This window comes from Ornithorhynchus anatinus, chromosome 15 (genome assembly GCF_004115215.2).
Source record: "Ornithorhynchus anatinus isolate Pmale09 chromosome 15, mOrnAna1.pri.v4, whole genome shotgun sequence".
NCBI classification, from domain to species: Eukaryota; Metazoa; Chordata; class Mammalia; order Monotremata; family Ornithorhynchidae; genus Ornithorhynchus; species Ornithorhynchus anatinus.
The window spans coordinates 15,267,501-15,336,457 of NC_041742.1; the positions used below are offsets into that span (position 1 = coordinate 15,267,501).

General features: G+C 60.3%; 3 protein-coding genes across 6 annotated transcripts in view; 1 reads left to right on the forward strand and 2 right to left on the reverse strand.

Annotated features, from left to right (window-relative positions):
* The window catches only part of PCYT1B (phosphate cytidylyltransferase 1B, choline), a 15,792-nt gene extending 9,044 nt beyond the window's left edge, over positions 1-6,748 (forward strand). The window contains exons 4-8 of one of the 3 annotated variants that reach the window (XM_029079610.2): positions 645-796; positions 1,374-1,452; positions 2,290-2,432; positions 5,037-5,204; positions 6,439-6,748. In XM_029079610.2, the coding sequence (XP_028935443.1) occupies positions 645-796; positions 1,374-1,452; positions 2,290-2,432; positions 5,037-5,204; positions 6,439-6,663 (767 nt within the window). In that variant the 3' untranslated portion in view covers positions 6,664-6,748. Of the gene's footprint in view, positions 1-644; positions 797-1,373; positions 1,453-2,289; positions 2,433-5,015; positions 5,205-6,438 lie in introns of all 3 variants that reach the window. The other 2 variants (XM_029079609.2, XM_029079608.2) reach the window with 2 other exon arrangements.
* A 6,185-nt stretch (positions 6,749-12,933) lies between these two features.
* PDK3 (pyruvate dehydrogenase kinase 3) lies at positions 12,934-43,477 on the reverse strand. Of its 2 annotated transcripts, XM_029079774.1 has the most exons (13): positions 43,332-43,421; positions 37,020-37,126; positions 32,936-33,077; positions 29,022-29,093; positions 27,105-27,289; positions 25,833-25,922; positions 22,981-23,058; positions 21,589-21,665; positions 19,779-19,880; positions 18,525-18,635; positions 17,873-17,986; positions 15,438-15,577; positions 12,934-13,401 (listed from the first exon to the last, which is right to left on the reverse strand). In XM_029079774.1, exons 3-13 carry the CDS (start codon positions 33,043-33,045, stop codon positions 13,371-13,373), a joined length of 1,110 nt encoding a protein of 369 aa, XP_028935607.1. In that variant the 5' UTR covers positions 33,046-33,077; positions 37,020-37,126; positions 43,332-43,421; the 3' UTR covers positions 12,934-13,370. The 2 variants fall into 2 exon arrangements, with proteins under 2 accessions (XP_028935607.1, XP_028935606.1); XM_029079773.2 differs by lacking the exon at positions 37,020-37,126 and having other exon boundaries at positions 43,332-43,477.
* Positions 43,478-59,347: 15,870 nt separating this feature from the next.
* Positions 59,348-68,957, reverse strand: part of LOC100082416 (organic solute transporter subunit alpha-like) — a 19,317-nt gene continuing 9,707 nt past the window's right edge. Inside the window, exons 5-8 of the mRNA XM_029079647.2 lie at positions 67,850-67,961; positions 67,064-67,210; positions 60,838-60,943; positions 59,348-59,535 (exon numbers count right to left, since the gene is read on the reverse strand). Of these exons, the coding sequence (XP_028935480.1) occupies positions 59,366-59,535; positions 60,838-60,943; positions 67,064-67,210; positions 67,850-67,961 (535 nt within the window). The 3' untranslated portion in view covers positions 59,348-59,365. The remainder of the gene's footprint in view (positions 59,536-60,837; positions 60,944-67,063; positions 67,211-67,849; positions 67,962-68,957) is intronic.

Here is a 68,957-nt window from a genome sequence, read left to right on the forward strand (position 1 = left end):
GCGCAGAGAACGGCGCCCGGCGCGTAGTAAGCGCTTAACGGCCGCCGTCGTCGTCATCGACCGATACCGCGACGCTCTCACCGTGCGGAGACGGGAAGACGGGTTTTTAAATCGCGGAGCCGGACCGGAGCGCGGTGGGGCCGGGGCTGGGGCGGATAGCAGACGCTTCAAGGGTTCGGGAGGGAGAGGGAGGAGGGGGAGAGAGGGCTTGACGGGGGAAGGCTTCCCGGCGGAGAGGCCGCCCGAGATCTCACAGGCGGGGAGCGGGGTGGGCCGCCGGCGGGCGAGGACGGGGGAGGGATTCCGGGTCGGAGGGAGGACGCGGGCGGGGGGTCGGCGAGGGGGTCGGAGGACGGGGGCGGCGCGGGCCGGGTCGGAGCCGGGGAGGGCCCCGAGGGGCGGGCGGGCGGAGCCCAGCGGGGACTTCACGCGCCCCCGCCGACGGCGACCGCGCCGCCGACGGGAACGCCGACAACGGCCGTCGGGGCGGACCCCGGGCCCGTCCCGGCCGCCCCGACGGGGCGGGCGAGCGGCGGCCCCCGTCTGCCGCGCGAGGGGCGGGAGGCCCGGGGAGGCGGGGCGGGCGGCCCGAGGCGGCCCGGCGGGCGGGAACCGAGGGCCCCCGGCGGGATCCCGCCTTGCAGTGTGCGGCGACGACCTGACCCACAAGTTCAAAGGGTTCACGGTGATGAACGAGGCGGAGCGCTACGAGGCGCTGAGGCACTGCCGGTACGTGGACGAGGTCATCCGGGACGCCCCGTGGACGCTCACGCCCGACTTCCTGGACAAGCACAAGGTACCTCCCCGGCGGCGGGGGGCTCCCCGGAGGCCCCGGGCGGAGGGAGGGGAGCCGGCAGGCCTCCCCCCCCGCGAGGTTCCCCGCCTCGCGCCTCCCTCCCGGCCCGCTCGGGGGCCGTCCCGCCCGGAGGGGGGAGAGACCTTCTCTTCGGGGGTCGGATCCCCGCCCCCGCCCCCCCCCCCCGGCCGGGAGAGCCGGACTCCGGCCTCGGTCTCCCCGGGCCCCCGGGCCGAGCCCCCCGCCGGGCCCGGGGAACCCTCCGAACGGCAGCCGCCGGCCCGTCGGAGGTCGGTCCCCGCCCGGACCCCCGCCTCCCCCGTCACGATCCCCGCCCCGCCGCCGCCGGGGCGCCCGCGCCGACCCACCCGCTCCTCGCCGTCCGGGGCGCGGAGGGCCGTCGGGCCCGCTCGGCTCCCGCGTCCCCCTCTCCCGGCCCGATCCCCGGATCCCGGCCGGCGGGGGCGGCGACGGGGAGGGCCGGGGGCGTCCGGCCCGGGACGCGCCCCGGGCCCCTCGCCGCCCCCCGGGCGGGGCTCCGCCTCGCCTCACCGGGCGCCTCCTCCTGGCTCTGCAGATCGATTTCGTAGCCCACGACGACATCCCTTACTCCTCCGCCGGCTCCGACGACGTGTACAAGCACGTGAAGGAAGCAGGTGGGGGGAAAACCGTCCGCGTCCCCCCGACGGCCGCGGGGAGTCGTCCCTCCGGTCGCGCTTCTTGGGCGCTTGCCGTGGGCGGGGCGGTGGGATCTCTCTCTCTCTCTCTCTCTCCCCCACCCTCTCCCTCGCACCCACGGGGATAAGTCCGTACGCCGTCACGTCGCGCCCTCCCCACGGCGGGCGCTGGACGGATGGCGCCGGCCGGCCGCGGAGCGCCGCGCCCGGGAGGCGCCCGGCGGACGCGGCCGACCGAGGGGCTCCCGGACACGGGCCCGGGTCTCTGGGCGACCCTAACGGAGGTCGGAACGCGGTCCCCGCCCCGGGGCGGAGGGAGGATCGGCCCCTCGGCCCCATTCTCCGGATGAGGCGACCGAGGCCCGGAGAAGGCGGGACCCGCCCCGGGTCACGCGGCCGACGAGCGGCGGGGCCGGGATCCGAACCCACGGCCTCCGACTCCCCGGCCCGGCCTCTCGCCGCCGGGCCGGGTCAGGCCGGCCGGCTCCCGGACCCGAGCCCGTCCGCCCGGGCGCTCAACGCGTAGAGGGCTCCGCGCGCGGCGAGCGCTCGACGCGCGGGCCCGAAGGAACGCATGACGTCGGTATTTCTGTTAAGCGCTCACTACGCGCAGGGCACCGTTCTAAGCGCCGGGCGAGATGCGGGATAATCAGGTCGGCCCACGTGAGTCGCTCGACCCCCCCCCCCCCCGGGCCTCGGCCCCCTCGCCCGGAAAACGGACCGCGGGCGCGAGCCCCGGACGCGGTCGGCGCTCGCCACATCTCCCGGTGGCGATCGTCCCCCCGGGACGGTCCGGTCCCGCCTCCCTCCCGTCAGGCATGTTCGTGCCCACGCGGCGGACGGAGGGCATCTCCACGTCGGACATCATCACCCGGATCGTGCGGGACTACGACGTCTACGCCCGGCGCAATCTGCAGAGAGGCTACACGGCCAAGGAACTCAACGTTAGTTTTATCAACGTGAGTGGGCCGACCCCTCCCCCTCCCCCCCCCCCCCCCCCCGGCGCCGGCTCCGTGCCGGCCGGGGCGACGGCGGCAGGGAGAGGCCGGGCGACGGGCCCGGGGTCGCGCGGCGGGGCCGGGGTTCGAACCCGTGACCCCTCTGACTAGAGAAGCAGCCTGGCTCGGCGGAAAGAGCCCGGGCTCGGGAGTCAGAGGTCACGGGGCTTACCCGCCTACCGGGAACGGACTCTCCCCGGTGCTCAGCCCAGTGCCGAGCGCGCGGGGAGCGCTCCGTAAATGGCACGCACCGAGCGGCAGCCCCTCCACGGGCCGACGGAGGGGTTCGTTCGTCCGGTCGAAACTCCCGGGCGCTTACCGGGCGCCGGCCGCCGCACCGAGCGCTCGGGAAGCACGGTCGGGCGACGAAGAGGGACGATCCCGGCCCGACGGCGGGCTCGCGGTCTGGAGGCGGGGAGACGGGCGTCGAGAGAGGAGGCGTCGACGTAAACAGATGGGATCGTGGAGATTTATTCGATTTATTTTACGGATGAGGCGTGGGCGTCCGTAATGCCGGTTTTCCGGTACCGACGCCCGTCTGCTCGTTCGGTTTCACCGTCGGTCTCCCGCTCGGAGACCGCGAGCCCGCCGTCGGGCCGGGATCGTCTCTGTCTGCGGCCCGACTGTGCTTTCCAAGCCTCTGGTACGGTGCTCCGCGCACAGTGGGCGCTCGGTCCGTGGGACGGGATGAACGAATCGAGTCCGCCCCTCGCCGAGATTAGAACCCGGCGTCGCAGACGGCTCGAGAGCCGGGCGGTCAGAAGGTCACGGGTTGCGATCCCCGTTCCGCCGCCCGGCTGCTACGTGACCCCGGCCGAGTTGACTTCACGTCCCCGGGCCCCGGTCACCTCCCGCTAATAACGATAAGAGCGCGACTTGTTAAAATAACAACAACGCTGGGATCCGTTGAGCGCTTACTGTGTGCGGAGCACCGTTGCGGGCGCTGGGGGAGACACGGGGTCATCGGGTCGTCCCACGTGAGGCTCCCGGGCTTCGTCCCCGTTTGACGGACGAGGGGCCCGAGGCCCGGAGAGGTGACTCGCCCACGGCCAGGCAGCCGACGAGTGGCGGGGCCGGCGTTCGAACCCAGGACCTACGGATGAGGTCGCCGAGGACTGAGACCGGGAGCCCCACACGGGACGGGGACCGCGTCCGGCTCGATCCGCTGGACGCTCAGCGTAGTGAGCGCCGAATAAATACCAGAACGATGATCAGGAGCATTGGGTCCCCCTGATTCCCAGGCCCGTGCGCCCCATCTGTTACCGATTTCTGCATTCCAAGCGCTCAGTACGGTGCTCCGCGCGTAGTAAGCGCTCGGTAAATACTACCGAACGAACGTCCACTGGGCCGCCCGGCCTCTCCGCATCGAGTCATTAAAAGGGACGGGAACGTCCGACCCTCCCGCCCGTCCGTCCCCGTTCCTCGGGCGGGCGGAGGCACGGTCCCCGCCCCGCAGCAGCGGACCGGGCCCGGGCCCCGGAGCCGGAGGACCCCGGGTTCCGACCCACCCCGGCGCTTAGCACGGCGCCCGGCGGGTGACCGACGCCGGCAACCTTTTTACGATCCACGCCGGGGCGAGAGAGACGGAAAGCACCCACAGATAACGAGAGAAGAGAGGAAACGGCGCCGCGGCGGCGGGTGGGGCAGGTCGGAGACGCGGCGTGGCCCGGCGGAGAGGGGCCGGGCCCGGGGGTCAGAGGCCCCGGGTCCCGATCCCGGCTCCGCCGCCCGTCGGCCGCGTGACCTCGGGCGGAGCCATTTAGCTTCTCTGGGCCTCGGTGACCCCATCCGCCAAATGGGCACCAAGACCGGGAGCCCCGCGGGGGACGGCGCGGCGGCAAGAGCCCGGGCTTGGGAGTCGGAGGTGGCGGGTTCTGATCCCGGCTCCGCCGCTTGCCTGACGCGCGACCTCGGGCGGGTCGCTCCTCTGGGCCTCGGTGACCTCATCTGGAAAAACGGGGAGTGGAGCCCCGGGTGGGACAACCCGATGACCCCGTATCTCCCCCGGCGCTTAGAACGGGCGCTCGGCACAGAGTAGGCGCTCAACAGATACCGCGATTGCCATCGCCCCGGCCTTTAGAACGGCGCTCGGCACAGAATGAGCGCTCCGCAGATACCGTCGTTCTCATTATCGTCAGTCCCCGGGGGGATGGAGGAATCGGCGCGTGGGAGTCAGACCCCGAGGTCGGGGTAGGGGGACGCGCCCGAGTGCCGGCGGAGGCGCCGTCCGGGAGGGCTGCCCGGAGGAGGCGAGGCTCGGGGCGAGGGCACGCAAGACCGGGGGGGCGCGGCGGTCCCCGGAGGCGGCGGGAGCGACGGAGAGAGGCGGCCCGGCCCGGAGAGCCCGCAAGGCCGGGGTCCCGGCTCCCCGCCGCCGGGCCGCCGCGTGGCGCGGCCCCGGCCGGGTCGCTCCGCCTCCCCGGGCTCCGCTCTCCCCGTCGGCCAAACGGGGATCCGCCGCCCCCCCCCCCCGCCCCGTCCGCCGGCCCGACCCCCGCCCCCGAACGGCGTCCGTCTCTCCCGCCGCCGTCCCCCCCCTTGCAGGAGAACAAGTATCGCTTTCAGAACCAGGTGGACAAGATGAAGGAGAAGGTCAAGAACGTGGAGGAGAAATCCAAGGAGTTCGTCTACAGGGTGGAAGAGAAGAGCCACGACCTCATCCAGAAGTGGGAGGAGAAATCCCGAGAGTTCATCGGGAACTTCCTGGAGCTCTTCGGGCCCGACGGGACGTGGGTGAGTCCTCGGCGGGGGGCGGTCGGGGCCGGGTGGGGGGGGGGTCGCGGGTTCCGATCTCGGCCGAGTCGCTTCCCTCCGCTGGAAAATGGGGATGGAGCCCCCGAGCCCCGCGTGGATTCGCTCGGGTCCGGCGCTCGGGAAGCGCCGGACGAACGCCGCGAGGAGGACGGATCGTCGGCCCCGCGCTAAGGGCGTCTCCGTCCGCGGGGACGGCCGTGCCGGGCCGCCGTTGAAGCGGCGGGGCGGGGCGGGGAGAGCCCGGGCGTCGGGAGGCCGTGGGTTCTAATCCCGGCCCCGCCGCCTGGCTGCTGTGTGACCCCGGGCGAGTGGCTTCATTTCTCCGGGCCTCGGTCGCCTCATCTGCCCGACGGGGAGCGGGACCGTGAGCCCGACCCCGTTGGCTCGTAGCCACCCCGGGGTTTAGGAGGGTGCCCGGCACGTAGTCGTTCCTCTTTCGAGCGCTCGGTACAGTGCTCTGCGCACAGAAAGCGCTCAGTAAATACGGTAGGATAGAATGGACGCATGGCACCGCCCGGGGAGGCCCGCGTCGAGCCCGACCCGGTCGGCATCGGCCTCGGCGGCTCGCCCCCCGGCCCCCGCTTACGGCGCGGGGCTTACTCGGAAGCGGCGTGGCCTGGTCGGTCCTATCTGTCGGGCGCCTCCTCGGCGCAGAGCGCTGTAGTGGGCGCTCGGGAGAAACACGGTACGACCGCCACCTTCCCCGCCCACGGCGGGACAGGCGGGTAGAGCCCGGGGTTCTCCCCCCGGCCGGGTGAGCCCGGGCCGGTCGCTTCGCCTCTCCGGGCCCGAGCGACCTCGCCCGTGAAACGGGTGAGCCCCGCGCGGGGGCCGCGGCCGACGCGATCAGCCCGTCCCCGCCCCGGGTGCCCGGGACGGTGTTTGCCGCGCGGTAGCGCTGAGCGCGTAGTCGGCGCTGACCGCCTCCCCCCGGTGAGGCCTCAGTTCGCGCCCGCGTGAGTGGGGGACGAGGAACCCGTCGGCTTCTCGGAGTCCATCGGATCATCCATTCATTCATCGAATCGTACCCACGGAGCGCTCGCCGCGTGCGGGGCCCTCTGCCGAGCGCGGCGACGGGCTCGCGGCCTGGACGTCCCCCCCGGATCCTCTCCGAGCGTCCCGGTGACGAGAGGCCTCCGGGCCGAAGCGGCGGAGCCTCCCGCACGCCCCGGCCGAGGCCGGACGGTGACGCGCCTGTCCCCGTCTCCCCCAGAAGCAGATGTTCCAGGAGCGGAGCGGTCGCATGCTGCAAGCCCTGTCCCCGCGCCAGAGTCCGGCCGGCAGCCCCACCCGGGGCCGCTCGCCGTCCCGCTCGCCGTCCCCGACCTCCTCCTGGCCCCCGGCCGCGGCCGCCTCCCCGCCGGCCGCCTCCCCGCCGGCCTCGCCCAAGGCCGCCTCGGCCTCCGTCAGCAGCCTCAGCGACGAGGACGACAAGTGAGGGTCCGGGAGGGCCGCCGGGCCCCGCCGCGCACGGACCCGGACGCGCGCGGGGACGCATTCGGGGCCGGGCGGGAGGGTTCCGGGGGACGGAGCCCAAGGGCCGACGAGGCCCGCCGCGGGCCCGGGCCGGCGCGGCGGCGGCCGGCCGCGCCCCGCTGGGCTCCCGCCCGCCGGCCCGCCGCGGGGGCCCGGCCGGACCCACCCTCCGCGGCCGGCGGGCGCCTTCCGAGCCCGGCGGCCCGGCCCCTCCCGCCCGGAAGGCCGGAACCCGTCCCGGCCGGCCGGCCCCCTCTCGGCGCGGCGGACCGGCTCCCCCACCCCGGCCGGCCGGCGCCCTCCGAGCACGGCGGGCCCTCTCCTCCCACCCGGGCCGGGACGCCGGGCCCCTCGGAGAGGACCGGGCCGAGAGTCGCCCCGTCGCTCGGGCCCCGGGGCGGGGCGTCCGGCGTCGCCGCGACCGACCTAGGGACGAGGCCGTGTACGGATACGCGTACATCTAAGTGCGTGGGACCGTACGGGTACGTACACGTGTACGTGTGGATGTATAAAAACACGCCTGACCCGGGCACCCTGCTAGGGTCAAGGGGACGCTCCGGGGCGAAGCTTCTCTGTCCGGCCCCCATCGGTCGAGTCACGCGACGACCCCCTACCCTCCCTCACACACACACACGCACAGGCCCCCCCTTCTAGGCCTGCTCGGCACCGGGACGGAGTCGAGTGGAGGCCCCAAATCCCCCCTTCCGGCCGCCACCTCTCTCCTCTCCCCGAAGCGTCCGTGGCGGCGGGGTTCGCGGCGGCAAGCCCCGCCTCGGTCGGCGCGGACAAATAAAACCCAGACGACGGCCGGTCCGGCTCCCGTCCTCCTTCCCTCGAGCCCGCGGTCGACTCGCCCCCCGCCGAAACGGCCGCCTCCTCCCCGATCCGCTCTTCGAGGCCGAGCTGCGACCCGAGGGGGGGCGAGGGATGGGTGGAATCCTCGTTCCGGTCCCCCGAACCTTCCCGGGGCGGGGAGAGGGAGGGGACTCCGCCTCCCGACGTCCTCGGGGAGGGCGCCCCGTCCCGCGGAGGGGCGGGACCCGGCGGCAGGCCCAGTGGCGCTCGGACCCCGGTCGCTTTGAGGGCCGGAGCCCGAGACGTCCCGGCCTCCGTGGGGACGGTCGGCAGCCGGCCATCCTCGCTCTCGGGCGGGGCGGACGGCGGGGAGAGCGGGAGGGGAGCCCGGGGGCCCCGCCACGGAATCCGAGACCCGCCCCGGTGGGGTTCGTCGGCAGTGACCGCGACCCTCGAGGGTGGCTGCGGAAGAGGGGAGAGGGTGGGAGAGGTTCCGCCTTCTAGAGACCTCTCGGCCTATCGTACGAAGAACGGAAACCCATCGGCGAACCCAAAGACGCCCCGGCGTCTTCCCTAGAGCCGGGCACCGTCCTCGGCTCGGGGTAGAGAGGAGGGGACCGGGTCGGACACGGTCCCCGACCCACGTGGGGCTCACGGTCTCGATCCCCGTCGTGCAGACGAGGGAACGGAGGCACGGGGAAGTGAAGTGACTCGCTCGAGGCCACACGGCGGACGGGGGGGGTCCCTCTGACTCCGTCGTCATGACGTGCGCACGCGGGCGGGCGCACGAGCGTCTCGGGGTCGGCCACTCGATCCTATTTATTGAGCGCTTCCCGCGTGCGGGGCACTGTAACTAGCCCCTTGGGAGAGTATATCAGAACAACAGGACAGACACATTCCCTGGCCACAACCGGCTTGGAGTCTACTGTCCGGATGCGTACGCGGAGGTGTATAAGCGTGTACCCGAGTACGCCCGTGTGTGCGTGTCTGTGTGTTCATATATGCGCTCACGTGTGGTTGGGATGAGAGAGACGCCACGTGGGTCGTGGGGGGGGCGTCACTCCGTCATCTAGGGAAACACGGACCGTCGGGACATCGAATCGATTCTCCTCAACGAGGCCGGATGCGTTTCCGGCGGAGCTCCCGACCGGCTCCGACGCCCCGGACGCGGCGGACCGTTCGAAGATCTTTACCGCCGTCCAGCTTTCCTCTCATCGCCTCTTTCCCACCGATCAAAACTCTCCCTCCCGGAACGCGTGAGCTTGGGCAACGGGGAACCGACCCGTCCTCGGGCGACGCATCAGGACGGCCGCCTGGGCGCCCAAGGACGGCCCACGGGGGAAACGCGGATAAAACCGGGATCGCCCGAAGAGACGGCAGAACCGTGCCGTGTCCACGTCAGCCACCTGACGCGTGTCCGATTACCGCGACGGATCCAACGTGCAGCGGCCAGATCCCATCTTCGACAGCTGCGCCGCGTGGTCGGGATATCGCGACACGGCGTCGGTGAATCGACCCGACAGGGATTCTCCTTCCCTTCCCCCCAGGTCCTCTCTCTTGGACCCGACGATCTTCCTGCTGCTGCTCAGTTGTCCATCTTCTGCGCTGACGGCGTAACCTAGCGATGTTTAGAAAACAGATGATGTCCCTTTCGAAACCGCATCCGGACCGGACTCTCCTTGCCTCCGGTTGGCTCGCTTTTTCGGGCCGTCGGTTGACCTCCGCCCCCAACCTAAGTCGTGGGCAGGGGATGGGTCTGTTCGTTATCCTATCGGATTCTCCCGAGCGGTCGGTACAGTGCTCTGCGCACAGAGAGGGAATTACGGGTCGGCCTTGTATTTGGAAGCGTCCCTGGGTTCGCTGCCGGGTCGCTCCAGTCGTCGGCTTCGGGAGCCGTCCCGTGGCGCCGCCGGGCCCACTTATTAAACACCGGCAGCCTCTCAAACGATTCACTTGAGAGGGCCTGTGGAGAACCACAGAGAGAAACAGATATGAAAGGGAGGGCGGGGAGAGAGAAAACAGGGAAAGAAAAGAGAGGAGATAGAAGAGAGAGGAGAGAGGGAGAGGAAGGAGAGAAGGGAGAGAGAGAGAAAAGAGAGAGAAGAGGTAGAGAAAAGGGGAGAGAAGGGAGAAGAGGAGAAAGAGGAGACAAGAGGAAGAGAAAACAAGGGAGGGAAAGAAAGGAAAGGAGGGAGAGGGGAGAGGGAGAGAGAAGGGAGAGGGAGAAGAGGGAGAGAAAATGGGAGAGGAGGGAGAGGAGAGAGGAGAAAGAGGAGAGAGAGAAGAGGGAGAGAGGAGAGAGACAAGAGAGGAGAGAAGATAGGATAGGAGGAAGAGGAAAGAGAGGAGAGGGGAGAGAGGGAGAGAAGGGAGAGAGGAAAGAAGAGGTAGAGAAAATGGGAGAGGAGGGAGAGGAGAAAGAGGAGAGAGAGGAGAGAGAGAAGAGGGAGAGAAAAGAGAGAGACAAGAGAGGAGAGAAGATAGGAGAGGAGGGAGAGGAGGAAGAGGAGGGAAAGAGAGGGGAGAGAGAAAGGAAAGAAGAGGTAGAGAAAATGGGAGAGGAGGAAGAGGAGAAAGAGGAGGGAGTGGAGAGAGAAAGGAGAGCAAGGAGAGAGAAGAGAGGAGAGCGAGAGAGAAAGGAGAGAGAGAAGAGGCAGAGAAAATAGGAGAGGCGGGAGAGGAGAGAGAAAGAGGAGAGAAAATGGGAGGGAGAGAAGGGAAGGGAGGGGAGAAGGGAGAGGAGGAAGATGAGGGAGAGGAGAGAAAGAGAGGAGAGAAAAGAGGACAGAGAGAGAGAAGAGCAGAAAAGAGAGAGAGAACAGGGAGAGCAGATAAAGAAGAGAGCAGAGTGTGAGGAAGAGGAAAGGAGTCTGGCGTGGGCAGTCTCCGAAGAAAAAGTTGTCCCGCACACTCCCCTCTTCCTTCAACCGGCCGGGAGTCCCCGCTCTCCGGCGCCGTGCTCTACGCCGCCGGCCCGCCGGCCCTCCGTCGTCGTGCGGATTCGCAAGGCGATCGTTTCCCCGCGATACAATACGCTCCTTTCACCGCCCCGGACCAAACCCCTGGCCTGCCATTAGGGCCAGGAGCTTTCCTAGCGTACGGCTGGCCCTCGCCTGACGTAGAACAGAGGGACCCCTCCTCTCCAACGGCTCCGGAACCCTCGTCACGTCACGGGAGGCCTACGGCCAACGGACGGACGGAGCTCCCGCCCGAGCCTCCCTTCACCGACACGCCGCGTCCTACCCAGCGCCCCGGAGGTGCAGGTCTGGAGGGGAACGGTTTTGAGAACGGTCTCACTGACCGGCGATGCCCGACCGCCGCTATGATGACGCTTTCTGACGGTATACAACGTGAAAGCTTAAAACTGCGACGTAGAAGAGATGGGCAAAAAGCAGGTCCAGAAAAATAAAGATCGTGCTGGGGAGTGTGCGTGTGTTTATCTATCTAGCTGTGTGGGCGTAATAATTGTTATTAAGATTATTGTACTTGTAAAGCACTTACCGTTCTAAGTGCCGGGAGAGATACAAGTAAATGGGGCCGGACCCGATCCCCGTCCCACATTGGCCTCCTACTCTTGATCCGCCTTTATTACCGAGGAGGGAACGGAGGCACGGAGAAGTCAAGTGACTCGCTCGAGGTCACACGGCGGACAGGGAGTCCCTCTGACTCCCTGTCACTGTTACGTGCGCACGCGGGCGGGCGCACGAGCGTCTCGGGGTCGGCCACTCGATCCTATTTATTGAGCGCTTCCCGTTGGGCAGTTGCCCTTGGGAGGGTATATTAGAACAACAGAACCGACACATTCCCTGCCCACAACCGGCTTAGAGTCTACTGTCTAGATGTATTCGCGGGTGCAGAGGGGTATAAGCCTGGACCCGAGTACGCCCGTGTGTGTGTCTGTGTGTTCATATATGCGCTCACGTGTAGTTGGGATGAGAGAGACGCCACGTGGTTCGTGGGGGGCCACGGCCCGCGTCACTCCGTCATCTAGGGAAACCCGCTCGGGACATCGAATCGATTCTCCGCAACGAGGTCGGACGCGTTCTCGGCGGGACTCCCGACCGGCTCCGCCGCCGCGGACGCGGCGGACCGTTCCAAGACTGGGGAAGAGCCTCTTTACCGCCGTCCAGCTTTCCTCTCATCGCCTCTTTCCCACCGATCAAAACTCTCCCTCCCGGAACGCGTGAGCTTGGGCAACGGGGAACCGACCCGTCCTCGGGCGACGCATCAGGACGGCCGCCTGGGCGCCCAAGGACGGCCCCCGGGGGAAACGCGGATAAAACCGGGATCGCCCGAAGAGACGGCAGAACCGTGCCGTGTCCACGTCAGCCACCTGACGCGTGTCCGATTACCGCGACGGATCCAACGTGCAGCGGCCAGATCCCATCTTCGACAGCTGCGCCGCGTGGTCGGGATATCGCGACACGGCGTCGGTGAATCGACCCGACAGGGATTCTCCTTCCCTTCCCCCCAAGTCCTCTCTCTTGGACCCGACGATCTTCCTGCTGCTGCTCAGTTGTCCATCTTCTGCGCTGACGGCGTAACCTAGCGATGTTTAGAAAACAGATGATGTCCCTTTCGAAACCGCATCCGGACCCGACTCTCCTTGCCTCCCGTATGCCCGCTTTTTCGGGCCGTCGGTTGACCTCCGCCCCCAACCTAAGTCGTGGGCAGGGGATGGGTCTCTTCGTTATCGGGCCGGACTCTCCCGAGCGGTCGGTACAGTGCTCCGCGCACAGAGAGCGCACGATAAATACAACCGAGCCAAGTCCCAGAATTTCCCGCACAGAGCCCGAACTTCTGCTAGTCGCAGAGCTGGACGACACGCCGCCGGACAACGGGTCACTTCGGTTCCTGATCTCTGGGTTTACCCATCACAACGTCCGTGGAAAACAAAAACCGAAACACTGCCTGCAGATCGTTTTAATCCCGGGACCGTTCTTTAGGAGAAGCAGCACGGCGGAGCGGAGAGAGCCGGGGCCCCGGAGTCAGGGGGTCACGGGCGCTCCGCCGCCGGTCTCTCGGGTGGCCTCGGGCAAGTCCCTTTCGCTTCTCCGTGCCCCGGTTCCCCTCATCTGGAAAACGGGCATCGAGACTCTGAGCCCCCCGTGGGACAGACAGTCGGGCCTTTAGGCGATACCATTTAAATAAAATAGAAGAGGGCGACGCGCCCCGTCTCGGGGATTCGAACGATCCCGCGCCGCCGGAGGGGGTTCAATAGAGAATCTGACGCCGGGTCGACTGCGTCGCGGGAAGCCCCCCACCTCCCCGGGAAGAATCCGAAGACTCCCGGGCCCCGTCTCGCTCGGGCGGACCCGTCGCCGTCGTCCACCGACCCGGAGAGGACGGACCGGGAGGCCCCTCGCGGGACCGGACCGGGGAGGTCCCATCTCCCCGAGGCCCCGGGGGGCGGCGGGCGGATCAGTGACGTCCCGACTCGGCTTTGAGAACGCTTTAATCGGAGAGCGGGGCGAGGTACACGCGGGATGGAGATCGACGGCGGGAGAGGGACGGAGAGCGGGAGGGGCCGGGGGCCGAGGGACGGACGACTGGGGCGCGGCGGAAAGTCTCGGCCGGCGACGGACGCCGGGGCGGCGCCCGGCCGTGGAGTAGACGGCGGCCCCGCCGGACGCCGCCGAGACGGGTGGAGGCGGGGGCGGGGGGTGGCGAGCGGACGGGGCGGAAGCCGCGGTGGAGGGCACGGGGCCCGCCCGACCGTCAAGGCGCCCGCCGGCCGGACGCCCCGGGGCCGTCGGCGGGGCCGGACCGGGCCGGAGCCGTCGTCCCGGAGGCGCCCGGGCCGGCCCCGGGGTCGGCCGCTCGCCGGGCGAGCCGCTGCGGGAGACGCGACGTTCCTTCCCGGTCCACGGCTCCTCACGGCGTCCGGTCGCTTTTCGCCTTGTCTCTGCCGAGGAGGGAAAAGGTGGGTCAGGGAAGGCCGGCTCCCTCCAAGACCGCCGCCTGCCCCGGAGAAGGCAGGGAAGGCCCACTTCCCGCGGTACCGCGACCGGCTCCGGGCACCCGCTTCGTCCCGAAAAGAAGGCGGGGAAAACCCCGACTCCCGCCGGACCCGTGACCCGCTCGGGGCGCTCGCTTCTCCCCCCCGGAGGCTTCCTGACGGCAGCGACGACGCTGACCGTACGGGGAGCGGCGGCAGGTACGGAGCGCTCTCTCCGGGCCAAAATAATCGTCACGGCCGCCCTGTCCGTCGAGCGCTCACCCCGTGCCGGGCAGCGTGCCGACCCCCGGGGCAGGTAAGGGATAATCGGGTCGGACCCGGCTCCCGCCCCGCTCGGGGCTCGCGGTTTCGACCCCCGTTTGACGGACGGGGGCCCGGAGGAGGGAGGCGGCTCGCCCGGGGTCAAGGCGGATGAGAGGCGGGCGGGGGCTTCTGAAGATGCCCGGGTTTCAGAGCGGGTCCACCCCCGTACTTCTCCGAGTGCCAGAAGGGCACCCTGATCGGGGAAGAGCCTCCCGCCGACCTGTCCGTCTGTTACTCGCTCGAGTGTCACCGGAAGATAAATCCCATCCGGATTCTGGCTGCCTCGAGAGTTTCAGAGAAACAGAGTGGCCTCCCATTAAGAGGCCGAGGCGGGACGGGGACCGTGTCCGACCCGATGGACGTGTATCTGCCCCGGCGCTCGGCACACCGTAAGCGCTTAACGAGTACAATGATTATCATCATCATCAGTCATCTGAAACAGGAGCAAGGCAGGAAGGATCGGGTCCCTCTCCCGGCCCGTCTCGCAGATCCCTCCCCCCCCGAAAACGGGGCGACGGCCCCACGCGGAAGTCGGAGCGAGAATCGCGGGATCCCGCTGCGGCCGATCCGGAGACCGGCGGCGAGAGTCCACGTGGGCCGTCCTGGCGGTCGAGACCCTGAGCTTCGGGCTCTCCGACCCAAGTCAAGGGAGGGTATGCGGAATTACGGAGAGAAGGATGAACTCCTTAGAAGGGCTCTTCGGCGTGACAGACGGGGGCGGGGAGGGAAGCCCTCCTACACGGGGACCGGCCGAGAGGCCGAGGCCGGCGCCACGGTCAGCGCGGGGTAACCGGTGAGGCCGGCTTCCCGTCGCGCCGACCCGTGTCTGCCGGAGAGCTCCGCCATCGGCGTGGAGAGCGGCGGCGTGGCCTAACGGTAAGCGCACGGGCCTGGGAGTCGGAAGGACCCGGGTTCTAATCCCGGCTCCGCCACCCGTCAGCTGGGTGACCCTGGGCGAGTCGCTTAGAATGCTGCCCGGCATATAGTAAGCGCTTACCAGATACCGACGTTATTATTATTATTATTATTATTATTATTAACTCTCTTCTCTGGGTTCCCTCCTCTGCCGAAGGCCGTGAGCCCCATGGGGGACAGGGACTGCGTCCAACGTGATCGGCTTGCATCCCCCCCAGTGATTAGAACAGTGTCTGGACCTAAGTGCCCCGCCGGGTGTGACCCGGGGCGAGTCACTTCCCCGCGCCTCAGTTCCCCCATCTGAAGAACGGAGATCCCGTACCCGTGCTCGGGGACCGCGTCCGACCCGATTGGCCGGTATCTACCCCACGGCTCTACGTTCCTCTAGACCGTGAGCTCGTCGTGGGCAAGGGATGCGTCGGTTTACTGTGACTCTGCACCCTCCCCGACGCCCGACACGGTGCCCCGCACAAAGCGAGCGCTCGACGGACACGACCGACCGATCGACTGCAGGGCCGGCCACAGAGTAAGGGCTTTTACAGATATCATTTCCACGACAAAAACAAAAAAACCCACCGTCTCCGGCAGTGCCGTAACCATCTTGGAAGTGAAAACTCACCCCCCGAACACCATCCCGTGCCCTCCCCGTCCCGTCTCTCGATCCCGGGGCCCTCCCGTGCCGTGCGGCGGGACCCGGGGGACGGGAGGACGGACGGGCGGACGCCGCGAGAGGGGAGCGGGGCGGGGGGCGGGGAGGCAATTACGGGTCGGCCTTGTATTTGGAAGCGTCCCTGGGTTCGCTGCTGGGGTTGCTCCAGTCGTCGGCTTCGGGCGTCGTCTTATAGTGCCGCCAGGCCGACTTATTAAACACCGGCAGCCTCTCAAATGATTCACTTGAAAGGGCCTGTGGGGAACCACAGAGAGAAACATTTATGAAAGGGAGGGCGGGGAGAGAGAAAACAGGGAAAGAACAGAGAGGAGAGAGAAGAGAGGAGAGAGGGAGAGAAGGAAGAGAGAGAAAGGAGAGAGAGAAGAGGGAGATAAAATGGGAGAGAAGGGAGAGGAGAGAAGAGGGAGAGAAAACAAGGGAGGGAAAGAAGGGAGAGGGAGAGAGGAGAGAAGGGAGAGAGAGAAGAGGGAGAGAAAATGGGAGAGGAGGGAGAGGAGAGAAAGAGGAGAGAGAGGAGAAAGAGGAGAGAGAAAGAAAGAAGAGCGAGAGAAGGAAGAGAGGAGAGAAGATAGGAGAGAAGGGAGAGGAGGGAGAGGGAGAGGAGAGAGAAGAGAGAGAGGAGAGAGGGAGAGAAGGGAGAGAGAAAGGAGAGAACAGGGAGAGAAAATGGGAGAGACGGAAGAGGACGGAGAGGAGAGAGAGGAGAGCAAGGACAGAGAAGAGAGGAGAGAGGGAAGAGGTAGAGAAAATAGGAGAGGAGGGAGAAGAGAGAGAAAGAGGAGAGAGAGAAGAGGGAGAGAAGATGAGGGAAAGAAGGGAGAGGAGGGAGAAGAGAGGAGAGAAAGAGGAGAGGAAATGGGAGGGAGAGAAGGGAGAGGAGGGGAGATGGGAGAGGAGGAAGACGAGGGAGAGGAGAGAAAGAGAGGAGAGAAAAGAGGACAGAGAGAGAGAAGAGGAGAGAGAGAAGTGAGAGAGAGAGAGAGAGAGAGAGGACAGGGAGAGCAGATAAAGAGAGGAGAGAGAGTGTGAGGAGGAGGAAAGGAGACTGGCGTGGGCAGTCTCCGAAGAAAAAGTTGTCCCGCACACTCCCCTCTTCCTTCAACCGGCCGGGAGTCCCCGCTCTCCGGAGCCGTGCTCTACGCCGCCGGCCCGACGGCCCTCCGTCGTCGTGCGGATTCGGAACGCTTTCATTTCCCGCGATAGAAACACCGCCCCGACCAAACCCCTGGCCTGCCATTAGGGCCAGGAGCTTTTCTAGCGTACGGCTGACCCTCCCCTGAAGCGGAACAGAGGGACCCCTCCTCTCCAACGGCTCCGGAACCCTCGTCACGTCACGGGAGGCCTACGGCCAACGGACGGAGCTCCCGCCCGAGCCTTCCTTCCCCGACACGCCTCTTCCGCCTCTTCCGACCGAGCAGGTCTGGAGGGGAACGGTTTTGAGAACGGTCTCACTGACCCCCGATGCCCGACCGTCCCTCCGCTGACGCTTTCTGACGGTATAAAACGTGAAAGCTTAGAACTGTGACGTAGAAGAGATGGGCAAAAAGCAGGTGGAGAAAAATAAAAATCGTGTCGGTGTGGGTCTATCTATCTATGTGTGTACGCATAATAATCGTCATTAAGATTATTGTACTTCTTAGGCACTTACCGTCCTAAGTGCCGGGAGAGATACGGGTTAATCGGGCCGGACCCGGTCCCCGTCCCACGCTGGCCTCCTACTCTTGATTACGGATGAGGTAACTGAGGCACGGAGAAGCGAAGCGACTCGCCCGAGGCCACACGGCAGACGAGTGGTAGAGCCGGGATTAGAACTCGTGGCCCGTGCTCTCTCCGCTACACCGCCGCTGCTCCTCCGTGGGTCTATGTCTATGGGTTTGTGTGTGCATATGGGTACATGTGCGCACATAGGTGTACATGTAGATTTGCGCGTCCTGTGGGGACGCGTGTGTGTACGCAGGAATGCGTATATATGTGAATGAGTATATTTTGGCGGTGTGCGTATATCCATCTCTGTAAACTTGTATACGTGCGTTCGCGTGTGAAGCAACGTGGCTCAGCGGGAAGAGCCCGGGTTTGGGAGTCGGAGGTCGTGGGTTCTAATCCCGGGATCCGCCACTCGCCAGCCGCGTGACCTCGGGCAAGTCGCTTTCACTTCTCTGGGCCTCGTGACCTCATCCGGAAAATGGGGATGAAGACCGCGAACCCCACGCGGGACGACCCGATCGCCTTCTGTCTCCCCCAGCGCTTAGAACGGTGCTGGGCACACGGTGAGCGCTTAGCAGATACCGCCGCCGTCACCATTATTACACGTATAAGTTTGCGTTCAACTGTAAAAAGCACGCAAGACCGCAAGGACGACGTGGACCGTGGTTTTCACGGGAGACTGTACGTGAGGGAGAGGCGGTGCCGGGTCTTTCCGGATTCGGCAGCGGACGTCACCGGCCGCTCCCGGGAAGGACCGGTCCAGCTTCGGGAGCGTCGTCCGACGCGCCGCGGCAGGTGCCGGCCCGGGGGCGAGGCTGGAAATACCTTCAGATAAATCACGGCGTCCGTTCCCACGCCTTCCATGGAATAGAGCTTGAGGTCCCCCTGGAAATACCTGGCGTACAGACGGGAAATGGGCAGGCCGTAGCCAAACCCGGCCTGGAAGAAGCGGAGAGAGGGCCACGCGGTGAGGGGGGCGGAGAGGCGTCCGGCGTATCCGCGTGATCCGAGGGAGCTTCCAAGTCGGAGGCCTCCCCTAATAAAAAGACCGCTTCGACGGCGGGGGAAACGAGAACGCCCTCGGCGGACACGAGCTCTTCCGACGATCCCGAACAATCGCGGGGCCAAAGCCGGGGAGTTTCGGTGGGAAGGCCGTCGACCCTCTCGGGAGATACCCGCCCGAAAGGTCCGGGATCAAAACCGCGTCGGCTGTCGGCGCCGATCCGCCACCCGAATCCGGAGCTTTTCCGGGGCTCCGGACCGAAAGCTCGCCGTGGGCGGGGCATGGCGTTACGGCGTACTCTCCCGCGAGCTTACTGCAGTGCTCGGCACGCAGGGAGCGCTCAGTAAATACGACCGAATGGGCGAACGAATATTATCATCTCGAGAGCCACCCTCGCCCTCCCGGGTGTGAGTTCGCCTTGGGAAACGCCCTGTCGGAAGACGGACAGACGGACGGACGGAGAGGGACGCTCACCAGAGGGGCGGCCCGCGACGGTTCCAGGCTCGGCCTGGGAGCCGTCGAATACATATAGTTGAACAGGCGGTCGATCTTCCTGAGGGGCACGCCGCCTCCCCGGTCGCTTATCTACGGGAAACAGAACGGCGCTCGGTCTCTCGGGAGGCCCAAGGACCGACCCCCCCCGGAACGTCCGGAAACGTCGACTCGAAGTCCTCCCCGGCTATCGCCCCAACCCGCACATGCCTCCCTCTCCCCCCTCCCCCCTCCCCTACTTTCAGCCGGTCGGCTGCACCGACCGAGCGCTCGCCGTGTGCGGAGCACTCTGCGAGTGCCGGGTACAACCGAGCGCTCTCCCTTTCTCCTCGCTTTAAAGCCCCCTCTCCCCACCTCCGAAATCCTCCGGAGAGGCCGATTCTCCCGGAAGGCATTCCCCGCTTCCCCGGCTCCTTCGGTCTGCCTTTGCCTGGCCCACTTCAACCCGACCCACTTCGACGTGGACTCGCCCGGCTATTTTTTCTACCATTTGCCATCGATGATGATGGTAATTACACCCGCGGTACTCGTTGAGCGCTCGCTATATGCCAGACGTCGTTCTCGGCGCCGGGGCAGATACCAGATGATTAGGTTGGACTCGGTCCCACACGGGGCTCACGGTCTCCCTCCCCATTTTCCAGACATGTGGCGGACCTGGGATCAGAACCCATGACCTCCGACTCCCGGGCCCGGGCTCTTTCCGCTAGGCCAAACTCCTTCCCACCGTCTCCCGGGTATCGCCGATTATCCGAGAAGCGGCGCGGCGCGGCGGAAAGAGCCCGGGCTTGGGAGTCGGAGGTCGTGGGTCCCGATCCCGGCTCCGCCGCTTGCCTGCCGCCTGACTCTGGGCGAGTCGCCTCGCCTCTCCGGGCCTCGGTCGCCTCGGCTGGAAAATGGGGATCGAGACCGGGAGCCCCAAGCGGGGCAACCTGATGACCCTGTATCTACGCCGGCGCTTAGAACCGTGCTCGGCACACGGTAAGCGCTTAACGGACGCCATCGTTATCATTACTCATCGGCACCGACCCACGCGTCCTCGTCCTTCCCGCCGCCTATCGGCCCCCCGCGTCCCGTTCCTCTATAGAGACGCCCCGGCGCCGCCGAGCGGTCACTCGACAGCGAGGACCACGTTAGCAAGCGAAACCCCGGCTTTCCTCCTCGAGGTCGACGACGGGAAATCCTTGGGCCCGACGCCGCTCTCCCCCCCGGGGGACGGGCATCGAGAGAAGCCCCTACCTTAATGGACAGGTCTTCTTTTCCCAAAGTGACTAGAGTCTTAACGGCCGGGTAGCCTTCTTTCCTCCCTTCGTGCAGCTCCACCGTTGCTCTCATGGAGTTCTAAAATTTCGGGAAAAAAAGAAAAGGCCGGGGGAGGTCTCTCGAGGGCTCGGACGACGCTCGGCGCACGGCACGCGTTCGAGAGACGCCGCCCGAGACCACGTCCATCGATCCGTCGACAGCAGCCGCCGGTCGCCTTCCCGCGCCAGACGGCGGGTCGCGGTTCGCCTTCCGAACGCTTCGGCCCCTTCGCCGCTTTTCCGAGCGATCTCTGGCTCAGGAGGGCAGTGATTTCAGCCCGGCGACCCCTTTAAAGGATCGGCGGCCGGCTGACGGATCGAGAGCTGAGCCGGGGGCGGCGACTTCGTCGGCTGTCGCGCTTTCCAAGCGAGAGATCGGACCCGAGAGACCGGGTCGTTAATATATTTCCGGGGCCGGTGGACCGAGGCCGATAATTCGAGAAGTGGCCCTGTGGGGAAGAACAGGGGCCTGACTCCAGAACCCCGAGCGAGTCACTCTCTTCCCTCATCAACGTAACGGGGGTTCCATTACTGTCCTCCCTCCGGTGAGCACCGAGGGGGACCCGTTGCTCTTCTGCCGACACCGGTGCATAGCAAGGGCTTAAGAGGGACCCCCGTCGTCATTATCATCGAGTCCGAGAGATCCAGGCGCCTCCCTTCTCACCCGGGAGAGACCAGGCAGCTAGAGCATCTTCATCGGGAAAGGTACGACGGGAAACGGGAACGTGCCTACCCCTTCGGTCGTATCGTCCTGTCCCAGGCGCTCGGTACGGCGCTCCGCACGCAGTAAGCCCCCCGGTGACCGTTTCCCCCCCGGATTTCGCTCTTTGCGTCGTCCCACGAAGGCCCCCGCCCCAAGCTCGACGATCCCCGTATCACTTCCCCGGTGGCCGAGGTGAGATCTCTCAGATCTTTCTCCCAGAAGAATCGTAGGTCAGACGGACTCGGCTCCTACGGAAACTCTATTTACCCTCGGAGTGTTTTGCAAATTAGAAACGACCCCCCCCCACGAAAACCGCTGGCTAAAGAAAGGGGAAAAAAAACCCCAAGCGCTAAGGAAAATCCGGAGAAAGCCGCAGGGGCCGAAGGGAAGGTTCGGAACCGAATCCCCGTCTCCCCCTGAGGGCGGCCGCATCGTTCCAGGAGGCAAAAATCAGCACAACTGTCAACTTCCAGGAGCGCGGCTACCGTTCGCCACCGGAAATCAGTAAGTCTGACTTAAAAATAGCCTCTGCCTGGAATATCCATCTGCCCACCCCAATCTCTTGCCTGTCTCTCCAACTTCCAATCGAGCACCCTGGAAATGCACAACTCACTCCCCGTCCCTGACCACCCTCTGGCCGCGGAACTCGCGCCGCCTCCAACCTCATCGGATCCGGAAGCAGTTACTCTGGATCACTGAGCGCTTACTGCGTGCAGAGCACCGTATTAAGCGCTTGGGAGAGCACGACATAACAACAGACAGACACACACCCCTCCCGCCGCGAGCTTACAGTCCGGGGGTCTAGCGGAAAGAGCACGGGCCCGCGGGTCCGAGCCTCCGTTTCCTCGGCACTAAAACGGGGATCCAAAAGCTGTTCTGTCGCCTGCTCGGACTGCGAGCCCCCCCGAAGGGACGGCGAACGGTTCTGCTCTATGCAGTGGGCCACACCGCCTCTCTCCTTAGGACCGTCCGTCGATCGCCCGGCAGACGGAGCCGGGGGGCCCGCGGCTGCCGTTGGCCTTGGCTCTCCTCCAACTCCACTCACCTTGAACAACTCAAATAGCATGTGAAACAGGTGAGAAGGTACGTAAACGACTTGAATGGGCTTCTCCGGAGCTTTGGCTGAGAAAGACGACGACGACGATTTAAAAAAAAAAAAAAAAAAAAAAACAAGTTTGAATCAAGAGGACCGTTAACGGGAAAGAGGACCGGGCTCTCATAGTATCCCGGCTGGATTATCGTGTCAGCCTTCTCTCTCATCTCCCTTCCTCCTGCCTCCCCCCGCTCCACTCTGTTCTTCACTCCGCCGCCCGGCTCATCTTCCCGCAGAAACGCCCTGGGCGTGTCACTCCCCTTCTTAGAAACCTCCAGGGGTTGCCTATCGACCCCCCGCACGAAGCAGTAACTTCTCACTCTGGGCTCCGAGGCCGTCCGTCCCCTCGCCCCCTCCTACCTCTCCTCCCTTCTCGCATTCCACCGCCCAGCCCGCACGCCCCGCTCCTCCGCCGCCCGCCTCCTCGCCGTCCCCCGTTCTCGCCCGTCCCGCCGTCGACCCCCGGCCCGCGTCCTCTCGCCGTCCCGGGACGCCCTCCCTCCTCGCCTCCGCCGAACTCACTCTCTTCCCCTCTTCAGAGCCCTACCGGGAGCTCACTCACCTCCCCCGAGAGGCCTTCCCACACTGAGCTTCCCCTTTTCCCTCTGCTCCCTCTCCGCCCCCCCTTCACCTCCCCTCTGCTAAGGGCCCCTTTACCCCCGTTCCCTCTGCTCCTCCCCCTCTCCCCTCCCCTCAGCCCTGTGCTCATTCGTATATATTTTTATCACCCTATTTATTTTGTTAATGAGGTGTACATCCCCTTGATCCTATTTACTGCCACTGTTTAAGTCTGTCTGTCTCCCCCGATCAGACCGTGAGCCCGTCAACGGGCAGGGACCGTCGCCATCTGTTGCCGAACTGTCCGTTCCAAGCGCTCAGTACAGTGCCCTGCACACAGTAAGCGCTCAATAAATACGGCCGACTGAATGAACGAACAACGAACGAACGAACGAACCAAGGGGGACTGCGTCCAGCCTGATCCACCTCTATCCACCCCAGCGTTCGACGTACAGTAAGCACTTAACGACTAAAATTTTGAAAAATCCCAAATCTGTGTATTCTCTCCCAGTGCTTAGTTCGGGGCTCCGCACTCAGCAAGCACTTACTCAACGCTCTCGGTACCGCTAAGAGGATTCCGGTATGATTTTTTTTTTTTTTTTTTTTAATCAGGCCCTCGACTCGAGAGTCTGGTATATCTCCATTTCAAGGGTGTTTCCGTGTCTGTTGGGGAGGTTTCCCAACCTGCGTTTCTCCACGGCATCTTCACTGTCCCTGCGAATTTTCGGCCCAGTTCAAGTAACACTCTCCCTTAGGACTGAAGAAGGCTAGGGCTCTTTCGTTTACCGTTAAATTCTTCAACTTCCAACTCGGGGGCTACGAGATAGTACTGCTCACACAGCATCTTGGCCGTCTCATAGGCGTCTGCGAAAGACGAAAGGGGTTTTAAGAGTTTTTTCACACACAAACGCGACACCTTGGCAACTGCCGCCAGCTCAGGCAGGGCACGGGTCGGCTGACGCTGCTGTACTCTCTCAAGCGCTGAGTGGAGTTCTCCGCACCCGGGGAGCGCTCAGTAAGTACCACTGATGGATTTTAGGCTTAAGCTCGCCAGTCCAGTGGGCTTAGTTTTGATGTTTTAAACCCACAGATTTCACGCGAGAGCCCACTACACGGCCGAAGACTCGGAGGGCTGCCGTTCCGGTCGTGCTGGGAGGGACGGTGAGCTGTCCTTCCCATCCTGGGGCGGACGAGGGATGACGCCAGGATCACCAAGGTCGCGTCTCCTCCAAGAGGCCTCCCCCGATCGCTCCCTCTTCCCCGGCTCCCTCTCCCATCCGCGTCGTCTCCGCGCCTGGATCCCGTCACCTTGGACGTCGGATATCTACCCCCGCCCCTAACCCCACTCCACTTACGACGGTAGTCGTTACGCGCTCCCTACGTGCCAGGCGCCGTTCTAAGCGCCGGGGTGGGTACAAGGTCATCAGGTTGCACTACCGTCCCTGTCCCTCGTGAGGCTCACGCTCCTAATCCCCATTTTACGGGGGAGGGAACTGAGGCACGGAGAAATGAAGCGACCTGCCCAAGGTCACACGGCGGACGCGTGGCGGAGCCGGGATCGGAACCCAGGTCCTTCCGACTCCCCGGTCTCTTACCACCAGGTCGTGCGGCTACGTGTCTTTCAGTTCTTTATAATACTTATCTATTCGTACTTCAGGTCACGTCCGTCTCCCCCTCTAGCCCGTAAGCCGCTTACGGAGAGGGAACGTGGCCGGTGGTTCTGCCGTACTGAACGCTCCCAAGTGCTTAGGCCGGTGTTCTGCACGTGGGGTCGGAAAAGCAAAGTTGACCTGCCCAAGGAGACAAGCGCCGGGGCTGGGATCAGAACCCGGGTCCTTCCGATTCCCAAGCCCGTGCTCTATCCACAAGGCCAAGCCGCTTCCCTTCAGCAGGTCCTGTGTGCAGAGCACCGGACTAAACCCTTGGGAGCACAAGACCGTGGAGCTGGTAGGCATAACTGCTCACTACAAGGAGCTCCTGGTCTAGAGGGGAAGGCAGACACTAAAACTGACTTCGGCTAGAGGAAATGACAGGGCATAATATCCAAAAAAAATCCGTAACACATTCACGGGGTTGCCTATGGCATGAGTTTCAAGGGGCTCAAGGGGCACACATCCACGTACACAAGCCGGAGCTCTGACAGAGATCACTTTTCGCACTGGCAGAAAAAAAAAAGCTTCCGGCGAAGAGAGGTACGGAGATCATCTAAGACAGAGAATCACTACCCCGACTCTCTGAAATGCAATATCTGTGCTTGCCGGCAAGCAGTCATGACGCTTGGTGTTCTTCTCCTTCCTCAGCTGAGAAACTTCGATATAATCCAGTGGGCACGAGCTAAACAGAATTCGACGGTTCACGTCGAGAGTCCCGCCTGAAGAGTGTCACGGGAGCCCCTCGTCTGCCGCAGAGGAGAAAGAGGGGCGGTTTTACGAAAATCCTCCCTGGTGCCGGCTGTGATACAGACCGAGCCCTTTCGCTCTGATCCGGCTGCTATTCAACTGACACAAGTCAGGAAGCCCGCCTCCTCGGGAGGAAAGGATTGGCTGGTTTTCGGTGCAATTCCACAGCGTGACCTGTCAGGCTTCGTTTGAAAAATAAAAATAAAATGGGTATTTGTTAAGCTCGACCTGTCGAGCACCGTTCTCTAAGACCCGGGGTAGCTACAAGTCAAGCGGGTCCAGTACAGTCCCCGTCCGGCATGGGGCTCAAGGGCTAAGCAGGAGGGAGATCAAGTATTCAATCTCCTTTTTACAGTTGAGGAAACCGAGGCACAGGGCAGCCAAGTGACCTACCGAGGCCGCACGGCAGACGGGAATCAGAACCCAGGTCCTCCGGCTCCCAGGCTTTAGGCCGCCCTACGGACGGAGGAAGGGGCAGGACCCGGGAGCATTCGGCGGAGCGGGGAAGACGGCAAAGAAGCGACACGTCCGAGTGGTCAGAGCCCGGGTCCGGGACTCGGGGGGACCCGGGTTCCGACCCCCGGCTCCGCCGCTCGTCCGCTGGGCGACCCGGGGCGGGTCGCTTCACTTCTCCGGGCCTCGGTTACCTCCTCCGCAAAAGGGGGATTAAGAGACCCTCCTCTCCCTCCGGGGGGGTCCCTCACAAAGCCGCCGCCGAAGGAGGCCCCGGCGGCCCTGAGCCCTTCGGTCGAGCCCCGGATCCAAGGAGCCCACCTGGAGGCGGTGAGGCCTGAGGGGCCTCGGGCAGGCCGCTTGGCTTCTCTGCGCCTGCACGTGTAAAACGGACCTTCCATCCCCGTCGTCGCCCCCTTCTCGGCCCGTGACCTCCACGTGGGAGCGGGACCGTGCCCGACCCGGTTGACGTCCACCTACCCCAGCGCTTCCAACACCGATCGCTCCGGCGGGCTGATTTTTTTCTATACCTCTCCGATTCTATTTATTTACATCGATGCCTCTGAAGCGCGTTTACTCGTCCTGATGTCTGTCTCCCCCCCCTTCTGGACTCCGAGCCCGCCGCGGGCAGGGATCGTCTCCCGCTGTCGCCGGACTGTCCGTTCCGAGCACTCGGTACAGCGGCCCGCACACGGAAGGCGCTCGATGAATGCGACCGAATGAACGCAGGCATGAACGAACGGATCATTTTTTGCTTCCTATTATTCAGGCAGCCCGCGCGCTCACCCTTGACGACGTCGGCCACGTTGCAGGTGGGGTCGATGCTCCCGATGTGCTTGGGGTGAGCCGGGTTGGTGTCACCGCCGAACAGAAGGGCTGAAAGGACAGGGAGACAGCGCGGTGACCTTCCTTCCCCCTAAGCCTCCGCCTCGTCCATCTCGCCGCCGCCGCCCGGCCCGCGTACCGCCTCCCACGCCCTCCCTCCTCAGATCCGCCAGACCACCACTCCCCCTCCCTTCAGAGCCTTATCGGGGGCCCGCCTCCTCCGGGAGGCCTTCCCCGACCGAGCCCCCGGCTCCTCTTTTTCCCACTCCCTTCTGCGTCGCCCTGACTCGCTCCCTCCCTTCTTCCCCCGTCCCAGCCCCGCACCGCTTCGGCACCCATCTGTCATCTCCTTTTTTATTTTAACGTCCGTCTCCCCCGCTCTAGACTGCGAGCTCACTGCGGTCGGGGAACGTGCCTGTCTACCGTTGCGCTGTACGCTCCCAAGCGCTCAGCCCAGTGCGCTGCACACGCGAGTGCCCAATAAACACGACCGAGTGAATCGATCCATCACCGGACGGTCATCTCGGGCGGCCGCGATGGGTCCCAGCTCTCGGACCCCGGACGAGCGAAACCCACAGCTGTAGAAGTGGGTTCGGCGGTATTTGGCAGGCACCTGCCACGTGCCAGGCGCTGTGCTAAGCGCTGGGGCGGATCCAAGCAAACGGGGCTCACAGTCTCCATCCCCGTCTTACGGACGAGGGAACCGAGGCCCAGAGAGGCCAAGCGACTCGCCCGAGGTCACGCGGCAGACGAGGGGCGGAGCCGGGATTGGACGTCACGCCGCCTCTCCACGTCCGCTCCCTCTTGCCCTCGGGCTGGGAGCCCCGGGCGGGCCGGGGCCCGGTCCCCTCGGCCGAACCTCCGACCCGACGAAGCCGGATCCGCCCCGGCGCTGGGAGCGGGACCCGGCCTTGCGGAAAGAGCGCGGGCCCGGGAGTCGCGGGGTCTGGGTTCCGCGCCCAACTCTGCCGCTCGTCCGCTGCGCGACCCCGGCCGAGCCGCTCGGCTCCTCCGCACCTCGGTTTCCTCGGCTGCGAGACGGGGACCAAGAGAGCGAGCCCCGGGGGGACAAAGGGACGGTGCCCGGCGCGGTTCGCTCCTACCGGCGGGTGCCCGGCAAGCGGCGAGCGCCCGACGACGACGACGATTACCGTTCATCGGGCTTATCGCCGGGCGACGCCGGCGGGCAGGGCCACGGCCCGTCGGCCGAGAGCGGGCGGAAGGCTCACTCACTGTGCTGGTTAATGAGCATGCGGAAGGAGATGCGGTTGGTGTAGAAGCGGTCCAGGAAATACTGGATGTTGCTGCTGATGAAAGGATCGAACCCGTACTTCTCTTTGTATTCGATCACCCCCTGGGCCATCGTGGGGACCACGTCATTGTGCCGGTTTCGGACCTTTATCAGGACTTGGAGAAAGCTGAGTGGGAGAGACAGACGGAGGAAGGAGATGGGGGCTGTGAGGCCAGCCGAAATAACGATAACAACAATTTCTGAAACGGCATTCAAGTGTTTACTCTGTACCGGGAGAGGCGCTGAGCACCGGGGTAGAAACACGATAATCAAGTCGGACACAGTCCCCGTCCCACCTGGGGCTCACGGGCTCAATCCCCATTTTCCAGACGAGGGAACTGGGGGCCGGAGGAGCGAGGCGACTCGCCCAGGGTCACCCGGCCGGCGGCGCGGCTCAGCGGAAAGAGCACGGGCTTGGGAGTCGGAGGTGGTGGGTTCCAGTCCCGGCATCCGCCGCCGGTCAGCTGTGTGACTGCGGCCAACTCGCTTCACCTCTCTGGGCCTCCGTTACCTCAACTGTAAAATGGGGACGAAAACCGTGGTGAGCCCCACGTGGGACAAGCCGATCAATCGCCCCCAGAGCTCAGAACAGTGCTTGGCACACAGTAAGCGCTTAACGATGACCGTCACGATTATCGTTAGGTGGTGGAGCCGCGATCAGGAGCCGGGTCCTCCGGCTCCCGGGCCCGTGTTCTTTCCACCGGACCACACGGCCTCTGGGGTCGGCCGCCCCCGGACGCCGCGGGGAGGGAGGGGGAAAAACGTCTTCACCGAAGGCACGGTTGCTATGTGAAGGAGGAGGACGGTGGAACGTACGGCCCGCCTGTAAACACCCCCGAAAACCACGCGCAAGCTGACGTGAACGTGTCGTCATCACCATCGGGGGTATTTATTCAGTGCTTAACGTGTGCGGAGCACTCCGCTAAACGCTTGGGAGAGGACGGAACGGCCGAGTGGGTAGCCACGTTCCCTGCCCCCGACGAGCTGGCGGTCTCGTCTCTTAATTGACCCACCGGTGGTATCTATCGAGCGCTCACTCCGTGCAAAGCGCTGTCCTTAGCTGTTGGGGGAAGTGCGGTACCGGAGAATGAGCAGACACGTTCCCCGCCTATAACGGGCGTCCGGTCTAGAGGTGGAAGAGAGACGTTGATATAAACATGGCCGAGGCTGTGAAGCGGAAGGGGTAAAGGGATCCGGCCACTCTCTCTTAGGGCGCTCGCCCAAGCGCTGCACAGGGTAAGCGCTCAATACATACCCCCGATCGATTTATCTGGACGCCGGGGGTACCCACTTCAAGCAGAAGAGACCGTCGCGTAGTCAGATCTAAATATAAACACGTCGGTGCGAGCCCGTCGCCGGGGAGGGACCGCCTCTATCTGCTGCCCAGGTGAACTTTCCCAGAGCTCCGTACACGGGAAGCGCTCGACAAATACCGCTGAACGGACGACGGAGGGAACGACGCATATCTACGCCGCAACGTGGCTCCGACCGACTTGCGGACCTCAAAGAAGGAAGCTTAAACCCCTTACGACGACGGAACGCTTCACCGAAGACGCAGTACAGCGAATTCTGACGGCTTCCACCGGGCGGAAGGTTGACTGTACCGTGCGTCGCGGGAGTCGCTCCGAAAAATTCAAAGAGAATTCCGCTGGCTTCGCGAGCGACCCTCCGCTCCCCTCGGACGCGGGACCCGACAGATACCCCACCGTTCTTCCTTCTGCGGCAATGAAGGGCACGGTGAATTTTCCCTCCGGCTGAATGAGCGCATCTGCGCTTGGCTGTCAGAGAGGGTTCCGCTCCCTGTCGGCCGTTCGACGGCGAGAAGGCAACTTTGGAGGGAGATTCTCGGCCATACTTACTCATCCAAGACGTGAGGGTCTTCCGGGCTTTTATTCTCATAGTCTAAAAGTTCGAGGAAGCTCTGCATGTACCTGGAACGAGGGAACGAGAGTGAACGTAAACCCAACAGGCCGAAGGGGCGTGCCTATCTCCGTCTCCCTTATACACACGCACCCCCCCAAACTTAATTCAGTGGACGCCGTTTAACCCCCTCGGTGCCCCGCGCCCGGGGTACCTCTTCCTACCAGTACCGCGTACGTTTTCTTTTTTAACACGCCACGCGCTGTACTGAGCACTGGGACGGCCTCAAGCTCATCGGGCTGGACACGGCGCATGTCCCCCACGGGGCCTCACGCTCTTCGTCCCCATCTTCCAGGTGAGACGGGGTAAACCGCAGCACAGAGAAACGAAGCGGCTCGCCCAGGGTCACGCAGCAGACGAGCGGTAGGGCCGGGATTAGAACCCAGAGCCGACCACGTGACAGACAGGAGGGCCCCCCCCCCCCCACCCCGGGAGCCAGCGCTCGGGCCCGGGGATCACGTGCCGGTCCCTTTTTCCACGCGTCGGCCGGACTCGGGCAAAACCTGGGCCTCTCCGGGATGGCTCAGGAGGTTACCCACAGCTCGCCTCCGTCCCCTAAACTTTCTGGCTTAATAATAATAATAATGGTATTTATCACGCGCTACGTGCCCAGCGCTGTTCTAAGCGCCGGGGCGGATGCGAGGTTATCAGGTTGTCCCACGTGGGGCTCAGAGTCTCGATCCGCATTTTACAGATGAAGAAACTGAGGCACAGAGAAGTGAAGTGGCTCAACCCTGCTGTCTACACAGTCCACTAGACTGGAAGCTCCTCGGGGGCAGGGAAGGCATCCTGGCCTCCGGTTGAACTTTCCAAGTCCAATCCCAGCTTCTCCGCTTCTCTGGGCCCCATTAACCGCACCTGTAAAACGGGGATGGAGACTGCGATCGCCCCAAGTGGGACATAAACTGTGTCCAACCTGATTATTTTGGATCTATCCCAGTGCTCAGTACAGTGCCTGGTGCATAGTAAGCTCTTAAATACCATGAATAATTTAACCAAAAAACCCTATCAGAGCACACTGCTATTGCTCTGCACATAGTAAGCACTTAATAAATTACCCTATTTATTCATTACCCGATTTATTTTGTGGATGAAATGTTCATCGCCTCGATTCTATTCAGTCGCCATCGTTTTGACGAGATGTTCTTCCCCTCGACCCTATTTATCGCCATCCTTCTCGTCTGTCCGTCTCCCCCCGATCAGACCGTGAGCCCCTCAAACGGCAGGGACCGTCTCTATCTGTTGCCGACTTGTTCGTTCCAAGCGCTCAGTACAGTGCTCTGCACCTAGTAGGCGCTCAAGAAATACTACTGAATGAATGAATAATAAATATTACTGACTGCATTCGATGTAAGCTAAATAAGAACATTATTACTAGCACCGCTCAAAAAATGAGCTATTTTTTTCCCGGAACAATCCTGGCCTCTGGCCCGGAACGCCCTCCCTCCTCAGGTCCCACAGACGATTATCCTTCTCCCCTTCAACGCCTTGTTGAAGGCCCATCTCCTCCCAGAGGTCTTCCCAAACGAGGCCCCCCTTTTCCTCATCTCCCACCCCCTTCTGCGTCGCCCTGACCCGCTCCCTCTGCTCTTCCCCCGGTCCCAGCCCCACGATAAATATATATTTATCTGTACTGAGGTCTGTCTCTGCCGCCCTAGACTGTAAGCTCACTGCGGGCAGGGAAAGTCACTGCTTATTGTCGTACCGTCCTCCCCCAGCCGCTACGTACAGTGCTCTGCACACAGTGAGCGCTCAAGAAATACGAGTGAATGAACACAGCGACCGCTGGGCGAGTGAGGGTCAGAAAGGTGGACTGCCGGGGCGGGCCCGGATAAATCACCCAGGTTTTCAAACTCCAAGGCGAGCGCCGGCCTGTCGCCTGACACGTCGCTATCTGGCACGGCCGGTTTGGATCAAGGATCCCACTTCCGAATTAAGACCCCATCTTCCTTTCGTTCTGTCCCCCCCGACGGGCTTCACGCGGGAGCGGTGTCGGGGGAAGCCGGCCGGACTGCCGGGACCCGCGTTTCCGGCGTGGCTTCCCCGCCGGGGCCGGAAGCGCCGCTGCTCTGAGCCGCCCGCTGCCCGCCCGGGCGACGGGCCACCCGGTCTAACTCCTAATGGACGGAGAGCGAGGGAGGGAGGAGAGGACGGAGAGAGGAACGTCTGCTGCCGCCTCTTCGACAAAAATGCGTGCGAATCAGTCCGGCGACGGCATTTACGGAGAGCTGACCGCGTGGGCGGAGGACTGCATTAAGCGCTTGGGAGAGCATAATCTAAACGGAGTTGGGAGACACGAGCCCGGCCCGCAAAGAGGACCTCGCGGAAGTACGATCGGTTGACGGACTGGAAGACCAACGTTACTTAGACTGTGAACCCCATACGCAACGGGGGCCGTGTCCAACCTGATTATCTCGCATCCTGGTCCTTAATACAGTGCCCGGCACTTAGTGAGCACTTGACAGATAGCTTTATTTTTAAAAAAGGGGCCTCTCCCACCCCCGGACGGCCTCGCGATCAGAGAAATGCCCCGTCTGGTACAATCAGGCCGGCGAGAGGCTCTCGAAATCCTTAGATCGCTGATCCCGTCTCCTGCTCCACTTCTCTAGCCTTTGATCTGGTCCTCCCGCCGCTCCTTAAAGACTCGGGCTCCGCCACCCGTCTGCTGCGCGACCTGGGGCGAGTCACTCGACTACTCTGGGCCCCGGTGACCTCATCTGGAGAGTGGGGATTGAGACCGTGAGCCCCTCGTGGGACAGAGATCCAACCTGACTTGCTTTATCCACCCCGACGGTACAGTGTCTGGCACATAGCAAGCACCCAAATACCACCATCATCATCATCATCATGATTAGACAGGGACTCGCAGCGACCTGAACGGGCTCTGCCCGGAACCCATCTTTGGGCCTCGATCCCGGAGAGATTAATAGACACCTTCGCCGGTGCCGCTGACGAGGAGGGTCGGGGGGAGGCTTCTGGGCCGGCGCTCTTCACCGAGCTCGACCTCAACGGCTCCCGGGAATTTTAGCGGCTGGCCGCGATTCGAGATCGGCCTGTTCCGAGAGGAAGGAGCGACCCTGGCCGGTCGCCATTTAAACCCTCGGCTAATTACACTTCCTTTCTGGACCCCGCGTGGGAAACGTCCGATCCTACCGGTGTCCTTCTGTTACCCCGAAATCGGTCAGCCGATCGCATGAACTGAGCGCTTACTGTGTGCAGAGCCCTGTGCTAAGCACTTGGGAGAGTCCGTGAGCCCGCTGCTGGGGAGGGATGGTCTCTATTTGGTGCCGGATTGTCCAGGGGCTTAGTAGAGTGCTCTGCACAAAGTAAGCGCTCAATAAATACGACCGAATGAACAATAAACAGTCACATTCCCCCCCCCACAGCGAGATTACAGCCTCCTCTCTAGGAGTCGGACCGCTCCCACCTGGGAGAGGCAGGCGACGGGCGAGAGCGCTCGTGGGGATAGTTCGGAAAAAGTCCAAATGGCATACAACCAGCGTGGCTCAGTGGAAAGAGCCCGGGCCTGGCAGTCGGAGGTCATGGGTTCAAATCCCGGCTCAGCCGCTTGTCAGCTGTGTGACTGTGGGCAAGTCGCTTCACTTCTCTGGGCCTCAGTTACCTCGTTTATAAAACGCGGACTGTGAGCCTCACGTGGGACAAGCTGCGTCTACCCCAGCGCTTAGAACGGTGCTCTGCGCATAGTAAGCGCTTAACAAATACCAACATTATTAAAAATGGACTAACAAATAGCCGCCGGGGAGCGAGGCTCGCGAGTGCTTTCCTCCGGCCGCCGCAGGCCCTTTCCGAACCGTCGAAAACGAAGCCACCGTGAGCCCCGGGATCTACTCACCAGCTCTGCACCAGCCCGACGGAAGGCCGGCTGAGAAGGTTGTCGGGCAGGAGGTTGACTTCCCTCATCGTGTTGGCCAATCGCACCGGAAGCTCTTTCCGAAGGAACATGTACGACGTCTTTTCGCAGGCATTATCTCGCCCTGTTGGGAGAGAGGAGCCGGAAAGAACGAATGAGCCGGATTTTACCGTCGAACTCCGTGGGGGGGGGGGGGGGGGGAGGGCGTTCAGAGCTAATGGAAACCGGCCCGGATCCGGACGCGGGGAAGAGAAAAATCAAAGCGGACCATGACGGACGCTGATGATGATAGCGGTAGTATTTGTCAGGTGCTTAGTAAGCGCCGAGCGCTGTACGAAGCGTTGGGGTAGATACAAGCCAATCGGGTCGGACGCGGTCCCCGTCCCACGCGGGGCTCAATCCCGGTTTTACGGATGATGTGACTGAGGCTCAGAGAAGTGACACGCCTCGCCCAAGGTCACACGCAGCAGGCAAGTGGGAGCCAGGATTAGAACCCACGACCTTCTGACTCCCAGGCCCGTGCTCTATCCGCCACGTCCCACCTCTTCGCCACCCCGACACGCACCGTGCCAGTCCGTCTTAACTGCCCTGCGCTGCGGAGGAGCTGCGGCCCGTTGTCGGGTAGGGACCGCCCCTACCTGTTGCCGAACTGTACTTTCCAAGCGCTTAGTACAGCGCTCCGCCCCCAGTAAGCGCTCAATAAATACGACCGAACGAATGAATCTCGAGGAACTTCTCCATTCCGGCCCGCGACGGCAGATTTCGGGCGGCCAGATCTGGTCCCCGCCTCAGCCCCCCGAAAGAGGGAAGCGAGGCTGGGGCTCTTCTTCTCTGCGGCTTTGCTTGGGAAGGTAAACCGGAGATTGGGAGGAGGGTGTCCCGCCGATAAATCGGGAAACTCCGCCGTCTCAGCGGGCCAAACGGCTCGCCTGAAAGCCTTTGGGGCACCTAGCCGGGCACCGCCGTAGGCCGACGGCTACCCTCTGTCGCCGTCAAGGGTATCCGCGGAGTGCAAAGCCGCAATGGAAGTGCCCGAGTGAGAAAAGGAGAGGCAAGACACAGGATCACCGCCCTCCGGCATCGGAGGGGGACCCCCGAACATCACTGAAAAATCGGGACGCAGCGTGGCCTGGGCGACAGAGCCCGGACCTGAGGTCAGAAGGACCCGGCCCCGATCCCGGCTCCGTCACGTGTCCGCTGTGCGCCCTCGGGCTCGTCGCGTCACCTCTCCGGGCCTCCGTCACCTCATCTGGAAAACGGGGGTTGAGACTGTGAGCCCCACGGGGGACAGGGACCCTGTCCAACCCGATTTGCTTACCTCTACTCCAGCGCTCAGCACGGTGCCTGGCACACAGTAAGCACTTAAATATCACAAGAGCGGGAGCAGGAGGAAAATCGAGGCTATAAACGTTAGCAGCAACTGTACGGAATGTACAACTGTATCAGGATGGAATTAACCGAATAAACAATTGAATCTACAAATACATATCTGTATACATATTTAATTGCTAGGGAGAGAAACAAAGTACATGAACGTTAAGGGTAGGGTCTAGAGACGGCGTGGCTCACTGGAAAGCGCACGGGCTTGGGAGTCAGAGGTCACTGTTTCGAATCCCGGCTCTGCCGCTTGTCGGCCGGGTGACTGTGGGTAAGTCACTTCACTTCTCTGGGCCTCAGTTACCTCCTCTGGAAAATGGGGATGAAGACCGTGAGCCTCACGGGGGCCAATCTGATGACCCTGGATCTACCCCAGTGCTTAGAACAGTGCTCTGCACATAGTAAGCATTTAACTAATACCAACATTATTAGAGGAATACACCCGCACACACAAAACCAAGCAGACAACTTGGAACCGCTCTGCCGAGTCAGGAAAAAAACCAGCGTATTGCGGACATGCCTGAAAGAAAGGAACTGTCCATTCCGAACTGCCGAAAGGAAGCTCTACGCCTCCCCGGTAGAGTTATTACAACAGAACTGAAGACCTTTAAATTCTGCTACCCTGGCGGTAGATCCCGTCCCCACAATGGACGGACCGTGGAGAAAACGGACGTCTCGCTTCAGAAATGAGCTGAAAAGAAATGAAGGACATGTCTAACTGAGAAGATCGTCCACAGTCTTTTGAATAAGGGGTTCTTGCACAGGAATTTTGCAGCCTCTCTCGGGCAAAACCGAGCCTAGGGCGGAAAGTCCCCTCTAGACTGTAAGGTCGCTGTGGGCAGGGAATGTGCCGGTTGATTGTTGTATTTTACTCTCCCGAGTGCTTAATCCAATGCTCCGCACCCAATAAGAGATCAATAAATATTAACGAATGAAGATCGCGGAGCCCGGGGTACGGACCCTGGGCGATCCAACAGGGATGCCCGTCAGTGCCCCATCCCGGCCGCGTGTCGATGCCTTATTTCGGCTCGCTTTTGCCACCCCGGATTTTCCCAAGTTCTTCCACTTCCGTTTTGAACGAGGGCAAAGCTTTCCAATCTCCGACCACCAAGACGCCTACCGCAGTCAGTCCATCAACGGTATTTCTTGAGCCCTGACTACGCGCAGAGTACTCGATTAAGTCCTTAGGAGAGGACAATCAAGGAGAGTTAGCAGACGGGTCCCTCGCTCGTAACAAGCACACGGTCTGGAGCGAAATTATCCACGGACCCGAGTTCCTTACTCGGATGTTCTGCCGTGATGATTTAGAGATTGTATATTCATCCAATTATATCTCTTGGTCTTTGCCGGGAAGTCATCATATTGATGGCACTGATTAAGCGCTCACTACGTGTTCAGCGCTGTTCTGAGCGCTGGGGTAGATGCAAACTAATCAGGTTGGACGCAATCCCTGTCCCGCATGGGGCTCAACGAGACACAACCCGGTCACCCTCCGGAAGGACGTTGGTGATTCGAACTCGGCGGCGCTGAGTTCTTGCCGGCTGTAAGATCTGGACCCCGGGGCCTTACGGGGCCACTCCGGGGCGATGAAAACAGAGCCCTACGGCCCCTGGGGCAGGTGCTGCGGGCGGGGGTGGGGAGACTGAGGCCTGGGGCAGGCCCATTCCCCATCTAGGGAGAGGTGGAGGGAAGTCAGGGGGCGGGGGAGGACCGGCTCCTCGAGGGAGCTCCCCAGGGACCCGGAGGTTGTCTGACCGTGGCCTCGTCGCCACGGTCCCACGCCCGAAGGGAGGAGCGGTGTGGGCCGGTGGAAAGCGCACGGGCCTGGGAATCCGAGGACCTCATTCATTCCTTCAGATGTATTTACTGAGCGTTTACCGTGTGCGCAACACCGTCCCAAGCGCCTGCGAGAGTACGACAGAACAATAAACGGACACATCCCCTCCCCCGACAAGCTGGGTTCCAACCCCGCCTTCGCCCCTCGCCCGTTGCGTGGCCTTGGGCAAGTCGCCTCGCTTCTCTGGGCCCACCTCCCTCATCTATAAAACGGGGGCCAAGACCGTGAGCCCCGCACGGGACACGGACTTGCTCGTATCCTCCCCAGCGCTTAGTACGGTGCCTGGCACACTGGGAGCGCTTCACGGAAACTCACGGCCAGGAGGGGGCGAGCCTCAGACGGATTCCGGTCGTACGGATCGTCCCCGTCACTTGGGGGAACCGAGTCATGGCCTCTGGGCTCCCCTTCTGGGGTCCCGAGGTGCCCTTCCTCCCTCCCCCACCCCCAGGAAGGGAGAGGGTGGCCAGTGCAACCAGTGGAGGAAAAGCAGCAGGGTCTTGGAGAAGGAGCACTGTGCCTGGGAATCAGAGGACCTGAGTTCTAATTCCGACTCCGCCGCTTGTCTGTGTGACCTTGGGGAAGTCACTTCACTTTTCTGGGCCTCATCTGTACTAGGAGACTCTGAGCTCCACGTGGGACGTGACCTGTGTCCGGCCCGATGACGCGGCATCCGACTCCGGCGCTCAGTACACTGCCCGGCGCATATTAAGCGCCTGACAGACACCATAACAACGGTAAGCACTCGACAGATTCCACGGATGAGAGGCGGCAGGTTAGTCACCCCAACACAGAGACACTCGGGGGGAGAAAAGTGCAGAATCCACCGACGAATGGTTTTTCCTGAGCACTTACTTTGTCGGTCAGCGCCTACTGCGTGCAGAGCACTAGACTGAGCGCCCGGGAGAGGACAACAGAACAGGAGAACAGGTTACATCCCCTGCGCGCGACGAGCTGACGGTCTAGAGGGGGAGACGGACACGAATCGAAATGAATTAAATTACAGATATGGACATGTGTGCCGGGGGGGGCGGGATGAGAAAGGGGAGCGAGTCAGGGCGATGCAGACGCCCCCTTGAAGGAGGCGAGTCCTCGATAAGGCTTTGAGGGCGGGGAGAGTCGCCGCCTGTCCGACGTGAAGAGGGAGGGCGAGGCAGGCCGGGGCAGGACGCGGGCGAGGGGTCGGCGGCGAGACAGACGAGATCGAGGTACAGAGAGAAGGTGGGCATTACAGGGGCCAGGTCTGTCTGGGGTCTGGGGGAGAGCGGCGGGGGGGGAGGTGGGAGGGGGCAAAGCGATGGGGTGCTTTAAAGCCGACGGAGCTTCTATCTGATGCGGAGGTGGAGGGGCAACCTCTGGAGGTTCTTGAGGAGCGGGGAAACACGGCCCGAATATTCCCGTAGAAAAACGACAAGTTAGACACGAGTCAATCGGATAAGGAGATACAAGTTAATCGGGTTAGACGCGGTTCCTTGACCCGTACGGGGCTCCGAGTCTTCCTCCCCATTGTACGGAGGAGGTCTCCGAGGCCCAGGGTAGCCAAGTGCCTCGCCCGAGGTCACACGGCTGACAGGTGGCGGGGTCGGGATTAGAACCCGGGTCCTGCTGACTCTCAGGCCCGGGCTCTACCCACTAGAGCCCCCGAGTCAGGAGTGGGAAGGCGGTGAAGGGCCACCGGGCCCTCCAGCAGTTTCTACGACCCGTCGTCGCCGGCCCGGTGAAATTCTCGACACTTGGGGCACGGAGCTCCGGCTCCAACCTTCCAAAATCATCCCCCGACCGATTAGCGTCCGGATTTACTTCTCTCCTCTCTCGATCTCCCCGCTTCTCTCCTAGAGTTCTTGCTCTCTGCTGCCCTTCTGAGTCCCCGCCCCGGGGAAGAGGGGTGCGGTTGAGCAGGGATTCGCAGGGGTTCCCCGGCACCCTCCTTTGGGTGTGCGTCTCCTTCGGGTCCCGGCCCAACGTTTCTAGGCGTGCAGGTGTCCCCACTTCTCCATCTGTGCCATCTACGGCCGAAGCGCCGAGTGGAGAGAGGACAGAGAGGCGGAGAAGGGCGAAGGAGGGAGGGCTGGAGTGGATACAGACCAGTCGGGTCGGACGTCGGGCCCGCGGACTCCGTCCCCATTTTCCGGGTGAGGGAACCGAGGCCCGGACAAGTGAAGCGGCTCGGCCGAGGTCACGCGGCAGGCGCGTGGCCGAGCCGGGATTAGGACCCGGGTCCTGCCGATCGCCAGGTCCGGCCGCGCCGCTTCTCTAGGGCCAGGCAGGGGGGTCGGGTCGGTGGAAGTGGGGGGTCCCGGCCTCTCGGACTTCATCCGACCGGTAACCTCCGGGGCGGGGTTCGAGCGTCACCCCGGCAGGGGCGGGGTGTGGAAAGAGAGGATCCGGCCTCTGTTCCAGTCCTTTGGACGCCGCCCGCTCCCTTACAGGGAGGGTAGCGAGGCCCGGGGGAGCCGGACAGGGAGCGTCGACGGGGAGAAGTAGGGGAGAAAAGGGAGGAGAAGGAGGGAGAGAGCAAGGGATGAAACTGGAATGGGGCGGCGCGGGTGTCCACCTCAAATTAAAGGACGGTCAGGGCGCCGAAAGCTCGTACCCCGACAGGGAGAAAAGGGAAACCGAGCGAGGGGCCGGCGGGAGGCTCCCGACTGCCCTTTCCCCTGCGATTTAACTCGTCTCCCGCTCTAATGAGAGGCTGGCATTCCCGGCCTCGGCCTCGCCCCACAAATGAGGCCCTGGAAATAACTGCTGCCGGCGACCGTGGCATTTTATTCTTTCTCGAGACGAAATCCAGAAACTTCCTCCAACGCATTACGGATCCGCTTCGGTGGCTAAGAAAGGTACTGCAAAAACAGCCAGGGCCTTTTGAAAGTGAAGTTTAAGGCGAGAGGGACGTCAGGCAAACCGCCCGGCGCAGGTGGGCGAGCCTCGGGCCACTCGGGCTCCCTGGAATTGATCTGGCCCTCTCGAAACCGTGTTTTCCCAACATCTCCGCCTCCCGTCCGTCCGAATGAGCCGCGTCCGGAAATAAGAGGAGCCATCCCAACGTCTCATCTCGCCGGCTCTCGCCGACTCCGACGCCAAACTGACCCGGCCCGAGCCAACTTCCCTTTAAGAGACAAAATACGCCCACCGGCGAGCAACCGCCGTACCCGGGTAGTTTGCTTTTCCCTACTGGGCTTTAGATTTCCAGAGTAAAGCCAAGAACCGTCTAGTTTCACTTTCTGGTGTCTCCGAGGACTCGCCCACTTCTGTTTGCAATTCTCCCCCGCCCGCCATTTCCACCCTGCCCACTGTGGAATCGAAACGGGCTGAGAAAAGCACCGCTGGCAGACACCCTGACCGCCGGGTCTGCGGGTAGAGTCAGAAATCCTGGGGCGGGGCGTGGCGGACAGGGCCCGGGACTCAGAAGGTGGTGGGTTCTAATCCTGACACCGCTCCTTGTCGGCCGCGTGACCCCGGGCAGGTCGCTTCACTTCTCTGGGCCTCGGTGACCTCACTGCAAAATGGGGATGAAGCCTGGGCGCCCCACACGGGACTGGGTCCAACCCCATTTCCTTCTACCCACCCCGGCGCTTAATCAAGTGCCGGGCCCACAGAAAGCGCTCAACAAATATCCCATTATCACAGGAAAGAGCCCGGGCTCGGGAGTCGGAGGTCATGGGTTCTAATCCCGGCTCCGCCGCTTGTCAGCTGTGTGACTCTGGGCGAGTCACTTCACTTCTCTGTGCCCAGGTTCCCTCATCTGTAAAATGGGGATTAAAGCCGTGAGCCCCACGTGGGACAACCTGATCACCTTGTATTCCCCCCCCAGAGCTTAGAACAGTGCTTTGCGCATGGTAAGCCCTTAAAAAATACCATCGTTATCATTATTATTGTTAGTGTGGAAATCTCTCCTTGGTCCTGTCAACCCGCTTGGGGTTTCTCCCTCCCGAAAGGGCCGTAGCGTTAGGAAGAGGTCAACCGATCCACGGAGGAGGGCCAAAACCCCCACAACGGCGCTCCTGAATTTCCTCACGCTCGTTTCAACGGTTACAACTTGGCTCTGAGCCTCTTTCCCGCCCCTCCACCTTCATCTGGAGGCGGGACAGGCAGAGCAAGAAGGGGGAAGCGCCGCCGCCGAGGATCTGCCCCTCTCCCGCCCTCCGGGGCCTTTCTAGGCGACTCCAACTCAGCTCCGTCCGCCTGCACCGGGACGGGGGGGGAGGAGTTTCTGGAAAACCGAAAGGTCGGCGCCGACTCGCCGCCATCGAGGAAATGAAGGCGGCTCGGGGCTCGAGCCGCGCCCCGGCAGAGATTCCCGGGGGGCACCGTGGCCTGGTGGATAGAGCAGGGAAGTGGGAGTCGGGAGGACCTGGGTTCTAATCCCGGCCCCGGCCCTTGTCTGCTGTGTGACCTTGGGCAAACCGCTTGACTTCTCTGGGCCTCAGTGACCTCACCTGTAAAATGAGGATTAAGACTTGAGCCCCACGTGGGACAGCCTGATCACCCCCCATCTACCCCAGCTCTTAGAACGGCGCTCGGCACATAGCGCGCGCTTGATAAATACCATCTTTATTATCGTTCCCACCTCGGGGAGACCCTGATTCTTCCACGGCCCTGGAGCCGGGAGACCCGGGGTCGAATCCCGGCTTTCCTCGGCTATCAAATGGGCGTCAAGTACTTGCTCTCCCTTTCTCTGACTGGGGACCCCCTATCTGGGCCAGATGCTGCATCCGCTAGGGCTGCCTGAGCACAGTGCTTGGTGCATAGTAAAGCGCCTGATAATTATTATGACATCACTCCACGCCTCAAAACTTCCAGTGCCTCCCCATTTCCTCCCCACAGTCGAGCAGGAAGTTTCTAACCAGTAGCTTCTCCACCAGCGTGTGGACGTTTACCCCATTTGTGTATTTTTTTCGTTAGTTTCTCCATCTCCGGGACAATGTCAGTGTGGGAGTCTTCCCTCCTGATCCAACGGTAAATAATTCGCATTTGCCAGCCTCCGTTATTAGACTGCGAAGCCCTCGTTCTTATGGACCACATCGCTGACTTTAATTTCTCTCCCGGGGGATGGACAGGGTAACCCGGGCCACGGTAAGTGCCCGCTACAGTCCCTGGCCCACGGCAGGCACCCAGTACAGTCCCTGGCCCACGACAGGCGCCCGGTACAGTGTCTGGTCCCCGACAAGCATTCCATAGGGTTCCTGGCCCACAGCAAACACTCAGTACAGTCCCTGGTCCACGGCAAGTGTCCAGTACAATCCCCGGCCCACGGCAAGCGCCCGGTACGATCCCCGGCCCGGGGCCGACACCCAATACAGTCCGCGGCCCCGAGCGAGCGCCCACGACAGCCCCTGATCCCCAGCAGACGGCCAGTCCGGCATCAGGCCCACGGCAGGCGTCCAGTACAGCGCCAGGCCCGTGGCAGGTGCCTTGCCTGGATCAGGCGCTCGACGAGCTTGATCGGTTGAGCTCTGAGGTGCGCGAGGGTGGGCGACGACACCTCATCCCCCCAAATCCTGGGACCCAAGCCCCACCCAAGCGGCGTGAGAAGCGGCGGGGCCCAAGGGACGGAGCCCGGGCCTGGGGGTCGGAGGGATCTGGGTTCTCATCCCGGCTCTGCCACTCGTCTGCTGTGTGACCTCGGGCAAGTCGCTCTGCTTCTCTGGGCCTCCGTTTCCTCATCTGTAAAATGGGGAGGGAGGCCGAGAGTCCCACGAGGGACCGTGTCCAACCCGATTAGCTGGTAGCCACCCCAGCGCTTAGCACATTGTAAGAGCTTAACAAATACCATTAAAAAAAAAGTGCTCCGGAGGCTGCGGGGGCCTCCACCTCCTCATCCCCCTCAGCGCTTGGCCTTTGCCCCGCTCCACATCCCTCCTCACCCCGACCTTCTTCCCCTTTCTGTCTCCCACCCCGCATCCCCGGGGGAGGCCTGGGAAGGGGGATGGGGAGTTTGAGGAGCAGAAGGAGGAAGAGGAGCAGGAGGAGGAGAGAGAAGATGAGAAGGAGGGGGAAAAGGAGGAGAAGGAGAAAGAGGATGAAGAGAAGGGGATGAGGAGGAGGACAATGAGCAGAAGAAGGGTGAGGAGGAAGAGGAGGAGCATGAAGAGGAGAAAGAGGAGAAGAAGGGGAGAAAGAGGAGAAGGAGGGTGAGGATGAAGAAAGGAGGATGAGAAGGGGACAAGGAGGACGATGGTGAAGAGAAAGGGAGGAGGAGGAGGAGGAGGGGATGAGGAGGATGAAGAGAAGGAGAGTGAGAAGGGGATGAGAAGAAGAATGATGAGGAGGAGGAGGAGGATGAAGAGGAGGAGAAGGAGGGGATGAGGAGGATGAGGAAGGGAAGGAGGAGGAGGATGAAGAAAAGGAGAAGGAGGAGGAGGAGAAGGAGGATGATGAGAGGAAGGGGGATGAGAATGAAGAGGAGGAGGAGGAGGAGGAGGAGGAGATGAGGAGGAGAATGAGGAAGAGGAGGAGGAAGAGAAGGGGATGAAGAGGATGATGAGGAGGAGAAGGAGAATGAGGAAGAGGAGGAGGAAGAGAAGGGGATGAGGAGAAGGAGGAGGAGAAGGAGGAGGAGAAGGGGATGAAGAGGAGGAGGAGGAGGAGGAGGAGGAGAGTGAGGAAAAGGAGGAAGAGGAGGAGAAGGGGATGAGAAGGAGGAGGAGGAGAGGGAAAGAAGAGAAGGAGAAGGGGAGGAGGAGGAGAAGGAGGTTGAGGAGGAAGAGGGAGAGAAGGAGAAAAAGGAGGAGGAGGAGAAGTAGTGGAGGATGAAGAGAAGGAGGAGCAGAAGAAGGAGATTGAGGAGGAGGAGGAGAGAGATGAAGGGGAAAGAGGAGGAGGAGGGGATGTGGAGGAGGAGGAGGAGGAGAAGGGAAGAGGAGAAGGGGATGAGAAAGAAGGGGAAGAGAAGATGAGAGGAGGAGGAGGAAGAGCAGAAGGGAATGAGCAGGAGGAGGAGGAAGAGAAGGGGACGAAGAAAAGGAGGAGGAGAAGGACTGGACAGGGATTGTCTCTGTGGCCGAAATGACCATTCCAAGCGCTTAGTCCAGTGCTCTGCACAGAGTAAGCGCTCAATAAATACGATTGAATGAGTGAGAGGAGGAGGAGGAGCAGGAGGACGAGGCCTCACGGTGAGAGGGGCCGTGGGAGGGTGAGGGGGCGGGGGGGGGGGGGGGGGGTCCTCACCGAAGTCCAGGAACTGCTTGATGGAGAGCGGCGAGGGCGAGAAGCGGGAGTAGCGCTCGATCTGCAGCGGCACCGGCTGCTTGAGCAGCCACCGGGACAGCCGCATCCCGGGGCCGGGGCCGGGGCCGGGGCGGCGCGATCCCGGCGGACGGCACGGAGGCGGCGGCCCCGCAGGACCGGCCCAGCCGCCGCGGCCTCTGGCGCCGCCCCGCCCCCGCCCGCCCGCGCAGGCGCCCTGCCGCCCCGGGGCGCGCAGGCGCACCTCGCCTCCGGCCCTCCCCCTCCCTCCCGCCCGCCCGCCCGCGGCGCATGCGCCCCGCGCCTCCGGCCGGCCCTCCCCCTCCCTCCCGCCCGCGGCGCATGCGCCCCGCGCCTCCGGCCGGCCCACCCCCTCCCTCCCGCCCGCGGCGCATGCGCGCATCGCCCCGCACGTTACTCGCCCCCGCCCCCCGCCTCGCGCCCGGAGCGCCGCGCGCACGTTCGCCCCTCCGGGCCCCGCCCCCTCCTCTCATTGGCTCCCGCCGCGGCCTTAGCCGCGGAGCCGTGGTCACCTTGCTCTTTCATTCATTCAGTCGTCTTTATTGAGCGCTTAGTGGGCGCGCGGCGCTGTGCTGAGCGCTTGGAAGGGACAAATCGGTAACATTAGGCCTTCCTTCAGTCCTATTCATTGAGCGCTGACTAAGTGCAGAGCATTCATTCATTCCAAAGTATTTATTGAGCCCTGACTCGGTGCAGAGCACTCATTCATTCATTCATCCAATAGTATTTATTGAGCGCTGGCTAGGTGCAGAGCAGTCATTCATTCATCCAATAGTATTTATTGAGCGCTTACTCGGTGCAGAGCGTTCAGTCATTCATTCATTCAATACTATTTATTGAGCGCTGACTCGGTGCAGAGCATTCATTCATTCAATACTATTTATTGAGCGCTGACTCGGTGCAGAGCATTCATTCATTCATTCATTCAATAGTATTTATTGAGCGCTTACTCGGGGCAGAGCCTTCATTCATTCAATAGTATTTATTGAGCACTGACTATGTGCAGAGTGCTGTGCTGAGCGGTTGGAAGGGACAAATCGGTAACATTAGGCCTTCCTTCAGTCCTATTCATTGAGCGCTGACTAGGTGCAGAGCATTCATTCATTCATTCATTCATTCATTCAGTAGTATTTATTGAGCTCTTACTATGTGCAGAGCTCTTACTATGTGCAGAGCGCCGTGCTAAGCGCTTGGAAGGGACAACTGGGCCACAGAGGGAGACCATCCCTGCCCGATGACGGGTTCACGGCCTCACAGTAATAATAATGTTGGTATTTGTTAAGCGCTTACTACGTGCAGAGCACTGTTCTAAGCGCTGGAGGAGAAACAGGGTCATCAGGTGTCAAACGCCATTTTAAATCCTGGGATAGACCCAAATCAATCGCAACAGATCCGGTTCCTGGGCACATTTGGAGTATCAGCACCTTGGCTTCTGGGGAGATGATAAAATATCTCCCCTCCTTCACTCCGTCCCCAGTGGAAATGCTCAAAGACGGCGGGACCTGGTCCAGCCGGTGTGGGGATGGTGTGAGAGGACCTGAGTTCTAATTCCGGCTCCACCTGCCTCCTGGGCAAATGGCTTCACTTTTTCTCTCCTCCTCCTCCTCTTTCTACCCACCCACTGACCTCCCCGGCCCCCTCGGCCCGCGTGGGAGTGGAGAGATCCGCTCCTGCCCCCCGAACCCGCGGGCGGACGGCAACGAGGAGACTCGGTGGAAGGGCGGGTCCAGTCCTGTGCCCTGAACCGGGCCGGGGCCTTCCTTAGAGACGCCGAGCCCAGACGGATGCCACCGAGAAGATCGCGTGATGCTCCCAAGCGCCAATGTTTCAATTTTCGTTCATCCTGCAGGGATCTGGAAACCAGAGCCGAAGGGAGAGAGGGCCTCCCGCCATCGAAGCCTTACTGAAGGCCCATCTCCTCCAAGAAGCCTTCCCCGACTAAGCCCCCCTTTCCTCTTCTCCCATTCCTTTCTTCGCGGCCCTGATCCGCTCCTTTTATTCAACCCCCCTCCCGGCCCCGGGCACTTGGGTCCTCATCTATCTTTTTTGATTGATTCACAGTAAATAAGCCAGAGGAACCCGAGGCCAGTCAGTCAGTAGTCGATCAAAGCACGGAATTTTATTGAGCCCTTACTGTGTTCGGGGCACACTTATATTGTCGTCTTATATTGTCACACTGTGCTCTCTCACAAACTCAGCACGGTGCTCCGCACACAGTAAGCGCTCAATTGATAGGACGGACCGACTACAACGTAATAGACGCCCTTTTTTTTTTTTTTTTAAATCCCTGGGGTAGATACAAGAGAATGAGACCAGATAATAAGTCCTGTCCCCATTTGGAGTTCGCGGTCCGGTCATTCTTCCGATAGTATTTATCGAGCGCTTCCTATGGGCAGAGCACCTTGGAATGGACAATTCGGCAACAGATAGAGACCGGCCCGGCCCGGTGACGGGCTCCCGGTCTAATCGGGGGAGGCGGACGGACGAAGGCGAGACGCAGACGACTGGACCCAGAACTCGCACTGGGGTCCCGGCTCTGCCAGCTGCCTGCTGTGTGACCTTGGGCAGGTCACTTCACTTCCTCTGTGCCTCACCCGTAAAGCGGTGATTCAATCCCTGTACCCCCTCCTACTTCAGACCGCGGGCCCGACGTTCTCCCTCCTCACATCTGACGGACGATGACCCTCCCTCCCTTCAAAGCCTTCCTGAAGGCCCACCTCCTCCGAGAAGCCTTCCCTAAGCCCCCTTGCCCTCTTCTCCCGCTCCCTTCTGCGTCACCCTGACTTACTCCCTTCGTTCCCCGCCTTCGGCCCCGTTGGCCTTATGTCCATATCCGTAATTTATTCATTCGTATTAATAGTCATCTCCCTCTCTAAACCGTGAGTAGTGTCTATTACACTACTCTCCCAGGTGCTCAATACAGTGTCCCGCACACAGTAAGCGCTCAATGAATACGACTGACTGATTGATTGACGGGACCTAGAGTGAAATGGGACAGGGACTCATTCATTCATTCGATCCTATTTAATGAGCGCTTCCTGGACGTAGCGTGCGCAGAGCACCGTACCAAACGGACACATTCCCTGCCCCCAACGAGCTTCCGGTCTAGAAGGGGAGACAGACGTTGATATAACCGTTCGCCTTGAGCCTACCCCAGCGTCGAGAACGGTGCCCGACTTCTGGTCGGCGCTTCGCAGATACCATAATAAGGATGACGATAATAATCCCGCTCCGGAGGCGGAAGCTCCGTGCCTGCCGGTGACCTCTGACCACCCCCCGCCTTCGGATGGCTCCGTTCCGGGAATCGGCGTGGCCTCCCTTGAACCCTCTCCGCTCCCGCGCTCCTGGCCTAGGGTGTTGTTTTTCTGAGCGTGGGAGCCCCACCCGGCCCTTCCCGCCCCCCGGCAGGACAGTGGCTTCGCGGGAGAGACGGGCGGCCCTGGCAGAGGACGAACGTCCTCGTGGGGATTTTGATGACGCGCTTGCACGCGCTTTGATACTCCCTTATTGGTCGCGATGGCCAAATCCCCACTGCCCTTTTACCCTGGAGTCCACCGTCCTCTCCGGGCCGGCTGCGACTTCTGTATCTTATTATAATAATAATAACGATGGTATTCGTTAAACGCCGACTAGGTGCCGAGCACTGTTCGAAGCGCGGGGAGCGATGCCAGGTAATCAGGTCGTCCCACGTGGGGCCGGCGGGCTCAATCCCCCTTTTCCAGATGAGGTCACTGAGGCCCGGAGAAGTCAAGCGGCTCGCCCAAGGGCACCCGACTGACAAGAGGCGGAACCGGGATTAGGACCCACGTCCTCCGACTCCCAAGGCCCGCGGGCGCTTTGCGCCAGGCCGCGCCGCTCCTCGGCGTGCTTCGGCATCTCCGGCATCCCGGGGGAAAGGGGCGAAGGGGGAGCCTGACGTTTCGGGAGGCGACAAAGCCACGCTTTTTTGGACAACCGGCCAAGGGGGAGACGGGCCGACACGCTGCTCTGCCACTGCTGGGGCCTCTGTAGACCGGGACTGTGGGTTCTCTGCCATCTCCCTTATTGGGAGATTGCTTACAGGGAAGCAGCGTGGCTCAGCGGCAAGAGCCCCGGGCTTGGGAGTCACAGGTCACGGGTTTGAATCCCGCCTCTGCCACCTGTCAGCTGGGTGACCGTGGGCGAGTCACTTCACTTCTCTGGGCCTCAGTTAAGTCATCTGTAAAATGGGGATGAAGACCGGGAGCCTCCCGGGGGACGACCTGATTACCCTGCTATCTACCCCGGCGCTTAGAACGGTGCTCTGCACAGAGTAAGCGCTTAACAGATACCAACATCGTTATCGTTATTGTTGTTATCTCCCGATTAACCCGGAAATCCGGTCTGACTGACAGCTGCTGCCCAAGAGCAGTTCCGCTCTCTCGCCGCCTTCGAAGCTCTATCCAAGACCCACCTCCTCCAAGAGGCCTTCCCTGACTGCGCCCTCCTCTCCTCTCCCTCCCTTCCTCCTTCGCCCTGATTTGCTCCCTTTCTTCATCCCCCTTCCCAGCCCCATAACACGTATCGTCTGTCATTTACTCATTTACACGAACGTCCGTCTCCCTCTCTAGACCGTAAGCTCACTGTGGGCAGGGAACGTGCCCGTATGTTGTCATACTGCAGAAGCAGCGTGGCTCAGTGGCAAGAGCACGGGGTTTGGAGTCAGAGGTCATGAGTTCCAATCCCAGCTCTGCCACTGGTCAGCTGTGCGACTGTGGGCCAGTTACTTAACCTCTCTGTGCCTCGGTTCCCTCATCTGTAAAATGGGGATGAAGACTGTGAGCCCCACGTGGGACGACCTGATTCCCCTGTGTCTACCCCGGCGCTTAGAACGGTGCTCTGCACATAGTAAGCGCTTGAGAAATACCAACATTATTATATTGTGCGCTCCCAAGTGTTTAGTACAGGGTTCTCCACACTGTAGGCGCTCAATAAATACGATCGACTGCCCGTGCTAAGCTGCTAGCCCTTGAGCCCGCCCCAGGGCTTCCCAGGAATGACGCTGGAAGTCCAGACATCTGGCTACTTATCCTCTGCCTCTGGCCTGCTCTGTGACCTCGGACAAGTTGCTTAACTTCTCCGGGCCTCAGGGTCCTCATCTAATAATAATAATAGCGACGGCATTTGTTTAGCGCTTACTATGGGTCAGGCACCGGGGTAGGTCCGAGCTAGTCAGATCGGACCCGGTCCCCGACCGACAGTCTTAATCCCCGTTTTACAGACGAGGTCACTGAGGCACGGAGAGGCAAAATGACTCGCCCGAGGTCACAGAGCTGCGTGGCTCAGTGGGAAGAGCCCGGGCTTGGGAGTCAGAGGTCACGAGTTCGCAGCCCGGCTCCGCCAGTTGGCAGCCGTGTGACGGTGGGCAAGTCACTTCACTTCGCTGTGCCTCAGTTACCTCATCTGTTAAATGGGGGATTAACCGGGAGCCTCACGTGGGACGACCTGATGACCCTGTATCTCCCCCAGCGCTCAGAACGGTGCTCGGCACATAGTAAGGGCTTAACGGATACCGACATTATTATTATTATTATTATTATTAAGAGGCCGAGTGGGGATTAGAACCCGGATCCTTCTGAGATCCAGGCCCGGGCTCATCATTCGATTCCTCTTCTCCCTCGCTCTCAGAGTGTGGGACAGGGACTGTGTCTCACCTGATCATCGAGATACCCACTAAGAGCTCCATAAATTCCAGAACTAACTAATTAACTAGGACGGGAATAACCTTAACGCTAAGGGTCAGTGCTACGGACAATGCTGACTGTCCAGGAAGGAGGCCACCTCCGGGGAGAACTGGACACCCCGGACAAACGCTAGCCGGATGGAGGTTAGAGCTGCTTTGTGCCGGGCTGATTCTGGGTGCAAGGAAAACTAGCTGCAAAGAAACCCTTGAGGGTCCGACGTGTGCGTCTCCACAGTAATAATAATCACGGTATTCGTTAAGCGCTTACTGTGTGTCGAACACCGTACTGAGTCCTGGGGTAGGTACGAGTTAATTAGGTTGGGCACGGTCGTTGTCCCCCCGTTGGGGCTCGCGGTCTAAGGAGGAGGGAGAACAGGAGTGAGGCCCAGAGAAGTGAAGTCACCTGCCCAAGGTCCCACAGCAAGCAATCGGCAGAGCCTGGATTCGAACCCAGGCCCTCTGACCCCTAGGGGCTTTTCACTGCCGAACTAAGCATCCCAGCTCCATATCCATACTGTTTCGTTCACGATCGCCACGCTATTCCCAAGAGGGAAGCGGCGTGGCCTAGTTGAAAGTCAGAGGACCCGAATTCTAATTCCAGCTCCGCCCGTCTGCTGGGTGACTCTGGGCGCCTGGCTTCACTTTTTCTGGGCCTCAGTGACCTCAGCTGTAAAACGGGGATTGCGTCCTCCTCCCTCCAACCTAGACCGTGAGCCTCATCCGTTCATTCATTCCATCGTATTTATTGAGCGCTTGCCGCGTGCGGAGCACCGTACCGGGCGCTTGGGGAAAGCACCACACGACGATAAACACGTCCCTCGAGAGGGACGGGGACTGCGTGGGGCCCGATTATCTGGCACCCGCCCCGGCGTTCAGTACGTTGCCAGGCACGGAGTAGGCGTTGGAGAAACACCGTCGGCGACGACGACCGAATCTCCTACGTTCATCGTGGGATCGTTCCGTCTCTCCGAAGGAGGCAGAAGACTTCTTCGGCTGGCGTCAAGATTCCTGAAGCTGTCTCTCCCTCCCTCCTCTGCCCGCTGCCGTGCCCGAGCGCGTGAGTGTATAATTTTCAGGGGAGGGAGTTAGGTGAATACAGTGTTTATAGAGTTTGAACCCTCAATCCTCTGCTGTTATTTGGGGAGGGGGGGGATGGAAAGAAACGAAACACACCGCGGGGTTTTCCGATTCCCTGGGAAATAAACCCGAATCGAACTTCCCGTGAGCTGGGCGATTCCGGCTTCGCGAGTCGAGTGATTAAAAACCGCTTATTGCAGGCCACCGGGAGCTGAGCTGGCAGGGGATCGTTTCCAATTATGCTCCTTAAAGACCGCAAGCGTCTTCTATCCCTCGCCAATGCAAGCTCTCTGCCGCCTGTGCTTCCGGCTGGCTTCGAGGAGGAAGCAGCCTTCTCCCCCTCCACTCCCCGAGGGGCTCGGGAATTTTGAAAGCAAAAGGAGGGCCTGTGTTCTGGGAATCCGAAACCCAAAATCTAAATCTTCGGGCTCTCTGCATTTTCATCCGCTCGTTCGAGCGGGATAACCCAGCTCCCCGTTTCCTTGGAGTCATTTTCCAGATGCTCAGATTGCTCCCCCCATGTTGTTACCTGAATCCTAAACACGCCCCTTTCGAAAAGAGGGGAGAAATTATTATTATTACTAGAAATGGCGGTAGAAGTAAAAAATACAGGACTTGTCAAGCGCTAGGCGCCCAGCACTGTTCTAAGCGCTGGGGTGGATACGACTTAGTCAAGTTGGACACAGTCCCCGTCCCACAGAGGGCTCACACGCTTGATCTCCATTTTACAAAGGAGGCCCGGAGAAGTGAAGTGACCTGTCCAAGGCCACACCTCAGCCACGTGGCGGAGCCGCCATTAGAACCCACTACCTCTGACTCCGGGGCCCACGCTCTACGGAGAAGCGGAGCGGCTCGGTGGAGAGAGCCCGGGCTTTGGAGTCGGGGGTCATGGGTTCGAATCCCCGCTCTGCCCCTCGTCAGCTGTGTGACCGTGGGCGAGTCGCTTCGCTTCTCTGTGCCTCAGTCACCTCATCTGTAAAAGGGGGATGAAGACTGGGAGCCCCTCGTGGGACGACCCGATTCCCCTGTGTCTACCCCAGCGCTTAGAACAGTGCTCGGCACATAGTAAGCGCTTAACAAATACCAACATTATTATTATTACAGAGCACTGTAGTTAGTAGAGAGCTCTCCCTGGAGTAAGTATACTATTCATTTTGGAATTCGTTAGCGCTTATTGATTGCTAAGTGCTGCACTAAGAGCTGGGGCGGACACAGATCGCTAGATCGGACACAGTCCCTGGGGCTCGTAGTTTCAGGAGGAGGGAGAAGAGGCGATAATAATAATGTTGGTATTTGTTAAGCGCTTACTATGTGCAGAGCACTGTTCTAAGCGCTGGGGGAGATACAGGGTCATCGGGTCGTCCCACGTGAGGCTCACGGTTAATCCCCATTTTACAGATGTGGTCACTGAGGCCCAGAGAAGTGAAGCGACTCGCCCACGGTCACACGGCTGCCAAGCGGCGGAGCCGGGATTCCGAACCCATGACCCCTGACTCCCAAGCCCGGGCTCTTTCCACTGAGCCACGCCGCTGCTCTGCGATGAATGCTTATTTTACACAGGCGGAAACTGAGGCAGAGAGAAGTTAAGTGACTTGCCCAGGGTCACACAGCGGGCGGGCAGTGGATGAGAAAGGGCGCAGTAAGCGCTTAATAAATACTATTGAATGAATGAATGAATAAATAAATGCGAATGGAGGGAGGAATGAATGGACGGACGGACGGACGGACGGACGGACGGACGGACGGACGGACGGATGGATGGATGGTGGAAGCAGCGTGGCTCAGTGGAAAGAGCTTGGGCTTCGGAGTCAGAGGTCATGGGTTCGACTCCCGGCTCTACCCCTTGTCAGCCGTGTGACTGTGGGCGAGTCACTTCACTTCTCCGGGCCTCAGTGACCTCATCTGTAAAACGGGGATTAAAACTGTGAGCCCCACGTGGGACAATCCGATCACCCCGTATCCCCCCAGCGCTTAGAACAGTGCTCTGCACATAGTAAGCGCTTAACAAATACCACCATTATTATTATGATGGATGGATGGATGGATGGATGGATGGATGGATGGATGGATGGATGGATGGATGGATGGATGGATGAATGAATGAATGAATGAATGACGTTGTAAAACCATGGACGGGAAGCAAATGTCCCCCTAGGGTGCCACCTCGTGGTGGTTCTTTGAATTACAAAAAAGCTGCTAGACGCTTCATCATCATCATCATCATTGGGGTTTCTGTGAAGCGCTTACTATATGCCGGGCACTATACTAAGCGCTGGGGCGGGCACAAGTAAATCGGGTTGGACACAGTCCCTGTCCCACACGGGGCTCACCAAGCGCTTAACAAACACCATAATGATGATGGGCGTACTCCCCATTTTGCGGAAGAGGTGACCGAGGCCCAGAGAAATGAAGTGACTTACCCGAGGTCACAGAGCAGACAAGTGACAGAGTCAGGATTAGAACCCGTGACCTTCGGGCGTCCAGGCCCGGGCTTCGGCCACCACGCCGCGCCATCCTCCAAGCAGGCGGGTGGAAAGGGCAGGTAGGATGGGGATGTATCTTGCAATATTAGTATTATTATTATTTAATGGTACTTGTTTATTGTTATCTGTTACTTTCCCAAGCGCTCGGTACAGTGCTTTGCACACAGTAGGCGTTCTGCTGAGGAGAAATGTGATCAACCTGACTACACCGGGGACTATTGCCCGGAAGAGTAATAGTACGTCCCGGGAGCGAGAGCGGGGGCTTGGGAGTCGGAGGACCTGGGTTCTAATCCTGCCCGTGCCACTTGACTGCTGGGTGACCACGGGCAAGTCGCTTCACTTCTCTGTGCCTCAGTTCTCTCGTATGCAAAATGGGGATTCGATACCTGCTCTCCCTCGTACTTCAGGGGAGCGGCGTGGCTCAGCGGAAAGAGCCTGGGCTTCGGAATCAGAGGTCGTGAGTTCGACTCCCGGCTCCGCCGCTTGTCAGCTGTGTGACTGTGGGCGAGTCGCTTCACTTCTCTGGGCCTCAGTTCCCTCATCTGTAAAATGGGGATCGACTGTGAGCCTCACGTGGGACGACCCGACGACCCCGTAACTACCCCGGCGCTTAGAACAGTGCTCTGCGCGTAGTAAGCGCTTAACGAATACCAACATTATTATTATCATTGCTTTGATTGTGGACTGCGTCCCTCCGTGCGACCTGATTACCCCAGCGTTTACTACAGTGCTTGGCACACAGTAAGCTCTTAAAAGTACCACAATTATTAACATTATCCAAGCGCCCCGCTGGGAAGGCTCCTCCATTACGGAATCCTTGAGCACCGAGATCGTTTCCACTAGCTCTGCTCTTCTCTTCCCCAGCGCTTAGCACAGCGCCCTGCCCGCAATAGGCGCTCGGCAGATACCATCCATGGATTGACTGCACTGTAAGCTCCTGGAAAGAACCAAAGCTTGCGAGTCAGAGGTCGAGGGTTCTAATCCCGGCTCCGCCGCTCGTCTGCTGTGTGACCTCGGGCAGGTCACCTCGCTTCTCTGCGCCTCAGTTACCTCGTCTGCGAAAATGGGGATTAAAAAATGTGAGCCCCACGTGGGACAACCTGATTATCCTTTATCCACCCCAGCGCTTAGAACGGTGCTCCGCACATAGTAAGCGCTTAACGAATACCGTAATTATCGTTATTACGGGAGCGCGGGAATTACGTCTGCAGCGTCTACGTCTACTCCAGGCTCAGTACAACGCTCTGCACACAGTAGGTGCTCGGTTGATTGCGCTTACTGATGGGTTGTTTGAGATTAGCTTGACGTCACTCAAATGTATTTACCGAGCGCATGCTGTGTGCGGAGCGCTCCGCTGAGCACTCGGGAGAGGGCGATACGGCAATAAACAGACATATTCCCCGCCCACGACGAGCTTACAGTCTCGATTTACCCCACGAAGACAAGACCGGGACCAGGACTATTTTCCCGGGAAAGGTTGGTTTCCCCCGGTGGTTTTGGGCATCAATTGGCTTCAAAGGACAAACTCGCAGTAGACAAGTTAACGATAACAACGTTATTCGTTAAGCGCTTACTATGTGCTCTACTAGGCGCTGGCAAATTGAGGTGGACACGGTCCCGGTCCCGCAAATAATAATAATGTTGGTATTTGTTAAGCGCTTACTATGTGCGGAGCACCGTTCTGAGCGCTGGGGGAGATACAGGGTCATCAGGTTGTCCCACGGGAGGCTCCCAGTCTTCATCCCCCTTTTCCAGATGAGGGAACTGAGGCCCAGAGAAGTGAAGTGACCTGCCCACAGTCACACAGCTGGCAAGTGGCAGAGCAAAGGGCTCACCGCCTTCATTCCCATTTTACAGACGAGGGAACCGAGGGCCAGAGAAGTGAAGTGACTTGCCGAAGGCCACACAGCAGACGAGTGGTGGAGACGGAATTAGAACCCATGACCTTCTGACCCCTAGGCCCGTTTTCTAACCGCTACGACACGCTGCTCTTCCGTTAGGTAGCAAAGAAAACTCACAGAGACCCAAAATCCCAACCCGGAGACTGCCGTATCGCTCGGCCGGCGAAGCTCCTTATGGGGCGGGGAATGCGCCCGTTTAACGTTCTGTGGGGGTCCCCCGAGCGCTTCCTACAGTGCTCCGCACCCAGGAAGCGCTCGATAAATACGATTGACCGGCTGAGCCTTCAGTGAAACCCTGAGGGAGATGGTTCCGGCTCAGTCGACTTCTCCTTTCCTTTAATCTTGCGGAGCGGGTTGAGTTTTTCCGCCACGTGGCAATCAGCGCCAAACAGGCGAGTGAGAACACTCCTTCTGATTGGAAAATTAGCAGATTTCCAACTCAGGTAATTTGCCCCTAACGAGGAGCTCGTTGAACTGAATTTAACAATTAGTTCGTACACCCTCTATGGCCCGCCAACAGCTCCATCCCGCGTTTCCGAGGCCCGCGTACCCGGCGCGCGTGCGCCGTGGGAGGATACGGGGCTCGAGGTTCAGAAACACTCCAGGGCAAAGCCAGTCAATAAACCAACAATATTTAATAATAATAATGTTGGTATTTGTTCAGCGCTGGGGTAGATACGGGGTCATCAGGTGGTCCCACGTGAGGCTCACAGTCTTCATCCCCCTTTTACAGAGGAGGGAACTGAGGCCCAGAGAAGTGAAGTGACTCCCCCACGGTCACACAGCCGCCAAGTGGCAGAGCCGGGATTCGAACCCGTGACCTCCGACTCCCAAGCCCGGGCTCTTTCCGCTGAGCCACGCCGCCTCTCTACCCGGCTTCTGGTGGGGGCGGAGCACTGTTCTAAACGCACGGGAGCGTACGCGACCCCTGCCTTCCAGGATCTATCGACCTAGCGGAGGAGGCAGAAATGATAATTAAGAGAGCAAGAGAAGCAGAGCGGAAAGAGCACGGGCCGGGGAGTCACGGGATCTGGGTTCGAATCCCGACTCTGCCCATGCTGTGACCTTGGGCGGGTCACTTCACTTTTCTGGGCCTCGGTTCGCCCCTTCTCCCTCCTACTTAGACCGCGAGCCCCGTGTGGGACGGGGACCTACCTCACTTGAACCTACCCCAGCGCTCAGAAGGGTGTTGGACACACAGTAAGCGCATAATTATTAAAGCAGTAATCGTAGAATAATTTAAAGAATAAAGAACGAGAGGAAGTTCAACACACACTTACCAAGAGAAGAGGAGAATTAAGACCATGAGCTGGATAATTCATTTATTCGATCGTATTTATTGAGGGCTTACTGTGTGCAGGGCACTGTACTAAGCGCTTGGAAAGTACGATTCGGCAACAGAGACGATCCCGGCCCAACCAATTCTGCGTCTAGGACCAATGAGGATTAAAACTCAAAAGGGAAGGGATAGCTGTACGGTGCTCTGCACGGGATAAGCGCTCAGTAAATAGCACTGAACGACTGAGCGGTGTAGCTTAGCAAGATAGAGCCCAGGCCTGGGAGTCAGAAGGACCTGGGTTCTAATCGTGACTCGGCCGCTGGCCTGCTGCGTGACCTTGGGCAAGTCACTCAACCTCTCTGTGCCTCAGTTCCCTTGTGTCTACCCCAGCGCTTAGAACAGTGCTCGGCACATAGTAAGCGCTTAACAAATACCAACATTAAATGGGGATAAGAGCGGGAGCGCCACGGGGGACGGGGACTGAGTCCGACCCGATGACCTCGTATCTCCCCCAGTGCTTAGAACGGTGCTCGGCACAGAGTGAGTGCTTAACAGATACCATAATTATTATTATTATTATTATGATTGAGGCTGTGCCCCGGCTATGGGGCTACACTGGTGATGGGATAATAATAATAATCACGTCGCTCTTTAGGCCCTTACTGTGTCCCAGGCACTGTGCTAAGCGCTGGGGTGGGTACGAGCAAATCGAGTTGGACACAGTCCCTGTCCCACGCGGGGCGCCCAGCTTCAATCCCCATTTTACAGATGAGGTAACGGAGGCCCAGAGAAGTCAAATGACTTGCCCAAGGTCACACAGCAGACTGGTGGCGAAGTCAGCATTAGAACCCGCGACCTTCCGACGCCCCGGCCGGTGCTCTAGCCACTAAGCCACGGAGTCGAGTAATTAGTGAAGGCTCATTTTTCTCAGAAGAATTGATAGAATTGCAGCGGAGAGCTGCCCGCGATGAAGGTCAAAGGTCTTCCCACCCAAGCGGAATGCAGAAAAGCGGGTCTTTAAGGGGGGGAAAAGGAACATTTGAGAAACGGCAGCGCCGTCGATAAACTGGGTCATTTTAGCCCCGGCGCCTTGCAGGCAAGAAGCTCGGACTCCCATATCGAACAGCAGCGTTCGACGCTGACCTTGGCCGAGTCATCTAACTTCCCTGTGCCTCGGTTCCCTCATCTGCTAAACGGGGGCTCGATCCCTGTTCCCCCTCCTACTTAAGACTGTGAGCCCCCTGCGGGACCTCTAGACTGTCAGCTCATTGAGGGCAAGGAAGGATAATATTAATAATAATAATAAAATCATAATAATGGCATTTGGTAAGCACTTACTATGTGCCAGGCACGGTTCCAGGCGATGGGAGGATACAAGCAAATCGGGTTGGACGCAGTCCCTGTCCCACATGGGGCCGACTGTCTCGATCCCCATTTCACAGATGAGGTAACGGAGGCTCAGAGAAGCAGAGTGGCCGGCCCAGAGCCGCACGGCGGACGAGCGGTGGAGCCGGGACTGGAACCCAGGTCCTTCCGACTCCCAGGCCCGGGCTCTGGCCACTAGGCCGTGCTGCTTCTCTGGGTCTGTAATATTGTTAATACAGCACATGAATATACCCTAATACCACTTAAAAAAAACTCGAAATATTTTACTGGCAGTGCACGTTCACACTGCTCTTTGGTGACTTCACTGTATTGTGACTTTTTTTTTTAAACCACTTAAATCTACCCGTATTACTTTGATCGATCGCTGGGTCCCGGAAATTCAGTCGTGTACTCGACATTATTTCTCAGGGGAAACGAGACTTCCTTTAGCGCCGTTTCACCTCGCATCGCCTCCCCGAGACCGACCGCCCGTCTGCGACGGCGGCGATTCGGCCCTTACCAGGTGTCGAGCGCTGAGCGAAGCGCTGGGTTGGGTTCAGGATACCTAGGCGTTCCAAGCGCTAAGCGGGCCTCGATTCTATTTACTGCTCTCGTTTTTGTCCGTCCGTCTCCCCCGATTTGACTGTGAGCCCGTCAACGGGCAGGGATCGTCTCTGTCTGTAGCCGAACTGTCCATTCCGAACGCTTAGTGCAGTGCTCCGCACATAGTAAGCGCTCAATAAATACTACTGAATGAATGAGCTATGGATAAAATCGGAGGGGTGGAGTTGGCGGGAGGGGTCCCCTGTATCTTCTCCCCACTTTCTCCCGAGCGCTCCGTACGGGGCTCCGCACACCGGATGCGCTCAATAAATACCACTGGTCGATTCGTCCGGCTGGGGTTGGCGGGCGATTTCCCGGCCCGCGCTTGGCTACCGGGTGGACACCCACCCCGGGCTACCCCGTCTATGCCCTCAGGGAGGAAATGTCCACAAAGAACGGAGGAACCCAGATGCCTCTGAGCTGCATTTGGGCCTCCCCGCCCTCCACCGGCTTGGCCACCAAAGCTTAGGCCGAACCACGATCATTATGGTACCCGTGAGTCGCTCCTCGGCTGCGTGACCTGGGACTAGTCACTTCACTTCTCTGTGCCTCGGTTCCTTCCTCTGTCAAATGGGGATTCGGTCCGTCAGCCCAACGTGGGACGGGGATTGGGTAACCTCCTTAGCCTGTAGCGACCCCAGCGCTTAGTACAGTGCGTGGCACAGAGTAAGCGCTTAACTAATAATATTAAAAAAAAAGAGGAGAACAGGTATTATCCACCAGGGATGGGCCAGAGATCTCCCGGCAGAGGTGAGACCAGAGCTTGGGTCACCTGGTGGTCCAGTCCTGCGCTGTTTCTCAGAGATGCCTCCCTGACGGGCCAAGGTTTTCTCCTCCCGCTTCTTGGTCCTCCCCTCTGGACTGTGAGCTCGCTATGGGCGGGATTGCGTCTATTTATTGTTTCGTTGTCCTCTCCCAAGCGCTCAGTACAGGGCCCGGCGCACAGTAAGCGCTCAAAAAATACGACTGAGTGACTGACCCACAAGGGCTAGGGAAGAGGCAGGTTCCAACAGCCCCTCTGGGTCTCCGGGCGCATCTTGGCCACCGTTCATTCAGTCGCCTTTAGTGAGCGCTTACTGTGTGTAAAGGACTGTACTAAGCGCTTGGGAGAGTAAAACAGAACGATAAACAGACACTTTCCCTGCCCACAACCAACTTACAGCCTAGAGGGGGGTGACGGACGTCAACAGAAATCAATAAATGACAGATATGGACATCAGCGCTGTGGGGGCGGGAGGGAGGAGTCAACCAGCTTGACCACTCGGGACTGACCGTAATAATAATAACGATGGTATCTGTTAAGCACTCACCATGCGCCAAGCACTGTTCGAAGCGCTGGGGTAGATACAAGGTAATCAGGTTGTCCCTCGGGGGGCTCACAGTCTTAATCCCCATTTTCCAGATGAGGGAACCGAGGCGCAGAGAAGTTAGGCGACTGGCCCGAGGTCACCCAACGGACGAGTGGCAGAGCCGGGATTAGAACCCACGTCCTCTGGCTCCCGAGCCCGGCCTCTTGCCGCTGAGCCACGATCCCGCGGCCAACGGGGTGGGGGGGGGGGGGGCGGCTACGTCCCGCGGGTGGACGTCTAAAGGGGCGGAGAACCACCTCCCCCGGCCGGGTCGGTCGGGCCGGGGGTCCGGCTGCCCGGGTCCGGATCGCCGGGGGGGTCCAGATCGCGGTAGCGCTTCCTGTAGACGACCCTCGACGCCAGCGTGATGAGGAACATCTCCGTAATGAGGAGCTGCTGGTTCATTTCTGGAGCGGGGAGGGGGGCGGGGAGGAAGAGAACCGGGGGAGACTGAGAAGCGGATAAATAATCATCGGGATGATGCCGGTGGCATTTTTGAAGCGTTTACTATGGGCCAGCCACTGGATTAAGCGCTGGGACGGACAGAAACAGTCTTCATCCCCATTTTCCAGATCACCGAGGCCCAGAGAAGTGAAGTGACTTGCCCACAGTCACACGGCAGACAAGTGGCGGAGCCGGGATTAAAAGAGGCACTCAATCAGTAGGGGTGACCGACCGATTCGCTGATTCGGAGATGTGGCTCTCTGTCTCCCGGGCCCAGGTTTTATCCAGACCTGTCCTCCGTCGGGTATATATTGAGCGCTTACTGTGTGCAGAGCCCTGCCGCTTGTCAACTGACTGTGGGCAAGTCACTTCACTCCTCTGGGCCTCAGTTCCCTCATCTGTAAAATGGGGATTAAGACTGTAAGCCTCGCGTGGGACGACCCGATGACCCTGTATCTACTCCAGCGCTTAGGACAGTGCTCCGCACATAGTAAGCGCTTAACCGATACCAACACTGTTACCATTATTACTAAGCAGTTGGGAGAGGACAGTAGAAGAATATAACAGACACATTCCCTGCACGCAATGAGTTTACAGTCTGGCGGGGCCGTTGAGAGGGTTGGGGGCAATAATAATAATAATAATAGTGATAGTGATGGTATTTGTTAAGCGCTTACTATGTGCCAAGCGCTATTCTAAGCGCTGGGGTAGAGCCTGGGCTTCGGAGTCAGAGGTCATGAGTTCGACTCCCGGCTCTGCCACTTGTCAGCTGCGGGACCGTGGGCGAGTCGCTTCACTTCTCCGTGCCTCAGTTCCCTCATCCGTGAAATGGGGATTAAAAGTGTGTGAGCCCCACGGGGGGCAACCCGATTACCCTGTATCTCCCCCAGCGCTTAACGAATACCAACATTATTATTATTATTCTTCTTCGTACAAGGTAATCAGGTGTCCCACGTGGGACTCACAGCCTTGATCCCCATTTTACTGATGAGGGAACTGAGGCGCGGAGAAGTCAAGTGACTTGCCCAGAGTCGCACGGCTCACAAGCGGCTGAGCCGGGATTTACTCTCCCGAGCGCTTAGTACAGTGCTCTGCACGCTCTAAGAGCTCAATAAACACGAGCGATCGATGTGTCTCCGACTCATCCCGCGTCTCGTCCGGGGAGTGTGTTGGGGTGTGTGTCTGCGGGGCTCAGTCAAATGTCCAATAACGACGCCCTAGAGCAATCCGGGTAAACACCTCCGGTAAAAGAAAAAACCACATACGTGCTCCTCTCGATGACGGGGAAAGAGGCGGCGAGCAGGTGATGGTCCCGACCATAGCTAGGACGTTGAAGACGGCTGACTGGAGGTGGTTCAGAAGGAGGCAAAACTGCGGAGAGACAGGCGCCGAAAAAGAAGGGGACGTCAGTAGCGCGACAGTCCAGGAGGGATATCTCCATTTTTTACGGTATTTCGTTAGGCACTTACTACGCGCCAAGTGGATCGGGTTGGACTACGGTCCCTGCCCCACCTGGGGCTCACAGTCTTCATCCTCATTTGAGATCACTGAGGCAAAGGGAAGTGAAATGACCTGTCCAAGGTCACAGGGCAGACAAGGGGCAGAAGGGAGATTCTGACTCCAGGCCGCCGCTCCATCGCCAGGCCACGCTGCTTTCCCTGTTCCATCTCCCCGATCGTTCAGCGATCGATCAAGCGGTGCTCTGGACCTAGTAAGCCCTCGCAAATAGCACGGATCAATCGATCAATCGCATCAATTGAGCGCTGACTGCGCGCCGAGCACTGTACTCGGCGCTTGGGAGGGGACGACAGAACGCTATAACGGACACGTTCCCTGCCCACGGCCAGCCGACGACGATGAGGATGATGCGCTGAGCGCTTGGGAAGATACGACGGGAGCAAGATTTACGATGCCTGACCTCAAGGAGTTTTGTGATCTAACGGAGCTCGTGACCCCGATGAATTCCCACCGCAGTCCGTTATAACTACTACCGTTACTCCCATCGGTGGTTCGATCTCATTTATTGAGCGCTCGCTGTGTGCAGAGCACCACGGCGAGCACTCGGGAGAGTACAGTATAACAGACTTGGTAAAGGCATTCCCTGTCCACAGTGAGTTTACTGTCTAGAGAGGCAGACAGAGCGTAATATAAAGGAATAAACGACGGATACGGACACACGTGCCGCGGGCCCGGGGTGAAGAAAGGGAGCAAATCCCAGCGCAAGGGCGACGCGGAAGGGAGTGGGAGGAGGGGAAAGGAGGGCTTAGTCAGGGAAGGCCTCTCGGAGGAGATAATAATAATAATGCTCTGAAGCGGGGGAGAGTCATCGTCTGGCGGATATGAGGAGGGAGGGCGTGGGCGGGAGGTCGGCGGCAAGATGGAGGAGATGGAGGGACGGTGAGAAGGTCGGAATTAGAGGAGAGAAATGCGCGGGCTGGACTGGAGTAAGAGAGCGGCGAGGCGAGGAAGGCGCCGGCAAGGGGATTGAAGGCTTATAGCCGATGGTAAGGCGTTTCATTCATTCAGTCATTCATTCATTCATTCGATGGTATTTGTCGAGCGCTCACTGCGCGCAGAGCGCCGTACTAAGCACTTGGAAAGTACAATTCAGCAATAGGGACAATCCCCGCTCACACCGGGCTTACAGTCTAGAAGGGGGGAGAGAGACGTGGAAACGTAAACAGGCATCGATATTCCGTTGGCCGCTCTTGTTAATAATAATAATGCGGTCGCTGAGGCACCGAGAAGCGAAGGGACCCCGTCCAAAGTCACGCAGCTGACGGTGGCGGAGCAGGGATTAGAACCCGTGACCTCTGACTCCTAAACCCGGGCTCTTTCCACCGAGCCACGCTGCTTCTATTTCTCTTGTCCTGCTGTCGACGATTACAGTCCCTTCCTTCCTTTGTCCGCTCTAGTTTCACCCCAATCCTTCTTAATTATGAAGAGAAAAGGAATCGGTGTGGTCTCGTGGAAAGAGCACAGGACCACGCGTCATTAGACCAGGGTTTTTTTGGTGGATTTTTTAATGGCATTCGAAAGGCGCTTACTCTGTGCCAGGCACCGTACTAAGCACCGGGATAGCTGCAAGCTAAACGGGTTGGACACGGTCCCCGGCCCACACGGGACTCGCAGTCTTAATCCCCATTTTCCAGATGCCATAACTGAGGCCCGGAGAAGTGAAGCGACTGGCCCAAGGTGGCGCCCTGGGCAAGGGGCAGCGCCGGAATTAGAACCCAGGTCTTCTGACCCCCAGGCCCGGGTTCTTCCACCTGGGCCACGCTGCCGGGTTCTAGTCCCCGCTCCTCGCCCGCCGTGTGACCCGCGGCGGGCCACGGGCCCTCTCTGGGGCTCAGTTTCCTCAGTCGCACGGATGGGATTAAATGCCCGTTCTCCCTCGCTTTTAGACTGTGAACCTCATCAGGGACGGGAGCGGGGCCTCGTCTGATTATCTCCCGTCTACCCCAGCGCTTGGGATCCTCGGCCAGGTTGCCCTCTCTGGCCCTCCCATTTTAAAGGCCTGGAGGAACGTGACCAGCGGTGGCCGGCAGTGGCGCGGGAAAGAGTCGGGGGCAGACGATCACGTCATCAAGACATCGATCCAAGAGAACGGCGGAGACTCAACATTTACCGCCTTGAAGACGGCGATGGTGATCATCACGACGGCATTTCTTAAGTGCCTGCCGTGTGCCAGGCACTGTTCTAAGCGCTGGGGTAGATACCGCTTGCCAGCTGTGTGACTTTGGGCAAGTCGCTTAACTTCTCTGTGCCTCAGTTACCTCATCTGTAAAATGGGGATTGAGACCGGGAGCCCCATGTGGGACAACCTGATTACTTTCTATCCTCCCCCGCGCTTAAAACAGTGCTTTGCACACTGTAAGCGCTTAACAAGTGCCATCATTATCATTATTACATCATTATATTATATAATATATATTATGTATCATTAAATTATCATATCATTATATCATTATTACGGTCTTAATCCCCATTTTGCAGATGAGGTAGGTGAGGCACGGGGAAGTGAGGTGGCCCAGGGTCACAGAGCTGACGAGTGGCAGAGCCGGGATTAGAACGCAGCACCTCTAACTCTCAAGCCCGTGCTCTTTCCACTGAGCCACGCTGCCTCTCAATGGTCGTCCACTTCCGTCTGTGTACCAAGAAAACTCGAAGGATAATATTCATTCATTCCATAGTATTTATTGAGCGCTTACTATGTACAGGGCACTGGACCAAGCGCTTGGAATGTACAAATCGGCACTGTCTGTATTACAGTACAAACTATGACGATAGTTACGGTGTTCATTAAGTCTTTACCCTGTGCCAGGCACTTTATTGAGCACTGGGGTGGAGGTAAACAAATCAATCCGGACACAGTCCATGTCCCACGTGGGGCTCATAGTCTTCATCCCCGTTTTACAGACGAGGTAACCGAGGCACAGGGAAGTGAAGTGACTCCCCCAAGGCCACACGGCAAAGCAAACGTACGAGAAGGACTTCACGGCAGGAGACGGCACGTTCGGGAGAGGGTGCGTCCACGGAGCGGCTACGGATCGGAAACGATTCGACGACATCTGAAGAAGGGGGAAGCGACCACGCCTCCGAGGTCAATCGGGGGAAGGGGATCTCACCGTGTCCCTCCCGTGGGCAGCTCACGGAAGCCGAGCCACCACGCCCTCGGACCCTCAAAGCTCTTGGATGAGTTTTCAAAAGATCTGAGGTTTCCTGAAAATTCCCCTGCCCGGAACTCACTTCCCGACAATCCGCCGACGTGGAGAAAAAAACCCCCCGGCTTCTTCGAATAATAAATCCGGGCCCTTTCCGGGGCAGGGGAGTCGGTTTTGAAGTCTAACGGGAGAAGGGGGAGCGAGCACCAGATTTTGGAAAGAAGGGCAGAGAAACGCGGGGAAGCAAGTGGCCTAGTGGGTAGAGCCCGGGTCTGAGAGTCAGAAGACCCGGGTTCGAATGCCGGGACCGCCTTTTGCCCGCTGAGTGTCCGGAGGCGAGTCACTTCACTTCTCCTCGCCTCGGTTTCCTCATCTGTAAAATGAGAATTAAACATCTCCCTGCCTCGGGCCGTGAGTCCCGGGTAGAGGCAGGGACTGTGTCTCAACTGACTGCATTATACCTACCCCGATGCTTAGCATATTGTGAGCGCTTAATAGACAGCACAACTACTATCATTCTATGGGTTCGGGGTTTTATTCTCTTTTTTACCGTATTTGGATTAAGTCCTTATTATGGGCCAGGCACTGAACCGAGTTTCGGGGTAGATGTAAGCCGATCAGATTGGACAGTCCCGGTCCCACATGGGGCTCACGGTCTTAATCCCCATTTTCCAGATGAGGGAACCGAGGCCCAGAGAAGCCAGGTGACATGCCCAAAGTCACACGGCTGAGAAATGGTAGAGTCGGGATTAGAACCCAGGTCCTTCTGACTCCCAAGCCCGGGCTCTAGCCACTAGAAAGCTGTAAAGTAAGAGTTCGTTTTTCTACAAAAATCCTCAGAACACCGGAGGCCAAAATTTAACTCGTCCGCAGCGGCCGGGGCTAAGACCTGCTCTGTCCACGTTCCGGACTTGCAGAATCTGAGGCTTTTATTGACCGCCGACAAGTCCGACTACACATCAGAATCCACCCGTACCTACCTTCAATCTCGAACCCGGGGCCTGAACGTTATTAGGCCAGTTCGAAAAGAAACCACGCCCTCGGCAAGGGAGACTCTGAATAAACTGAATAATAATAATAATAATAATAATAATAATAACGTTGGCATTTGTTAAGCGCTTGCTATGTGCCGAGCACTGTTCTAAGCGCTGGGGTAGACACGGGGGAATCAGGTTGTCCCACGTGGGGCTCACAGTCTTAATCCTCATTTTACGGATGAGGTAACTGAGGCACTGCGAAGTCAAGTGACTCGCCCAAAGTCACACAGCTGACAAGTGGCAGAGCCGGGATCCGAACCCATGACCTCTGACTCCAAAGCCCGGGCTCTTTCCACCGAGCCACGCACATCCGGAGATCTGGGTTCGAGTCGCAGACCGTGGGCTTGCAGAAACATGGAGCCTCCTCTTGATCGGCCTGTTATGGATTTAGCCCTGGGGGAAGCTTTACTTGAAAGGACACCAAAGTATCGGTGAGAAAGTCATGGGGGAAGCAGCACGGCCTGGTGGCTAGAGCCCGGGCCTGGAAGGACCTGGGTTCTAATCCCAGCTCAGCCATTTGCCTGCCGCGTGACCTTGGGTCACAGTGACCTCGGGTCACCGAAGCAGCGTGGCTCAGTGGAAAGAGCCTGGGCTTCGGAGTCAGAGGTCACGGGTTCGACTCCCGGCTCTGCCACCCGTCAGCTGGGTGACCGTGGGCGAGTCGCTTCACTTCTCTGTGCCTCAGTTACCTCATCTGTAAAGTGGGGATTAACCGTGAGCCTCACGCGGGACGACCCGATGACCCTGTATCTCCCCCAGCGCTTAGAACGGTGCTCTGCGAATAGTAAGCGCTTAAAAAATACATCTTCTCTGAGTTTCAGTTTCCTCAACTGAAAAATCGGGGCTAAATCCTACTTCCTCCTAATTAAACTGTGCTCCCACATAGCCCGTCGCTCGTATTTATCGAGCGCTCACTGTATGCAGAGCATTCGTTCAAACCTACTTATCGAGCCCCTACTGTGCGCAAAGCACTGGACTAAGCGCTTGGGAGAGTACAATATAAAAATAAACGGACTCATTCCCTGCCCACAACGAGATCAGAGCCTAGAGGGGGAGGCAGGCATTCATATAAAACAATAAATGACAGATCTGGACGTAAGTGCTGTGGGGCCGGGAGGGAGGGGATGAAGAAAGGGAGCAGGTCGGGGTGACGCAGAAGGGAGTGGGAGAAGAGGAAAGGAGGGATTAGGCGGGGAAGGCTTCGAAAGACGGGGACGGGAAGAGGGAAGGCAGTCCGGGCCAGAGGCAGGACGTGGGCGAGAGGTCGGCGGCGAGGCAGGCGAGGCGGAGGCTCGGTGAGAAAGTGGAATTAGAGGAGCGGAGTGTGCGGGCTGGGCTGGAGGAGGCGAGTAACCAAGTGAGGAGGAAGGGGACAAGGGGATGGACTTCCCTGAAGCCAATGGTGAGCTGTTTCTGTCTGAGGCGGAGGTGGGACGGGGACTCTGTCCGGCCTCACGATCTCGTATCGTCCCCAGCGCTCTGAACGGTGCTTGGCACATAGCAAGCGCTTAACCAACACCATTATCATCGCGATTATCCGGCAGCGTCCGGGCTCGGGCCTCGGACGGGCCGACTGAGCGACCCGACCGAAACCGTTCCCGTCGGACTTCGACGGGAAGATCCCACCCGGCCCACCACCACGGGGTCCATCCCCCCGCCTCGGGGTCGATTCCGGGCCCCGGGGGGCGGAAGCCGGGGCCGTGGGGCCACGGGGCGAGGAGCGGAAGCCGGGAGGAGAAGGGCGTCCGGGGCCGTGAACCGAGTTCTCGCCCTGGGGCGGTGGGACTCACCTGGAAGAGGGCGAACTTGGGGCTGATGTTCTTGTGGGCGAGGAGCCCTCGGACGTGATGGAAGAGGATTCCCACGGGCCACAGGGCGACGACGGTGAGGACGCCGCCGAGCCCGCCGAGCCACACCGCTGCCCCGCGGGGCGACAACTGCAACGGCCCAAGGCCCGAGCCGTGAGGCCTGCGGCCCGGGGTGGCCGCCGAGCCTCGCCATCCCCGGCCCTGAAAACGCCCGACCGCCGTGGCCGCCTTCGCTTCCTAACCCCCCCTTCCTCCATCCTCCCGGCTGGTGGCCCCCAAGATCACCCCTGACCCACGGCACCTATGTCCAACGTAGCCTAGTGGCTAGAGCCCGGGCCCAGGAGGCGGAGAGACGTGTTTTCTAATCCCCGCTCGGCCGCCGTGTGACCTGGGGCAAGGCGCTTGGCTTCTCTGGGCCGCAGATCCCCTCATCTGGAAAACGGGGCTCAGAATTGGGAGCCCCATGGCGGACCGGGACTGCATCCAACCTGACAAATGTGTTTCTAGCCCATTAGTACAGTGACCGGCACACAGTAAGCACTTAACGAATACCACGGTTATTATCATTTATCTTTTTCTATTAACGTCTGCCTCCCGGCTCGATGTGGGTAGGGACCGTGTCTCTTCTACCGGACCCTCCCAAGGGCCTAGTACGGCGCTCGGCACACAGTGAGCGCTCAATAAATACGGCTGACCTGGAGCCGGCCCCGAGGTGACCCCCCCCCCCCCCGGCCCCGGCTCTCTCCGTCCCCCTCAGAGCGGCCTTACGTCAGAGAGGCTGTAGGTCCCGTTGGTCCAGAGCACGATGGCCAGGAGGACTAGCACGGGTTGCAGGAGAGCCAGCTGGAACGTTCCCACCTTCAGCCAAAACAGCGATCCACTGGCGGGGCAAAGAAATCAGAATAATCAATCGTGGTATTTGTTAAGCGCTTATTATGTGCCAAGCACCCTTCTAGGTTCTGGGGTAGATACAAGGTAACCGGGTCGGACACGGTGCCTGTCCCACATGGGGCTCGCAGTCTTCATCCCCATTTTCCAGACGAGGGACCCGAGACCCAGAGAAGTGAAGTGACTTGCCCGAGGGCGCACAGCCGACAGGTGGAGGAGCCGGGATTAGAACCCACGTCCAGTGACTCCCTGGCCTGGGCTCTAGCCACTGGGCCACGCAAACCAGCAGTTCGTCAGACGGCCTCCAGACCGGCCTTTGGAAGGGGGAATGCGGCGAGGATGAATTCTCCTGACGATGACCCTAAAGGCAGGGATCCTCAGGCAGACCCACTTTCTCCGTCCCACGGAGAATACGCCCCGTGCCTCGTTCTCGCCCCTTTCACCTTTGACCTCTTGCTCACATCCCCACTCCCTCGACTCCCTCCCCGCTTCCTATCCAGAAGCCCCCCTTAAAAAAAAAAACCCACACCACCTCCAGGAAGCCCTCCCTGACTGATCTCTCTTCTCCCCACCCTAATCCCTTGTACATTTCAGTCCTCACCTCCAAAAGTATTCACTTACAACCTCCCTCCACCCTGCAATGTAGACATCTTTAAACTCTGCCTCTTCTCTTAACTAATCACAAATTTATGAGCACCGACGAACCTATCTGTAAATTATATATTATAAATGATTTGTTTATATTAATGTCTGTCTCCCCCTCTAGACCGTAAGTCTGTTGTGGGTAAGGAACATGTCTTTCGACTCCTCTGAAGCGTACTCTCCCAAGTGCTCTGCGCACAGTGAGCGCTCAATTCCACCGACGATGATAAGGGCGAAATTTTTGTATCCACCTCCCCCACTAGATTGTGAGCTCCTCGAAGGCAGGGATCGTGTCTACTCTCTTGAACCTTTCCAAACACTAAACACGCTGGTCTGTATCTTGCAA

Coding starts and splice junctions, on each gene's coding strand:
- PDK3 (XM_029079773.2), bottom strand. CDS start 43,437: ATGCGGCTGTCCCGGTGGCTGCTCAAGCAGCCGGTGCCGCTGCAGATC. Junction 19,881..21,588: donor TGCTATTTGAGTTGTTCAAG/GTGAGTGGAGTT, acceptor CCGAAATTTTAG/AACTCCATGAGAGCAACGGT. Junction 15,578..17,872: donor ACGCCGTGATTTATCTGAAG/GTATTTCCAGCC, acceptor GGTTCCCCACAG/GCCCTTTCAAGTGAATCATT.